Source organism: Ranitomeya imitator, chromosome 2 (genome assembly GCF_032444005.1).
Source record: "Ranitomeya imitator isolate aRanImi1 chromosome 2, aRanImi1.pri, whole genome shotgun sequence".
Classification (NCBI taxonomy): Eukaryota; Metazoa; Chordata; class Amphibia; order Anura; family Dendrobatidae; genus Ranitomeya; species Ranitomeya imitator.
In genome coordinates, this window is record NC_091283.1 from 646,530,988 (window position 1) to 646,593,627 (window position 62,640).

At 44.6% G+C, this 62,640-nt stretch overlaps 1 protein-coding gene across 4 annotated transcripts; it reads right to left on the bottom strand.

Annotated features, from left to right (window-relative positions):
- Nucleotides 1-16,299: 16,299 nt before the first annotated feature.
- LOC138665407 (oocyte zinc finger protein XlCOF22-like) lies at nucleotides 16,300-41,051 on the bottom strand. Of its 4 annotated transcripts, none has more exons than XM_069752856.1 (5): nucleotides 40,926-41,051; nucleotides 21,764-21,894; nucleotides 21,090-21,212; nucleotides 20,889-21,012; nucleotides 16,300-18,232 (listed from the first exon to the last, which is right to left on the bottom strand). In XM_069752856.1, the coding sequence occupies exons 2-5, from the start codon at nucleotides 21,839-21,841 to the stop codon at nucleotides 16,467-16,469; spliced, it is 2,091 nt and encodes a 696-aa protein (XP_069608957.1). In that variant the 5' UTR covers nucleotides 21,842-21,894; nucleotides 40,926-41,051; the 3' UTR covers nucleotides 16,300-16,466. The 4 variants fall into 4 exon arrangements, with proteins under 4 accessions (XP_069608957.1, XP_069608960.1, XP_069608958.1 ...); XM_069752859.1 differs by having other exon boundaries at nucleotides 20,889-21,001; nucleotides 40,926-41,032; XM_069752857.1 differs by lacking the exon at nucleotides 40,926-41,051 and adding an exon at nucleotides 27,139-27,263.
- Between the last annotated feature and the right edge of the window lie 21,589 nt (nucleotides 41,052-62,640).

Genomic DNA, 62,640 nt, shown 5'->3' on the forward strand with positions numbered 1-62,640 from the left:
CTGATACCCCATATGTGGGGTGCATTGCAGGGCTCAGAAGGGAGGGAGCACCGTTTGAGTTTTTTAATCCAAAATTGTCTGGAATGAATGGTGGCACCATGTCGCGTTTGGAGACCCCCTGATGTACCTAAACAGTGGAAACCCCCAAATTCTAACTCCAGCCCTAACCCCATCACACCCCTATCCCTAGTCCCAACCCTAACCACAACTCTAACCTCAACACAACCCTAACCCAAACACACCCCTAACTGCAACCATAACTACAACCCTAACCCCAACACACCCCTAATCCAAACTCTAATGCTAACTCTTAACTTTAGCCCAACTCACCTTAACCCAACTCACTTTAGCCCAACTCTAACCCTAAAGGAAAAATGGAAATAACTATGTACGGTAGTTATTATTTTATTGCTTTTCCCTAACTAAGGGATAAAAGGGGGGTTTATTTACAATTTTTTTTATTTTGATCACTGTGATAGGGTCTATCACAATGATCAAAATGAACCAATAGGAAAAATGTCCTATTGTTTCCAGCTGATAGATCTCGGCGGGGGCACTGCGTGCCCCCACCATTTTCTCCCAAAAGAAGACTCCGGCTGCCCGGAGGACATCACTGGGAGACGGCAGGGCTCCAGAGGTACAAGCACAAAAAAAAGACCAGCCTACAGGCCCGCCCCGGAGCATGAGCATCTCTAATTCAAAACTACAAACACAGATTAAACAGCCATAAGATGGATTTCTTCAACCCAGGCATCATTTTAAATTAGTGTAACAGACAACTCCTGTAGTTTACTTAGAAAAATCCTGATGACAGGTTAGCTTTATGTTCACCAGGAGTAAGGGCTCAAATGAAGGTCGCATTAGGTCTTTGAAGGCAACATTTAAATCTCATGATGGGACTTCTTCAGAAGCTGTTGGAAGAAAATCAAGAGGCTGCTGTCATTAACCTTTTTATTCAACGATGGTCAGTCAGAACTTAATCAAAGTATGATCGTAGAGCTGTAATCTGGACTTTTATCCCCTTAATAACGAGCGCAGTATAAGTTGGATGCTTGTCAGCAGAGTATGAATGGAGATGCAGATCTCTTTCCGCCAGATGATGGCAGTATTATTGAGCTATCATATGTCATTAACAGCCGCAAGTGGATGCTGCTATCAATCTCTGACTGCAGCATTTATAGCATGAGGCCCAGCAAGGCGCCCTAGTCTTCACTGCCCATTGTCCCTCCCCTACGCAATTTAAAATAAGATTTTGAAACATTTTTCACCCCTCTTTTCCCCACATTTAAAATAAAGATTGAAAAAAATGCACGTGGCATCACCACATCCATAAAGAGTCTGATTTATCAAAATATCAAATTATAGTAACTAAGCCAATTGTTAAAAACCGTAAAGAGAAAAAAAAAACAAAAACGCAAGTCTAATCCAAAATGATATCAATAAAAACGTTCGGTCACCTTGCAAAAAAACAAACCATCACACAGCTCCATCGACTGAAAACGTTGCAAGCACTTAAAAAAAAAATGTTAATCTTCACCATTTAATTAGGAAAAAAATGCATGTTTGCTTTCACTGTAACCTTACTGACCTCGAGAATCAGTGATTTTTACTGTATAATGAATGCCATAAAAAATAAAACAACAAATGTGGAATTGTTTTTTTTTCACAATTTCCCCTCTCACTTGTATTGAAAAACTGGTAAAAAAAATAATTCCATTGTATGGTAAAACTAATTTAATCTTTCAAAAGTACAACTGTTCTGCAAAAAAAAAAAAGCAGTCATACGGCTATGTGGGCAGAAAATAAGAAAGTTATGACTCTTCAAAGTAAGGGAGCAAAAAATTAAAGCACTAAAAAAAGAAAAATCACCCAGTCCTTAAGGGGATAAAATATTATTTCAGTCAGTTTTGTAGGTTTTCAGGATTTTGGCAATATCCGGATGAAGACAGTGAGGAGCTTCACCATACCAAAGTGAGAAGGTCTTCCATACCTTATTGTAAATGGCATTTGTAACATTTTTCTTCTTTTCAGTAACGTATGGATGACAGTATCTTATACACCTCTTGCTTTTTTAAAATAGCTTTTTTCACAAGCCAGGTATAGGTTGCTGAGGATCTGTGTCACAAATAGGACCTTGCTGAAGCAGATCTGGAAAAATAAATTCTTTAATCTTCAAATTGGTCAGAAATCCAAACAAACACCTCGATGGCCAATCGGGAGCTAAAGTATTGTCTTGAGGGCTTCTGATTTTTTTTGTAAGGTTTTTGATATGAGAGGAGTTGGTGAAAATGCATATGCCAACTTGAATTCCCTGCAGTGCTTACAAGCGTCTACTCCAACACAAGGATCTCTTACGTTTAGATTTTTTTCTGAAAATTCCGATCTTTTTGTTATGATATATCTTGAGATTTAGACTTCATTCTTAAGGTTTCAAGCCAATGTCACGTGTCACAACACTGGACGAGAGCCCCATTGGAGAGTGAATGCCGACACCGCAGGCGAGTACAGGCTTTATTATTTTATGGGGGCCAAGCATGCAGTATGAGAAGAAGTTGTCCAAGTACAGGACAACTTCTTTAAAGGATACTGTTCTTTGTTTTCTGAAACAAAGATATATTTCATACTATCTTAAGTCACTTATCTCTTTTTAGAAAGGAGGTTTGTTTTTGAGAAACCAAAAGCATTCCAAGAAAGGTCTGAGTTGAAGGAATAAAGCTGGATTTTTATAAGTTTATTAATCAAGCCAAGGATGTTAAGATTTGGCACTTCTTGTCTAGCTCTTATACATAAGGAGGAACAAATTAGACCATAATTAGTAGATCATCCATGTAAGGGATCTTGCAGATATTTTGTTTTCTGATAAAGGCCACCACTTAGGCAATAATTTTTGTAAAAATATCCGTAGCTGAAGAGACTCTGAATGTAAGAACATTGTACTAGAAATGGAAGAATACAATTATATTTAAATATGGCAAATCTTAGCAAATTTTGGTAGACCAGATGGATGGTATAATGAAAATAGGCATCTTGTAAGTCGATGATAGCCATTATGAATTTTTTTTCATAGTAGAGGGATGGTGGACTTTGTACACTCCATCTTGAATATCCTGTAAGTGACAATGTTTCAGATATGTGTGTTCCTGTATGTTCTATTGGGTTTATATAAACCAGAAACAAGCGAGGATAACGCTTTAATTTTTTTACTGTCACTGGTACTTGGGGAGCGACACTCTTGGATAAGTTTTGAAAGTCCAATTATAGAGCATGCTGTAATTTTTGTTACAGTAATGTTTTCTTTAGTGTTTGAGGAGGATAGGAAAAAAATGAAATCTTGAAACCTTGTTTTATGGATTTCTTGATCCCCTGTGTTATGTTTGCTAATGACAGGTGTTATGAAGGCAATCCAGAAACACAGTGTGCTTAGCGATCAGAGCGCACACAGAGATCTGACAAATACCCAAAAATACAAGAACGAGCTCTGAGACGTGGAAACTCTGTAGACTGCACACCTGATCCTATCCTAAACACAACTAAAAGCGGCTGTGGATTGCGCCTAACAACTACCTAGGCAACTCGGCACAGCCTAAGAAACTAGCTAGCCTGAAGATAGAAAAATAGGCCTGACTTGCCCCAGAGAAATTCCCCAAAGGAAAAGGCAGCCCCCCACATATAATGACTGTGAGTAAGATGAAAAGACAAAACGTAGGGATGAAATAGATTCAGCAAAGTGGGGCCCGATATTCTAGGACAGAGCGAGGACAGTAAAGCAAACTTTGCAGTCTACAAAAAACCCTAAAGGAAAACCACGCAAAGGGGGCAAAAAAAAACCCACCGTGCCGAACTAACGGCACGGCGGTACACCCTTTGCGTCTCAGAGCTTCCAGCAAAACAAAAGACAAGCTGGACAGGAAAAAAAAGCAACAAAAAAGCACTTAGCTATACAGAGCAGCAGGTCACAGGAACAATCAGGAGAAGCTCAGATCCAACACTGAAACATTGACAAGGAGCAAGGATAGCAGCATCAGGCGGAGTTAAGTAATGAAGCAGTTAACGAGCTCACCAGAACACCTGAGGGAGGAAGCTCAGAAGCTGCAGTACCACTTGTGACCACAGGAGTGAATTCAGCCACAGAATTCACAACAGTACCCCCCCCTTGAGGAGGGGTCACCGAACCCTCACCAGAGCCCCCAGGCCGACCAGGATGAGCCGCATGAAAGGCACGAACAAGATCGGAAGCATGAACATCAGAGGCAAAAACCCAGGAATTATCTTCCTGAGCATAACCCTTCCATTTAACCAGATACTGGAGTTTCCGTCTAGAAACACGAGAATCCAAAATCTTCTCCACAATATACTCCAATTCCCCCTCCACCAAAACCGGGGCAGGAGGCTCAACAGATGGAACCATAGGTGCCACGTATCTCCGCAACAACGACCTATGGAATACATTATGTATGGAAAAGGAGTCTGGGAGGGTCAAACGAAAAGACACAGGATTGAGAACCTCAGAAATCCTATACGGACCAATAAAACGAGGTTTAAATTTAGGAGAGGAAACCTTCATAGGAATATGACGAGAAGATAACCAAACCAGATCCCCAACACGAAGTCGGGGACCCACACGGCGTCTGCGATTAGCGAAAAGTTGAGCTTTCTCCTGGGACAAGATCAAATTGTCCACTACCTGAGTCCAGATCTGCTGCAACCTATCCACCACAGAATCCACACCAGGACAGTCCGAAGACTCAACCTGTCCTGAAGAGAAACGAGGATGGAACCCAGAATTGCAAAAAAATGGAGAAACCAAGGTAGCCGAGCTGGCCCGATTATTAAGGGCGAACTCAGCCAACGGCAAAAAGGACACCCAATCATCCTGGTCTGCAGAAACAAAACATCTCAGATATGTTTCCAAGGTCTGATTGGTTCGTTCGGTCTGGCCATTAGTCTGAGGATGGAAAGCCGAGGAAAAGGATAGGTCAATGCCCATCCTACCACAAAAGGCTCGCCAAAACCTTGAAACAAACTGGGAACCTCTGTCAGAAACAATATTCTCAGGAATGCCATGCAACCGAACCACATGCTGAAAGAACAAAGGTACCAAATCAGAGGAGGAAGGCAATTTAGCCAAGGGCACCAGATGGACCATTTTAGAAAAGCGATCACAGACCACCCAAATGGCTGACATCTTTTGAGAAACGGGAAGGTCAGAAATGAAATCCATCGAAATATGTGTCCAAGGCCTCTTTGGGACCGGCAAGGGCAAAAGCAACCCACTGGCACGAGAACAGCAGGGCTTAGCCCTAGCACAAATCCCACAGGACTGTACAAAAGTACGTACATCCCGTGACAGAGATGGCCACCAGAAGGATCTAGCCACTAACTCTCTGGTACCAAAGATTCCAGGATGACCAGCCAACACCGAACAATGAAGTTCAGAGATAAGTTTATTAGTCCACCTATCAGGGACGAACAGTTTCTCTGCTGGACAACGATCAGGTTTATTCGCCTGAAATTTTTGCAGCACCCGCCGCAAATCAGGGGAGATGGCAGACACAATGACTCCTTCCTTGAGGATACCCGCTGGCTCAGATAAACCCGGAGAGTCGGGCACAAAACTCCTAGACAGAGCATCCGCCTTCACATTTTTAGAGCCCGGAAGGTACGAAATCACAAAGTCGAAGCGGGCAAGAAATAACGACCAACGGGCCTGTCTAGGATTCAAGCGCTTGGCAGACTCGAGATAAGTCAAGTTCTTATGATCAGTCAATACCACCACACGATGCTTAGCTCCTTCAAGCCAATGACGCCACTCCTCGAATGCCCACTTCATGGCCAGCAACTCTCGATTGCCCACATCATAATTACGCTCAGCGGGCGAAAACTTCCTGGAAAAGAAAGCACATGGTTTCATCACTGAGCAATCAGAACCTCTCTGTGACAAAACCGCCCCTGCTCCAATCTCAGAAGCATCAACCTCGACCTGGAACGGAAGAGAAACATCTGGCTGACACAACACAGGGGCAGAACAAAAACGACGCTTCAACTCCTGAAAAGCTTCCACAGCAGCAGAAGACCAATTAACCAAATCAGCACCCTTCTTGGTCAAATCGGTCAATGGTTTGGCAATGCTAGAAAAATTACAGATGAAGCGACGATAAAAATTAGCAAAGCCCAGGAACTTTTGCAGACTTTTCAGAGATGTCGGCTGAATCCAATCCTGGATGGCTTGGACCTTAACTGGATCCATCTCGATAGTAGAAGGGGTAAAGATGAACCCCAAAAATGAAACTTTCTGCACACCGAAGAGACACTTTGATCCCTTCACAAACAAAGAGTTAGCACGCAGGACCTGAAAAACCATTCTGACCTGCTTCACATGAGACTCCCAATCATCTGAGAAGATCAAAATGTCATCCAAGTAAACAATCAGGAATTTATCCAGATACTCACGGAAGATGTCATGCATAAAAGACTGAAACACAGATGGAGCATTGGCAAGTCCGAACGGCATCACTAGATACTCAAAATGACCCTCGGGCGTATTGAATGCAGTTTTCCATTCATCTCCTTGCCTGATTCTCACCAGATTATACGCACCACGAAGATCTATCTTAGTGAACCAACTAGCCCCCTTAATCCGAGCAAACAAGTCAGATAACAATGGCAAGGGATACTGAAATTTAACAGTGATCTTATTAAGAAGGCGGTAATCAATACACGGTCTCAGCGAACCATCCTTCTTGGCTACAAAGAAGAACCCTGCTCCCAGTGGTGATGACGATGGGCAAATATGTCCCTTCTCCAGGGATTCCTTCACATAACTGCGCATAGCGGCGTGTTCGGGCACGGATAAATTAAATAATCGACCTTTAGGGAATTTACTACCAGGAATCAAATTGATAGCACAATCACAATCCCTATGCGGAGGTAGAGCATCGGACTTGGGCTCTTCAAATACATCCTGATAATCAGACAAGAACTCTGGGACCTCAGAAGGGGTGGATGACGAAATCGACAAAAATGGAACATCACCATGTACCCCCTGACAACCCCAGCTGGATACCGACATGGAATTCCAATCCAATACTGGATTATGGGTTTGTAGCCATGGCAACCCCAACACGACCACATCATGCAGATTATGCAACACCAGAAAGCGAATAACTTCCTGATGTGCAGGAGCCATGCACATGGTCAGCTGGGCCCAGTATTGAGGTTTATTCTTGGCCAAAGGTGTAGCATCAATTCCTCTCAATGGAATAGGACACCGCAAAGGCTCCAAGAAAAACCCACAACGTCTAGCATAATCCAAATCCATCAGATTCAGGGCAGCGCCCGAATCCACAAACGCCATGACAGAAAACGACGACAAAGAGCATATCAAGGTAATGGACAGAAGGAATTTGGACTGTACAGTACCAATGACGGCAGACCTAGCGGACCGCTTAGTGCGCTTAGGACAATCAGAAATAGCATGAGTGGAATCACCACAGTAGAAACACAGACCATTCAGACGTCTGTATTCCTGCCGTTCAACTCTAGTCATAGTCCTATCGCACTGCATAGGCTCAGGTTTAACCTCAGGCAGTACCGCCAAATGGTGCACAGATTTACGCTCGCGCAAGCGTCGACCGATCTGAATGGCCAAAGACAAAGACTCATTCAAACCAGCAGGCATAGGAAATCCCACCATGACATCCTTAAGAGCCTCAGAGAGACCCTTTCTGAACAAAGCTGCCAGCGCAGATTCATTCCACTGAGTGAGTACTGACCATTTCCTAAATTTCTGACAATATACTTCTATATCATCCTGACCCTGGCACAAAGCCAGCAAATTTTTTCTCAGCCTGATCCACTGAATTAGGCTCATCGTACAGCAATCCGAGCGCCAGGAAAAACGCATCGACAGTACTCAATGCAGGGTCTCCTGGCGCAAGAGAAAATGCCCAGTCTTGAGGGTCGCAGCGCAAAAAAGAAATAATAATCAAAACCTGTTGAATGGGATTACCAGAAGAATGAGGTTTCAAGGCCAGAAATAGCTTACAATTATTTTTGAAACTTAGAAACTTAGTTCTATCTCCAAAAAACAAATCAGGAATAGGAATTCTTGGTTCTAACATAGATTTCTGATCAATAGTATCTTGAATTTTTTGTACATTTATAACGAGATTATCCATTGAAGAGCACAGACCCTGAATATCCATGTCCACACCTGTGTCCAGAATCACCCAAATGTCTAGGGGGGAAAAAAAAAAGTGAACACAGAGCAGAAAAAAAAAAATGATGTCAGAACTTTTTCTTTCCCTCTATCGAGAATCATTAGTTTGGCTCCTTGTACTGTTATGTTTGCTAATGACAGGTGTTATGAAGGCAATCCAGAAACACAGTGTGCTTAGCGATCAGAGCGCACACAGAGATCTGACAAATACCCAAAAATACAAGAACGAGCTCTGAGACGTGGAAACTCTGTAGACTGCACACCTGATCCTATCCTAAACACAACTAAAAGCGGCTGTGGATTGCGCCTAACAACTACCTAGGCAACTCGGCACAGCCTAAGAAACTAGCTAGCCTGAAGATAGAAAAATAGGCCTGACTTGCCCCAGAGAAATTCCCCAAAGGAAAAGGCAGCCCCCCACATATAATGACTGTGAGTAAGATGAAAAGACAAAACGTAGGGATGAAATAGATTCAGCAAAGTGGGGCCCGATATTCTAGGACAGAGCGAGGACAGTAAAGCAAACTTTGCAGTCTACAAAAAACCCTAAAGCAAAACCACGCAAAGGGGGCAAAAAAAAACCCACCGTGCCGAACTAACGGCACGGCGGTACACCCTTTGCGTCTCAGAGCTTCCAGCAAAACAAAAGACGAGCTGGACAGGAAAAAAAAGCAACAAAAAAGCAAAAAGCACTTAGCTATACAGAGCAGCAGGTCACAGGAACAATCAGGAGAAGCTCAGATCCAACACTGAAACATTGACAAGGAGCAAGGATAGCAGCATCAGGCGGAGTTAAGTAATGAAGCAGTTAACGAGCTCACCAGAACACCTGAGGGAGGAAGCTCAGAAGCTGCAGTACCACTTGTGACCACAGGAGTGAATTCAGCCACAGAATTCACAACACCCCTGGTTCTATTATTTTTTTGCCACCAGAGGAATTTGGAGATTCTGCTTTCTACTCTTTTAGCATCATTGTTTATCCAAGTTTGAACAGTCCTGATTAAGAAGAATGTTTTTGCCTTTTCCTCTCTTAGGATAAGCTCCATTGTACGCCTTCCTCATCGCTGAAGAGGCTAGCTTTCTGAGGGACGAAAGGACATTTGCCTTTTGAAGATTTTGGCTTCTGGAAGATATTTCTTCTTGTTCATTGGCTTCTCAATCAAATTGTCTAACGTAAGTCCATAAATATATTCTCCCTGGAATGGGAAAGAGAAGAACTTAGATTTGGATACATTGCCTCAGGGCCACATTTTAAACCACAGGGCACATCTTGCAGCCAAGACGATTGCTACAAATCCTGTGGCTTTTTGGAAACGATGTGTGTTCCTCAGATATTCTACAAGTTGTACCAACCAGCAAAATGTTGATCTTGTGACACAAGTGCAAGTGAAATTTGTAATTAATAAATAAAGGAAGCGGTTTTCCCCAAGACTTTTGAAACCTATAGGATCTTTGACTTGGGAAGAACCTTTGAATAATAAAGTTGTTTTCTTTGAAATGTTTCTGTCAATTCTTGGAATCTCTGACCAAGATTTAACGCCCCCATACACAGAATAATGTCAGCTGATATCAAGGGGTTTGGTCAACAGTCTAATGTATATGGTGGCCACAACAGCTGATAGGGAAAATGATGATCCAATTTCAGACTGCCATGTTCTCTTGGACATAAACCTCTGGCCAGTTTGTCAGACGGTGGCTTTTTCAAAGAGAACACAGCCGAACAAATACTCCTGTATATGGGATAGCCTGCCCACATGGCAGTCGAACAAACTGTCCGTTGAAGGCTAGCACCAAACAGCTAATCTAATGTCTTTAGTCACCTATTGGTCAAATGGAAATCTGCATGTGAACTCATTAGAGACAGCCAAGCTTGTTTTTCGATGCATTAGATTCTGTGTATTTTAGTTTCTGGGAAATACAAGTTTTTACTGGACTATAGACCTCCAAATATCTCTTCCTGGAGTGTACGTCACCTTCCCTTCTTCCATATGCATTGTACTTCTTTCAGCACAAAATAATTCCTCCATGTCCTCAGAAGAAGAGTACTGATTAATGTATTAATGATTAGTAATATGAACATTTTTTTTCAATTAGTATAAAAGTAACTGGAGTAAAAAAAAATTCCCACATGTACTATGAGTTGCCATGTTGATGTCTCAGAATATGACACTTACACACAACAAATATGGAAATATGGCAGGCACAGGCCGTAAGAGATTAGAGTTGTGCTCAGACTCCACCAGCTGTGAATTTTGCACTCCCAGTCATATGCAGTACATACCGTAAATATGAAGGAGCCACATTCTGTTTTTTGTACTGCTGGACTGAACTGAGCGCTCTTCCATGTTTCTAGCAGAGGCCGCTTTTTACCTCTGCAGTATTGGAGAAGAGCAGGGGGACTGAAACTGGCTGGATCCAGTAGTCTGAACAACTTCAGAGTGGCATTCGCAGACTCTAAAGCAGGGGTGCACAACATTTTTTGGTCCAAGGGCTAAATCAATCTCAAAGGCCACAAAAAATTTAAAGGGGAATTTACATGAATGCATCACCAAAACTTGCTTGAGGAGGATTTGGAGATACTGTATTTTGCTCAGTTTCTGCTCTAAAAAATATCTGTGAACATACACTAACTTACAATGATCTTTTGGAACAGAACCTTGCAAAATCCTTTTCATGATCTCAAAACTTTAAGTTTTGAGGATTTTTAAGTTGTGAAATAGCCATGAAGCCCGTTTTGGATTGCTACATGTGTACAAGATCACAACTAATGTCAATACAAGAGTTTAGAGTCAAAACCATCATCACCACTTGAATGCAGCGCCAGAACCACCGTGCGTACAAGAATGCAGTGCCAGAACCACCATCAATACCATTCATACAGAACTAAGCTTAGTACCGCGATCAATTGTAATATCATGTCAGCCCCATATATAATTGTATTACTTGAACCTAGAATTTCCAGTACGTCCTTAACAATAGTAAAGAGATCCTGGGAGTTGTTGTTAACCAGCCATCATCAGACTGCTGACCATATAGGAACCACAGCACTGATGAGATGCAGGCAGTATTACAAAAACATATACAGTTGTGCTCAAAAGTTTACATATCCCGGCAGAATTTTTGCTTTCTTGGCCTTTTTTCACAGAATATGAACGATAACACCAAAACTTTTTCTCCACTCATGGTTAGTGGTTGGGTGAAGCCATTTATTGTCAAACTACTGTGTTTTCTCTTTTTAAATCATAATGACAATGCAAAACATCCAAATGACCCTGATCAAAAGTTCACATACCCCATTTCATATTACTGTGTATTGCCCCCTCTAACATCAGTGACAGCTTGAAGTATTTTGTGGTAGTTGTGGATTAGGTTCTTTATTCTTTCTCTCAGATGGTAAAGCTGCCCACTCGTCTTGGCAAAAAGCCTCCAGTTCCTGTAAATTCCTGGGTTGTCTAGCATGAACTGCGCGCTTGAGATCTCCCCAGAGTGGCTCAATGATATTGAGGTCAGGAGTAGAGATGAGCGAATTTGCTCGGGTTCCCTCTTATTCGGCAAGTTGCAGAGGGAGCCTGGCTTCCTGGATTGCGCTGGCCGATCAGCCGCAGTTGCATGTGTCACGGCTGTGTCACAGCATATGCATGGAGAGCCTGTGTGTTGGGCTCTCCATGCAGGTGTTGTGACTGCCGAATAAGAGGGAACCCGAGCAAATTCGCTCATCTCTAGTCAGGAGACTGAGATGGACACTCCAGAACCTTCACTTTGTTCTGCTGTAGCCAATGACAAGTCGACTTGGCCTTGTATTTGGATCATTCTCATGTTGGAACATCCAAGTACGTCCCATGTGCAGCTTCAGGGCTGATGAGTGCAAATTTGCCTCCAGTATTTGCTAATAAAGTGCTGCATTCATCTTTCCTTCAACTTTGACCAAGTTTTCTGTGCCTTTGTAGCTCACACATCCCCAAAACATCAGCGATCCACCTCCATGCTTTATAGTAGGAATGGTGTTCCTTTCATCATACACCTTGTTGACCGCTCTCCAAATGTAACGTTTAAGGTTGTGGCCAAAAAGTTCAATTTTCATCTCATTACTCCAAATTACCTTGTTTCAGAAGTTTTGAGGCTTGTCTCAGTGCTGTTTTGTGTATTGTAGGCTAGATACTTTGTGGCATTTGCACAGTAATGGCTTTCTTCTGACAACTCGACCATGCAGCCCATTTTTCTTCAAGTGCCTCCTTATTGTGCATCTTGAAATAGCCACACCGCTAGTTTTCAAAGAGTCCTGTATTTCAGCTGATGTTATATGTGGGTTTTTCTTTGCATCCCGAACAATTTTCCTGGCAGTTGTGGACGACATTTTTGTCCCCTGAGGAAGCTGTTGTGAAACGCGCGTAGGGGCGCGTGGGTATCCCTATTGACAAGGATATGGGTAAGATCTACGGGTGGTCTCAGGTCTTTCACTGCTTAGATTATACTAGCCACATGGCTGTTTGATACAATGGAACTTTAGCTCTTGAGACTTATGTGACCATTTAGGCTATGGATTAAATTATATGCACTAGGCACTTTATTTGAATTAGATATCTGTTTGGGCTATATGAGACAGCTAAATTTCCATACCTTTGTCCTTGGAGTTTATTATTTTATGATATATATATTTTGTCTTTTTTTGCTCCAGTTTCTGGTGTTTGGATACTTTGAGGGAGCTCCATAGGATACCATTCAGTGTGGTCCTGGTATACAATTTTTCTGGGACTAATTTTTGGTATCGTACTATGATATCTGTATTTGAGATATTGTGTTTGAAACTACTGAATTAAAAGTCCTTTAATTCTTGAAAATAAAGTGGATTTTTACAAAGCGGTGAATTTCAAAGTTGCTTTTTCTTTGCAAGCTTTTTGCAATTTTCAATTTCTACAGAATAGAGACAAACCCTGTAATTCCATGTCCTTTTGATGGCTTTGTATGAAAACATTTGTACTTGTCAAAAGTGGCAAAATTGTGAAAATTGTGCCGCTATCCAAATGCTTCTGAACACAACTGTATGTAACACTGAAAAAAACACCACACAACTCACCACTCAGAATAGGAATTAACATATAGTACAACACTAGGTACACAACCTGAGTGTATGCCCAGTATGAGTAAAGAGAATCTGTCAGCAAGTTTAAGCTGTGTAATCTGAGAGCAGCATGATGTAGGAGCAGAGACCCTGATTCCAGGGATGTGTCACTTAGGCTGTGTGATGTTTTAAAAAAAAAATCAGTGTTTTATCAGCAGGAGATTATCACTGCAGGACTACGTGTCTCGTGCAGACAGTCAGGTTAATTTGTGTAACCCCAGCACTGATTAGCAGCTTTCTGACAATATACAGTGTACACAGAAATCAGGCAATCGCTGGTGTGGACGGGCTTATATATGGCTCAGCAATGAAATCTGTCAGCAGGTTTTTGCTACCTCATCTGAGACCAGCATAATGTTGGAATAGAGACCTTGATTCCAATGATGTATCAATTAGTGTACTGGGTGCAGCAGTTCTGAGTTTTTAGACATACCAGATTCCAGAAAGCTGACCCTGCCCATACCACAGCTCTCTATGTACATTGTCAGTGGAGGGAGCATAGTCGTTCTGGCAGGTGTGTGAACTGTAGTGCAGGCAGTGATAATGCCCGGTTGATAAAACCTACATTGTAAGTAAACATCAGCACACAGTTTAATAAGTGAAACATCGCTGAATTCAGTATCTTCACCCCTATATGATGCTGTCCTCAGATTACATAGCAAAAACATGCTGACACTCTCCCTTTCAGAGCTGCAGCAGAGCAAAGTTATTTTATCACAATTACTGCATCGCTAGTCTAGGATTATTTAGTCTAGAAAAAAGATGACTGAGGGGCGACCTAATAACCATGTATAAGTATGTAAGGGGACAATACAAATATCTCTCCGAGGATCTGTTTCTACCAAGGAAGGTGACGGGCACAAGGGGGCATTATCTGCGTCTGGAGGAGAGAAGGTTTTTCCACCAACATAGAAAAGGATTCTTTACTGTTAGGGCAGTGAGAATCTGGAATTGCTTGCCTGAGGAGGTGGTGATGGCGAACTCAGTTGAGGTGTTCAAGAGAGGCCTGGATGTCTTCCTGGAGCAGAACAATATTGTATCATACAATTATTAGGTTCTTTAGAAGGACCATGATCTGGGGATTTAATCTGACGGAATATAGGCTGAACTGGATGGACAAATGTCTTTTTTCGGCCTTGCTAACTATGTTATTAGGGTCTCTGCCCCATACATCATGCTGCTCTCAGATGGAATAGCAAAAAAAACTTGTGGCAGATTCCCTTTACGTATTATTTGACTAAAAACTTCCCAGCAATAATCTGATTTCAAATTGTTAGGAACCCAGCGGAGTCAGCAGTTTAGATTTGGGAGTATGCTGAATAAATAAATGGATGACTTTAACAAAGGGAACCTATCTTGTAAAATAACGCTATTAACCTGCAGATATGGGGTTATTCTGCAGGGTAACAGTGTTCTGACACCGTGCCGTGCTCGCACTTAGAACTGTGCTGCCGGGAGGAAATTAACTTTATTCTTCCCGGCAGGCTAGGATTTTCAGTCATAGGGATGGGTTGGCATGGTTTTGGTGGCTGTAATCACATCCTCGGCACTGAGTGACAGCCAGCTATAATGGTCTCTGGCCGACACGAGGTCCCGGGTCTGCGCGCGCTGTGGGCTCCAGGCGCGCCCAGCGAAATGTGGCGGGACTTGCTTCTGAGTCTGTGCATGTGCCGGGGACGCTGGATGGAGCCGGTGTGCCCTGGTGACAAGTGCACCAGAAAGCGAGGCCGACTGGGTCTGCGCATGCGCGGGACGCAGGATGGATATCCGGTGGCTATCCGGTGCTTCCCAATGAGGTAGCGCACCAGGAACGTCAGCGGCCATCCGGGACTACACATTTGACAGCCTGAATTTTCAGAGGGCACTATTAACACAGAAAGGATTCTCCCCGGCGTTAGTTGCTACCCTAATGCATTGTAGAATTCCTGTAGGACTAGGATATATGGAAGAATATGGTCTTAGTTTTTAGCTTTTTTCAGGGCAGACTGTTGGAAGTAAGGTTCCAATCAGAACCATACAGTATTAGAGTTTCTTCAGGGGTAAGGAGATGGGCCTAGCCACCAGCACCCTTAAGGTGCAGGTATCGGCCTTAGCAGTGCTATACAACTATAACCTGGAGGCAGATAAATGGGTGGTTAGGTTTATTAAGGCATGTCATAGGTCAAGACCAATTCAAGCTCCAAAGATGCCTCCTTGGGACTTAAATCTAGTCCTTTAAGCGTTAACAAAATCGCTCTTTGAGCCCCTACATGAAGTGCCAGCTAAAATACTAACACTATAGATAGTGAGGTTAGTGGCTCTGACATCAGCCAACAGGGTTAGTGATTTACAGGCTCTATCCATTAATTATCGATTTATGCAGATATCGGATGATAGAGTAGTTTTGAGGCCAGATCTGGCTTATCTCCCCAAGGTTGCCTCAAAATTTCAGGAAGTGGTTCTTCCCTCCTGTAGAAAACCAAAGACTGCAGAGGAACACAGACTTCACACATTAGATGTTAAGAGGGCCTTGATACAGTACCTATACAGGACAAGACAATGGAAGAAGAGTGAAGCCTTATTCGTGTTGTTCCAGGGGATCAGGAAGGAGCTTGGTGTTACAAGGGAGACCATAGCTAGATGAAATAAGGATGCCATTAGCTTAGCATACACCTCTAGTAATAGGTCGGTTCCTGAAAACTTGAAGGCCCATTCCACAGCGGGAAAAAGCGGGGGTGTCAATCAACATGTCATGGGAGAAGGGAAAAATCTTAGTTGCTTACTGCTATCGGGATTTTACAGAGCCCATGACCGTACCCGGATATTCCCTCCCCCACTTTGTCACTTGTGGAGTACAGAATGCTGTAGATAAGCCCCTGATGCGGGTGGGCTTAGCTCACCTTCCATTTTGGGGGTGACAGGTTCCCTTTAAATACCCAATAGACACAGGGAGTCCATTAATTCACAGAAAACATATCACGCATGGGTTTCTAAGTGTTTAATTAGGTAACCTTTCAAAACAAAACATTTCCCACATTTTGGACATTTGTTTGGCTCTTCCCCGGGGTGTTGTTGCTCATGTGAATTATAACTTGAAAGATCTAAAAAAGACTCATCACATTGAGAACAGGAAAATATTTTGCTTTCAGTTCATCTTCTTTTATGCACCAGAAAAGTACGAGCAAGAGGTAACTTTCTACACTTTCTAGAAGTTGAAACCATTTCAGTGGGATGAGCCTCCTGATCTAACTCTGCACTGGTAACACCTTCAGGGTGGACATGTTGCGACTTCTCTGTTCTATTATACCTTGTTTGGCCTCGATGAAGGGATTGAAAAGCGATGTTTTCAATGGCCTGATCACTAAGGTGTTCTCCAAAGTGACTTCTGTAATGAGTAGTCACGGCAGAAACACTTGTAAAAGGCTGATGACACTCTGGGCAATGATGTAATTCTTCTGTCTTGTGAACGCCTCCATGTCGTTCCAGCCGTGCCCTATTGTGAAAACACTTTCCGCACTTAAGGCACCTGAATGGCTGCTGTCCAGTGTGATGTCTCTGATGGACGACAAGTCCGGAGCGATCTCGAAAACATTTACCGCAGTCATTACATGAATATGGCTTTTCTCCGGTATGTATCCTTTGATGTATCACCAGGCCAGAACGGTCGGTAAATCGCTTGTCACATTCAGAACATGAGAATGGTTTCTCTCCTGTATGGATTCTTTCATGTCTGTCTAAATGGGAACGACTTGGGAAACATTTACCACATCCAAAGCATATAAATGGTCTCTTTCGTGTTTGTGGAGCACGTTCTTCACTTTCAGAGAACACACCACGTTTCCCCCCGGAGTGAATTCTACTGTGGTTACTAAGATGTCCTCTTGTTGTGAAATCTTTACCACACACAGGGCATACGTATATTTTCTCTGGCTTGTGGCTCTTTTGATGGTCAGAAAAATCTTTGCCGCTTTTAAAATTCATTCCACAGTCTGAGCATAAAACTGAAGCTTCATCTTTCTGAGCAAGCAATGGGTCAGTATCCATAGATATTGGTTGTTTATGAATCGCTTGATGGGCAATGACATTTGCACAATTGGCAAACTGTTCCCCACACTCTGGACAGGCAAAGGGTTTTTCTCCCATGTGAACGCTACGATGTGTCACAAGCTCACATTTTTTAGAAAAACATTCTCCACATTCTGAGCACGTGAATGTTTTCTGATTTTTGTGACTCTTTATGTGCAAATTAAGTTGTGTATCGTTGTTGAATGCCTTTAAACAATAAGAACATTGGGGTATCTGTTCACCATTTAAGGATATTATATCTGAGTCCATGAAGTTACCACCTGATGGACCCTGTGTGTATTCTATTTCACTACATTCTTGGTTAGGGCCTGGAGAATTGGAAGTTCTTGTAACGTGTGGACTCCTAATGTAGTCTGAGTCTTTGGCAGGAGATGCATGGTCTATTTCTTCAAGATCGGTAACTGTTAAAGTTTCTATATCAGTAAAATCTTCCTCACATGAACTTTGTTCTTCTTTTATATTAAGTAAAAGGAGATCTTCCTGGGAATCCTGAGCACATAATGGTTTCTCCAGTAATGCTTGCTCCTTCTCTTTTGCTTGGTTGGAACTATTCTCTTTCAAAAAGAAACTGCTGTCAGATTTTAGTCTATTACAAGAGACGGATTCCCCTGCTGACTGGGAATTGGGCGAGGTAACATCATACTGTTTATCTAGTATGACATTTTTTCTATCACTGAAGACAGATGACAAATGTGCTTCTGAATGGCAGATCTTTTTGTCCTCAGACTGGGAGGCTTGTGAATTGGTGGATTCTTCTGGCACACCAAAATGTTTTCTTGTTATAACATCAATATGATTTCCTGTTGGGACCTTTTGGCTTTCAGTAGTATCTGGTAGGGAGATATGTACAATTGTTATTAGTTTATTAAGAAAAATGTTAATCAGGCCTAAAGGGAACCTGTGACCATGAAAATGCAGTCCAATCTGCAGGAATCTTGTTGTAGAGCCGAGGGAGCTGAGTAGCAGGGCCGGCGTCACCATCCAGTACATCTGGGCATCTGTCAGGAGTGCGGACAAACGTGGGGGGAGCCAATCGCTGTTGTGACCAGTCTCGCTGAAGCAAGAAAATACTTCAGCTGGATGTGCATCCTTGGACGCACATTCAGCTAAACTGTATCACGGCGCACTGACCCATCGATTCCGTGTGGGCCATTACAAGGTGCCGGCCAATCAGAGGCCAACAGATGACGTCAGCATGCATGTGACAGAGGGTGCATGGCAGTGACGTCATGTGCCGCCTTTGCTTGCAGGCTGAAGTCAGCTAACAGCTTCAGAAGAGGACGGCGCACAACGGGGGAGCGAGGGAAGGTTTTTTGTTTTTTTTTAAATCATTGAGTACACGGTGGCCATAGTACTACATGGATGAGTATGGGCTGTGCATTATATCAGATGGATGACTATGGGCTGTGCATTATACCACATGAATGACTACGGGGTGTGCATAATACCACATGGATGACTATGAGCTGTGCATTACACTACATGGATGACTATGAGCTGTGCATTACACTACATGGATCACTGTGAGCTTTGCATTACACTACATGGATCACTGTGAGCTTTGCATTATACTACGTCGATGACTATGGGCTGTGCATTATACTACATGGATGACTATGGGCTGTGCATTACACTACATGGATGACTATGGACTGTGCATTACACTACATGGATGACTGTGAGCTTTGCATTATACTACATGGATGACTATGGGCTGTGCATTATACTACATGGATGACTATGGGCTGTGCATTATACTACATGGATGACTATGGGGCATGCATAACAATACATGGAGGGCTATGGGCTGTGCATTATATACTACATGGATGACTATGAGCAGTGCATTATACTACATGGATGACTATGGGCTGTGCATTATACTACATGGATGACTAAAGGCTGTGCATTATTCTACATGGATGACTATGGGCTGTGCATTATACTACATGGATGACTATGGGCTGTGCATTATACTACATGGATGACTAAAGGCTGTTAATTACACTACATGGATGACTATGGGCTGTGCATTATACTACAATGTAGTAGTGAAATCTTTGGCATTGCACTATACCTAAATTTCTCTGCTGTATCTGTGCATAATGATTCATGGTATGTATTAAAGGGGCCCACTGAGACTCTTTCGTCTGGGGCCCACAAAACCCTTGAGCAGGCCAGGCTGAGTAGATTGCTATATGTATTTTTAATTCACTGTCCTTTGTTTTTAACTATTGCTTAATTATCTCGTAGAAATCTCCAGAATTGGAATGGCACTCGGACCAGCTACTCAGCAGCACGAAAACTTGCAATCCTGCGATCACATTTCTCCTTCACGTGCCAACATTAGTGTGCAATCGGTTTTTGGTGCTCAGCTGTGTGCGAGTAATGCAATACGAAATCCCATAAAAAGAATAAGAAAACAGCGGCACTCACCAATTTGCTGATGCGCAGTACTTAATCCATGTACAGATTAATACAGTCTCTTGCTAAGAAGTTACAGGGGTGCGGGGAGTACAGGAGGACGACGGCCGTTTCGTGCGGATAGCACTTCTACGGGTCCATGATTGGTGAGTGCCGCTGTTTTCTTATTCTTTTTATGGGATTTCGTATTGCTTAATTATGCCTAAATAAAGATTTTTTTTTTCACTTTACCTGGTTGCAGTGCCGTTAAGATCCTTTTCCTCTTCTGTTACAGCTGTGCTCACCAGCAGGATCGGCACCCACCTGTGGTTCATCAGATTCAGCCCCAGTCGACTGCAATCATCATTACGTGGAAACTCCCTGATCCTCCCTCCTCTAGATTGCTATATAGTTTTGTGAGAAAAGATTCAGTATAATCTGTGATTTAATCATTTTCACCTCTGCTCTTTCTGGGATCTTTGGTCCAGTGGGCGGTCCCATCAGTGACTGACAGCTATAAATTTATGCACACTGATAAAGAAAGCTGTCAGTCACTGACAGGACCGCCCATTGGAATAAATCTCTCAGAAAGAGCAGAGAATTAAATGAAGAAATCACAGGTTACGCTGAATCTTTTCTCACAAAACTATATAACAATCTGTTCAGCTCCTCCTGCCCTATAACATGGTGCCTGCAGATTGGACGGCATTTTCCTAGTGGCAAGGTTCCCTTTAAACCATGTAGAAGACATTACTCCTTTACTCTCCGATAATGGACAACTACACATTATTGTAAACCCATTTCAAGATGTAGAAAGCAACAATGTCACCTGGCTTTTCAGAAGCTACCACCAATAATAACTGAAAAATTAAAAAAAGCACAGTGCCCAACCACTCCGCATTCTTCAAAAGGATGATGAATGGTGATAAAAAAGTGGGTAATTTATTGACCCATCTCAATCCACAAATATGGGAGCAATATAGTACCCCACTTTTTCAATATCTTCTGGAACACTGCCCATTTCTTATTTCCAATAATAGCTATGTATATTTGCTGAACAACCATCACTACTTGTAAACTTACCCAGAGCCATAGGGGACTGGCCATTCTTCATCATGACATGATTGTACAGATCCTTGTGTTCTTCTAAGTACTCCCACTCCTCCATGGTAAAATAGACAGTGACGTCATCATATCTAAAAGGAACCTGACACACACAATGAGTAATTATCCAAAGCCTAGGGTGATGGTAGAATATATCCCCGTATTCCCTGCAGCGCTCACCTCTGCAGTCAGCAGCTCAATGATCTTGTTGGTGAGGTCTAGGATCTTCTTGTAATTCCTTTTCCTGTGTATCAGTGACTGCGTTTTCACCCATTCGCTACACTTTTTCATTATTACAGAATCCTACAAGATCATGTAAACATTGGTAGTTACAATATAGAGATCCGTAATGGCATATTTCAGGCAAAAACCACAATCACAACCTACTTAACCTTCCTGTGTTAATTCTGTTGGATACACCATTTGTTTGTTTCCAATGTAGACCTTGATGGAAATACGAGCCACTATCATTTTGATAGCACTTCCCATTCTATGCTAGCGATATCCACACCCTTGTATCCCAAGCTCTGTAGGCACTTCTCTCCCCCACAGACGCCAGTGAAGTTCCCGTTACCGTACCTGCAGGTAGTGTACTCTGCTCCTCCCAGGCCGCGATTCTCCTGCTCATTACAATTAATCCTCTTCCTTTTCAAATTGTGTAGTCATAATTACTTTATAGATCCTAAAACTGGTCTCAGATTTAAATACCCAACTGCAAATTAAAGCGCTACAGCCTGAATTCAGATTCCCTATGTTTTTATCAAAATTATCTAGAATTAATACTCAGATTCAATTCACAACTGGTGTGGCACCAACCACTGATAGATCCCTGAGACATTTCGAGAAGCCCTCACCTCTCCAGTCAGCACACAGAGGATCTCCAGGGTGACACTTAATATCTCCATTAGAGGACTCCTAGTCTTCTCCGTCATTTTAGGGAGACTTGATGCCGCCTTGGTAACATATGGAACCGATGTCCAGGATTCTGCAGTTGATTAAATAAAAGGTTACTTTTTTTTTTTGTTTATATGTTTTTATTGAACTTTAACTTATAGAAAGGGAAAGACAGGAAGGGAAGGGAAAGGGTGGGATTTGAAGAAGGGAAAAATTGAACCCCTATAGCAATAGGGGAGACAGGCACATATACAATACTTGGTATAAATATAATATCTGGAACTTATATGCAATACCTGAAGGAAAAAGAAAAAAAAGTTGCTATTGTACTCTATTAGCATAATCAAAGATAAATACACAGTTAGTATTGTATGACTTCTCATTAAAATGCTATGAAAAATTAGATAATTTCAGCTCTGGCACTCTGTCGCTGCGTTATAGCTTAAGATCGTTACCTAAAAAGAGTTGGATTTTTTTTAAAAAAGAAAAAAAAAAAACTACGCATAATTCACAAAAGTTAGCATCTGTAACATCTAAGACTATATCAGTTGACCAGAGAGATACATAATATTATAAGAAGGCCTGTTGCGTCTGGGTCATCAAAGATAACACTCAGACCTATTGGGCGAAAAGTTCGGTTCTTTTAAATGCTATAATGTAGAATATCTGTATAAAAAAGAAAAAGAAAAAAAAATTTCGGAATTTTTAACTAAGGTTTGTATTAAGTTGAGGAAGTGGGACTAGGCGAAGACCCGGAGAAGACCACGCCTGCTTGGTTCAGGAAGACAGCTGCTTCTGCCGAGGAAGAGAAAACGTTCCATTTCGATGCGTAGTAGAACCTCAGATTAGAATACTGATGCCAATTATACCGGATTCCAGCTTGTTGCAGTCTTTGGGTAGTTTGTTGAAACATCTTACGTTTTTGTACAGTGTCCCTACATAAGTCTCTGTAAAAGGCTAAATGGCCATACAGAGAGGAGAGGAACCTTGATTCTTTCGTGACGTTAAGCAGTGAATCTCTCAGCCAGTTGGGATAAAAAGAGACGACCACATCTGCAGCTATGTTCGGCGGTAGAGAAGATGGTCTTCGAATTCTGAAAATTTTTTGAATCAGATTTCTCCCTTGAGTTTCAGGGAACAGGTGGAGGATCATAGAGGAGACGTAACCTCCCAGTTGCGATTTTTTTACTGATTCCGGAATCCCACGAATTTTCAAGTTATTTTTCCTTTTAAAGTTCTCGAAATTAGCTAGTCCAATCCTGAATGCAGCCACTTCAGTCTCTAAATAATCCAATGGGACCGACCACCCGGAGACGCCCTCTACATCTTTTGCTGCCTCCCGATGAGTATTCTGAGGGACCGGACTTTTTTGAGTGTATAGAGATCTCTTCGGAGCTTTATTCATATCAGAGTGTGGGGTGGTACTGATTTGTGAGAAAGTGTCTTTGAAGAGGTTCTTAATAAATTTCTCAGAGGTCTGAGCTCCTTTTAAGCTCATAGAGGTTAGGAGAGCCTTAGCTAAATTGACCAAAAAACTCTCTGAGGGTTGTTCATCAGAGGCTAAAATGTTGTCTATTAGTGAGAAATCGGTAGCCTCAGAGTATGATTGCTCCTGTACCAAGCCGCTGGTACTTGAATCTTTTGATGATCTCCTTGAGCAGTTTGAGTCCTCAGTGTAACCAAACTCCTCAGACTGAAAATTTGAGTAGGTGGTGTCCTCAGAATCAAATTCACTAAAGGAATTATTATCCTCTTGGTCAGAGTAAATTGAAGAGTCCTCACGCTTTGCAGCTTCAAAGCTTTCCTCACTCTTTGACAGAATAGTCAAGTCAGGGACTAAATGAGAGGTATTAGTATTGTCATTTGTTTGTAAATTCCTATCAGTGTCTCTGTAATCTTTAGACGACTGGTCAGGTTTCTCTCTGACAACCGAATTAATCCTCTCCATAAAATATGAGGTGCACGAATCAATCCACGCCTGTGACTGCTTTCCAGTTAGTCTTGGCGCTTCACCATCTGGAAGGGGTTTACTCCCACTTAAAGAGCATTCCTTATTTAAAGGGAGGATATCATTGGTGGTATTAAGCTGGATTCCGAGCTCTATAAATAAAGTCTCTGCCTTATTGAGGGAGGGTAGCGGTGATTTGAGGGACTCAAACTCCTGCACATTGTATAGTTTATTAAGCTCCAGTGCTGCAGTAGGTGTTGGGAAAGCCTCTGGCTTATTAATAAGCCGCCTGCCCTGTGTCCCAGCTCCTCCACCCCTCTCTCTCCATTGTAACTCACTGCGTTCTTCGTCAGTTCCATCAGCTGACATCCCGGACACACTCCCTTCCTCCTTCGCAGGGACGAACTCCGGCGCGTCATGTCTGAGGCTGCTAATATGAGTTCCGGGCGCCGGAGAGATCCCCCCGCTGTTCAATGCACTTCGGTCCCGCCGGCTCTCACCGTCTCCTGTCAGCTGTGTCCGGGCGATCTGCGGCCCCGTTGCAATCCGCCGGTTCTTCCGACTCACTCCTTCCAGAGTCGCGGCTGCTGCAGGGAGAAGCGCTCCTCTTCTAGGCAACCATGGGGAGTCGGCTTTAGTATCCATCCGCCGAGTCCTCGCTATGTGCTTCTCCACCGCTGTCCTGTCTCTCGCATTGGCACCTGTGATTGTCCCCGAATTTTCGGTTTTCTTGTCTGTAGAAGGCTGAATGTTCTTGTGGGTCTTCTTAGGCTGTATTTTAGGTCTCTGCTCCTCCAAGTGTTTGCTGGGATGCTGTCGGTTAGATGCGGGACTACTTTGCCTTTCTCCCGAGGAGAGCCGTCCTCCATTAGACACTAGCAGTTGCTTTTTCACTCCCGGTAAGGGAGATATCTTCCTTGTGCCAGCGTTTTTCCTTGAGGGTCCCATTCCTGCTATGTTCCGACAGGGTTTAGAGGCAGATATTCTAGCTTTTAGTAAGCTTTAAGTAGCATTTTTAGGGGAATTGGCAGGAGCTCCTATGGAACACGTCTGCTCCTTTCCCCTGGCAAACCACGCCCCCAAAAGGTTACTTTTTGATCACAAATGACTCTTGTCATATTATGGGAAGAATTTCAAGTTTTTTAGACTTACTGATACAATGAAAGCAATCCTGACACCATCTTTTCAAAGACATTAGCTATGTAGCCATCAAAGTGGGAAAGTCGATGCCCAAAAAATATAACTGAAAGCCTAATGAAAATTCAACCTGGTGACAATTCACCCAAAAAGCTAAATATGAACCACATCACTACCCAGAAAAAAAACTGGCCTTGACTTACTTACAGGATGAGACCTGTGAGTCACTGGCAGCGGGCAGGGAGAAGCCAACGTGGACTTCCCTGTCTGACTAATATCCAGCACAACTCGGTCCATGCTTTTAAGGTATGTTCTTTTCGGATAAGTAATAGCGTTTCAGGGTAAAACATACCTGGCTGCAATCATACAGCCAGTGTCTGATAAATGCCACTGTGAACTGGGCAGTATGCATCACCTGTTAGTTTCCATTTAAAGGGAGCCTGTGACATCTGTTAGCAGTATTAATCTGCAGTAATGAAACTGTGGCACCTGGGAGAAAATAAAGAATTAGTCACCACTCCGTAGAAGACACTCCGTGTTGTGAGCAGTGACTGTAATTGCTCCGGGCACACCGGCAAGACAAAGTCACCGGCTCCCAGGCAAAATAAAATTGATTTTCTTCCAGTTGCCGCACTTTCCGTATGGCACTCAGGCACCTTCATAAAGCTATTAATCTGCAGATTAACCCTATACCTGTAGGTTAATAGCGTTATCGGACCCGACAGGTTTCCATTAATAATTAATATTTACGATATGTCTACTTCACGTTTGAATACATTTTTAATAATATAAACTTTCCAAAACAAATTTAGAAGTGTTTTTAAGGTGGCAACTCAGTGCTAGAATGGTTTTCAGGCATCAATTCAGTTCAGAAGTAGTTTTGATGGACCAGTGAGACTTGAATCTGAAGGTTCATGCCACTTATTTGCTTACCATCTTACACAGATAAAACTGACAAAGATTCCCTCGAACTGAAACATCTGAAAAAAATCACTTGCTAGTGGAATAAAATACACTTCAAAATGTTTGTGCAGTGCATCTATATGCATGTTAAATTTTAACTGAACTGTGGATTTCTCAAAATATGGTGACAGAATAACAATTATTTTTAGGACACAAGTAAACAAAATTAAAATAAACCTATACTAGTTGGCCCGTGCGAAATTTTCCTACATTGGTTGCCGGGGGCGCAGGTAATTTCAGGAAAATCAAGCTGGTCAAATGTTAATATATTTAATGAGATGATGAACACAGAGAGGTATTTATATATGTAGATTGGTAATACAATAAATTGGCTTGATAAGTAGAGGCTAAAAAAAGTCTTGAGGTTGTGGTGCCACCTGCAGGTTGTTTTTTTCTGCAGGTTTCTGAAAATGAATGTTTAAACTGTATTTATTGATCAAATTGTGAATGTGTGGTTTGTTTGTGTCTTTTCTTGCTGAAGAGGGCAAGTTTACCTTTCAAATGGTGTATTATTTGCGTGTGTGGGGTGAAGTAATCACCGAAAAAGCAGTGCATGTTTACAAATGTGTTTGCAGGCTGGGCAAGAACTTCGGCAAGCTTTGTGGTAGTGTGCTTTGGGGTAGTGTGATGCCACCTGCAGGTCAGTTTTTCCTTACTGCAGGTTTATGTGTGGTTTGTTTGGCTATTTTCTTGCTGAAGGGGGCAAGTTTACCTTTCAAATGGTGTATCATTTGTGTGTGTGGGTGCAGTATGAACGGAAATACAAAGTAATCACCAAAAAAGAGTGTTTAGAAATAATATATGGATACATTTGGTATAGCTGTAATCAGAATGACCCATCAAGTTAAAACAGAGGATTAAATAAAGCTAATATTTCCTTAGCAAAATTAAGTAATTTTCCCCAGGAACAAACTGAATTTATTGTTGATTGCATTGTGTTAATATTGGAGCATAACTATTTTTTATACAGAATACATATTCCTACAGACGTTCTGGTACCGTCATGGGTATAAGGTTCGCCCCTCAGTTACACCAACCAGTATATGGGCAGTTGGGAAGACCTACCATCTTTCCTATCCTGGGGCATGCTCTGGACAAATCTGGTCCTCTGAAGAAGTTTAATTGATGCTATTTTAATTATTAATAATAATTTATATAGCACCATTGATTCCATGGTGCTGTGCATGAGAAGGGGTTACATACAAATTACAGACATCACTTACAGTAAGCAGACCAACAATTACACACTAATACAGAGCGGCGAGGACCCTGCCCTTGCGAACTTACATTCTACAAGATGGTGGGGAAGGAGACAATAGGTTGAGGGTTGCAGCAGCTCCAGTGTTGGTGAGGCGGTAGCTCCTTTAGTGGTGAGAAGGCAGCGGGGTCAGTGCAGGCTGTAAGCTTTCCTGAAGAGGTGGGTTTTCAGGTTCCGTCTGAGGGATGAGAATGTGGTTGATAGTCGTGTTGGGGCAAAGAATTCAAGAGGATGGGGGATATTCTGGAGAAGTCTTGTTATGCGGTTGGGTGAGGAGTGAATAAGTGTGGAGGAGAGAAGGAGGTCTTGGGAGGACCAGATATTACATGAGGGAAGATATCGGGAGATTAGTTCAGAGATATATGGAGTAGACAGGTTATGGATGGCTTTGTAGGTCAGTATTAGTAATTTGAACTGGATAATCTGAGGGAATGGGAGCCAGTGAAGAGATTTGCAGAGGGGGAAAGCGGAGGAGTAGCGAGGAGAGAGATGAATTAGTCGGGCAGCAGAATTAAGGATGGGCTGCAAAGGTGCAAGGGTGTTAGCAGGAAGGTCACAGAAAAGGATGTTGCAGTAGTCGAGGCGCGAGATGATGAGGACATGCACAAGCATTTTAGTAGATTGACGGTTGAGGAAAGGACGGATTCTGGAGATATTTTTCAGCTGTGGGCGACAGGAGGTGGAAAGAGCTTGGATGTGCGGTTTGAAGGACAGGGCAGAGTCAATGGTTACTCGAGGCAGTGGATTTCCGGTATTGGGGGGAAAGCGTGATGTCGCTAATTGCGATAGATAGATTAGGTGAGGAAGATCTATGAGATGGAGGAAAGATGATGAGTTCAGATTTGTCCACATTGAGTTTGAGGAAGCGAGAGGAGAAGAAAGAGGATATGGCTGATAGACACTCCGGGATTCTGGAGGTGGATTGTAGCATTCCGTATTAGAATTCTTCAAGTACATCAATAACAATTAATTTGGTTTAAATTTTACTCCCATGTATAGCCTCACCAGTATTACCTTCCAACATATTCTTGTATGCACACACAACATAATGGCCATATTTTTTTTTTAAGTTTTCATTAGTAAGTAGACACAAATAGCTTTGTTATTATGCACGTGTCAATTGTTGGGGTTATGGCAAATAATATGCGGGATACACTAAAAGACCGCTATCAGTCGCTTTGTGGGAACTTTTTAAGAACAGTTTTTTTTTAAGGACCTAATCACTTTAAAAGTGACTTTGAGGGGCCTATTTATTGGAAAACATCCAAAAGTGATACATTTTTTAAAACTGCATCCCTTAGGCTATGTGCACATGTCCGGAATTGCCGCGGCAATTGCGCAACTGTTCCGCGTGTAAAATGCCTGCGGAATTGGCATGCGTTTTCCCGCTAAACACTAGAATTTTACAAGCGTAATTAGCTTGCAGAATGCTAGCGTTTTCCAAGTGATCTGTAGCATCGCTTGAAAAACTGATTGACAGGTTGGTCACACTTGTCAAACATAGTGTTTGACAAGTGTGACCAACTTTTTACTGTTGATGCTGCTTATGCAGCATCAATAGTAAAAAGATAGAATGCTAAAAATAATTAAAAAAAAAAAAAAAAAACGTGATATTCTCACCTTCCGGCATCCCCTGCAGCCTTCCTGCTCCTCGCGATGCTCCCAGCAGCTTCCGTTCCCAGTAATGCCTCGCGGCAATGACCCCAGATGACGTAGCAGTCTCACGAGACCGGTACGTCATCACAGGTCATTGCCGCAAATCATCCCTGGGAACAGAAGCATCTCGAGGAGCGGGAAGGTTGTTGGGGATGCCGGAAGGTGAGAATATCATGATTTTTAATTTTAATTCTTTTTTTTTTTTTTACAGGTATATGGTTCCCAGGGCCTAGAGGAGAGTCTCCTCTCCTCCACCCTGGGTACCAACCGCACATGATCCACTTACTTCCCGCATGGTGGGCATAGCCACATGTGGAAAGTAAGCGGATCAATGCAATCCTATGTGTGCAGAATCCCCACGATTCCGCACGAAGAATGAACATGCTGTGGTTTTTTTCTGGAATTCGATTCCGCCACGGAAAAAAATGCAACATGTGCACAAAAAAATGCGGATTGCATTCTAATAATAGGATGGTTAATGTATGCATTTTTTTCGCGATTTTATCGCGAAAAACCGCAAAAAATCCTGAATGTGTGCACAGAGCCTTAACCCCTTTCTGCCATTAGACGTACTATTCCGTCCATGTGGGGTGGACCCTACTTCCCAAGGACGGAATAGTACGTTCAGCGCGATCGGCCACGCTCACGGGGGGAGCGCGGCCGATCGCGGCCGGGTGTCAGCTGCTTATCGCAGCTGACATCCGGCACTATGTGCCAGGAGTGGTCACAGACCGCCCCCGGCACATTAACCCCCGACACACCGCGATCAAACATGATCGCGATGTTCCGGCGGTGCACTGAAGCATCACGCAGGGAGGGGGCTCCCTGCGGGCTTCCCTGAGACCCCTGCAGCAACCCCGCAGTCTCCTACCTTCCTCCCAATATGGCCGTGGCATCCGGGTCCTGCAGGGAGGGAGGTGGCTTACCAAGTGCCTGCTCAGAGCACGCACTTGGTAACGCTGCAGCGCTCTTTGACAGATCGGTGATCTGACAAAGTGCTGTGCAAACTGTCAGATCACCGATCTGTATTGTCCCCCCCTGGGACAAAGTAAAAAAGTTTAAAAAAAAATTTCCAAGTGTGGAAAAAAATTTAAAAAAAAAAATCCTAAATAATGAAAAAAAAAATATTATTCCCATAAATACATTTCTTTATCTAAATTAAAAAAAAAAACAATAAAAGTACACATATTTAGTAATGCGTCCGTAATGACCCGACCTATAAAGCTGTCCCACTAGTTAACCCCTTCAGTAAACACCGTAAGAAAAAAAAAAACGAGGCAAAAAACAACGCTTTATTATCATACCGCCGAACAAAAAGTGGAATAACTCGTGATCAAAAAGACAGATATAAGTAACCATGGTACCGCTGAAAGTATCATCTTGTCCCGCAAAAAACGAGCCGCCATACAGCAACATCAGGAAATAAATAAAAAAGTTATAGTCCTCAGAATAAAGCGATGCAAAAATAATTATTTTTTCTATAAAATAGTTTTTATCGTATAAAAGCGTCAAAACATAAAAAAATGATATAAATGAGGTGTCGCTGTAATCGTACTGACCCGAAAAATAAAACTGCTTTATCAATTTTACCAAACGCGGAATGGTATAAACGCCTCCCCCAAAAGAAATTCATGAATAGCTGGTTTTTGGTCATTCTGCCTCACAAAAATCAGAATAAAAAGTGATCAAAAAATGTCACGTGCCCGAAAATGATACCAATAAAAACTTCAACTCGTCCCGCAAAAAACAAGACTTCACATGACTCAAATATGGAAAAATTATAGCTCTCAAAATGTGGTTACGCAAAAAATATTTTTTGCAATAAAAGCGTCTTTCAGTGTGTGATGGCTGCCAATCATAAAAATCCGCTAAAAAACCCGCTATAAAAGTAAATCAAACCCCCCTTCATCACCCCCCCAGTTAGGGAAAAATTAAAAAAATGTATTTATTTCCATTTTCCCATTAGGGTCAGGGCTAGGGTTAGGGCTAGGTGTTGTGAATTCCGCTCTTGGGCTCCCTCCGGTGGTTGTAAGTGGCACTTTTGTGAGTTCTGCTCTTGGGCTCCCTCTTGTGGTTTCAAGTGGTATGGCTGCTCCTTGGAGTTAGCTGTCATCAGCTGCATCCACTTATCGTCTCTTCTGCTCTGCTATTTAGGCCTGGCTCTTTTTTTCAGCCAGTGCCACTTGTAAATGGTTCCTGGTTGGATTCACATCTCTTTGGATTTCCCTGTTATCCTGACCAGTTCAGCAAAGCTAAGTTTTTGCTTGTTCTTTTCTGTCCATAGATTGTGGACTTATCCGTTCTGTGCTTTCTTTGTTTGTCCAGCTTATCAGTATGAATTAATTCTGTCTTGCTGGAAGCTCTGGGAAGCAGATTTACCCTCCACACCTTTAGTCAGGTGTGGAAATTTTTGTAAACTCTGCGTGGATTTTTTGTAGTGTTTTATACTGACCGCACAGTATTCCATCCTGTCCTATCTATTTAGCTAGACTGGCCTCCTGTGCTCATCCTGGTTTCATTCTGTGTATGTCTTTTCCCTCTCCACTCACAGTCATTATTTGTGGGGGGCTAATCTATCCTTTGGGGATTTTCTCTGAGGCAAGATAGCTTTCCTGCTTCTATCTTTAGGGGTAGTTAGCTCTTAGGCTGTGACGAGATGCCTAGGGAGAGTTAGGAGCATTCCACGGCTACTTCTAATGTTGTGTTGAGCTTAGGGACTGTGGTCAGTACAGTTACCACGTCCTTCAGAGCTTGTTTCATGTTGCTCCTAAACCACCAGATCATAACAGCTAGGGTTAGGGCTAGGGTTAGGACTAGGGTTAAGGCTACAGTTAGGGTTAAGGCTACAGTTAGGGTTGGGGCTAAAGTTAGGGTTAGGGTTTGGATTACATCTGCGGTTGGGAATAGGGTTGGGATTAGGGTTAGGGGTGTGTCTGGGTTAGAGGTGTGGTTAGGGTTACCGTTGGAATTAGGGTTAGGGGTGTGTTTGGATTAGGGTTTCAGTTATAATTGGGAGGGGTTTCCACTGTTTAGACACATCAGGGGCTCTCCAAACGCGACATGGCGTCCGATCTCAATTCCAGCCAATTCTGTGTTGAAAAAGTAAAACAGTGCTCCTTCCCTTCCGAGCTCTCCCGTGTGCCCAAACAGGAGTTTACCCCAACATATGGGGTATCAGCGTACTCAGGACAAATTGGACAACAACTTTTGGTGTCCAATTTCTCTTGTTACCCTTGGGAAAATACAAAACTGGGGGCTAAAATATAATTTTTGTGGGAAAAAAAAGATTTTTTATTTTCACGGCTCTGCGTTATAAACTGTAGTGAAACACTTGGGGGCTCAAAGTTCTCACAACACATCTAGATAAGTTCCTTGGGGGGGTCTAGTTTCCAATATGGGGTCACTTGTAGGGGGTTTCTACTGTTCAGGTATATTAGGGGCTCTGCAAACGCAATGTGACGCCTGCAGATCATTCCATCTAAGTCTGCGATCCAAATGGCGCTCCTTCCCTTCCAAGCCCTCCCATGCGCCCAAACGGTGGTTCCCCCCCCACATATGGGGTATCAACGCACTCAGGACAAATTGGACAACAACTTTTGGGGTCTAATTTCTCCTTTTACCCTCGAGAAAATACAAAACTGGGGGCTAAAAAATAATTTTGAGGGGAAATTTTTTTTTTATTTTCACGGCTCTGCGTTATAAACTGTAGTGAAATACTTGGGGGCTCAAAGTTCTCACAACACATCTAGATAAGTTCCTTGGGGGGTCTAGTTTCCAATATGGGGTCACTTGTGGGGGGTTTCTACTGTTTAGGTACATTAGGGGCTCTGAAAACACAATGTGACGCCTGTAGACCATTCCATCTAAGTCTGTATTCCAAATGGCGCTCCTTCCCTTCCGAGCCCTCCCATGCGCCCAAACGCTGGTTCCTCCCCACATATAGGGTATCAGCGCACTCAGGACAAATTGCACAACAACTTTTGGGGTCCAATTTCTCCTGTTACCCTCAGGAAAATACAAAACTGGGGGCTAAAAAATAATTTTTGTGGGAAAAAATTTTTGTTTTATTTTTACGGCTCTGCATTATAACCTTCTGTAAAGCACTTGGTGGGTCAAAGTGCTCACCACACCTCTAGATAAGTTCCTTAGGGGGTCTACTTTCCAAAATGGTGTCACTTGTGGGGGGTTTCAATGTTTAGGCACATCAGTGGCTCTCCAAACGCAACATGGCGTCCATTCTCAATTCCTGTCAATTTTGCATTGAAAGGTCAAACGGCGCTCCTTCCCTTCCGAGCTCTCCCATGCGCCCAAACAGTGGTTTACCCCCACATATGGGGTATCAGAGTACTCAGGACAAATTGTGCAACAACTTTTGTGGTCCAATTTCTTCTCTTACCATTGGGAAAATAAAAAATTGGGGGCAAAAAGATAATTTTTGTGAAAAAAAATGATTTTTTATTTTTACGGTTCTGCATTATAAACTTCTGTGAAGCACTTGGTAGGTCAAAGTGCTCACCACACCTCTAGATAAGTTCCTTAGGGGGTCTACTTTCCAAAATGGTGTCACTTGTGGGGGGTTTCAATGTTTAGGCACATCAGTGGCTCTCCAAACGCAACATGGCGTCCCATCTCAATTCCAGTCAATTTTACATTGAAAAGTCAATTGGCGCTCCTTCCCTTCCAAGCTCTGCCATGCGCCCAAACTGTGGTTAACCCCCACATATGGGGTATCGGCGTACTCAGGACAAATTGTACAACAACGTTTGGGGTCCATTTTCTCCTGTAACCCTTGGTAAAATAAAACAAATTGGAGCTGAAGTAAATTTTTTGTGAAAAAAAGTTAAATGTTCATTTTTATTTAAACATTCCAAAAATTCCTGTGAAACACTTGAAGGGTTGATAAACTTCTTGAATGTGGTTTTGAGAACCTTGAGGGGTGCAGTTTTTAGAATGGTGTCACACTTCGGTATTTTCTATCATATAGACCCCTCAAAATGACTTCAAATGAGATGTGGTCCCTAAAATAAAATGGTGTTGTAAAAATGAGAAATTGCTGGTCAACTAATAACCCTTATAACTCCCTAACAAAAAAAAATTTTGGTTCCAAAATTGTGCTGATGTAAAGTAGACATGTGGGAAATGTTACTTATTAAGTATTTTGTGTGACATATCTCTGTGATTTAATTGCATAAAAATTCAAAGTTGGAAGATTGCGAAATTTTCGCCAAATTTCCATTTTTTTCACAAATAAATGCATGTAATATCAAAGAAATTTTACCACTATCATGAAGTACAATATGTCACGAGAAAACAATGTCAGAATCACCGGGATCCGTTGAAGCGTTCCAGAGTTATAACCTCATAAAGGGACAGTGGTCAGAATTGTAAAAATTGGCCCGGCCCATAACGTGCAAACCACCCTTGGGGGTAAAGGGGTTAAAGTATTAAAAACTGCTGTCAAAGTTTTTCATCTTAGGCTTCTTTCACACTACCGTCGGGACGGAGCCGTCGCTAAGCGTCGGCGCGACGTACCGCAGGACGTTGTGAAAATTCAGCACAACATGGGCAGCGGATGCAGTTTTTCAACGCATCCGCTGCCCATTCTAAAGTCCCGGGGAGGAGGGGGCGGAGTCCCAGCCGCACGTGCGCGGTAGGAAATGCAGGACCCGACGTACGAAAAAATGTTACCTTGAACGTTTTTTCATGACACGACGCATCCAGTGCATGACGGACGCAACGTATGGCCGTATGTCGCAATCCATCGGCAATACAAGTCTATGGGAAAAAAACGCATCCTGTGGGCACATTTGCAGGATGTGTTTTTTTTCTCCAAAACAACGCATTGCGACGGAGGCCGAACGACGCAAGTGTGAAAGTAGCCTTACAGATGCCTCACAGAAATAAAAGCAGAAAGGAAAAAAAATTTTCTTTCACTATAATGTTGCTTTAGTCACAAACTTTCTCATTTTCACAAGGAGTAGTAGGAGAAAATTAACCCTGTAAATGTTTTGCAACTTCTCCCAAATGCAGCAATATGTGGTCGTAAACAATATGGTCATGGGGCAGGAGGCGAAATGGAAGGAGACCAAAATTGTCTGGAATAGAATGCGAGAGCCATTTTACATTTGCAGAGCCCCAGAGTGGCCAAAACAGCATAAGCCCCCAGAAGTGACACCATTTTAGCAATTATACCCTTCAAGCAATTAATTTACATGTGGATGGAGCACTTTGAACTCACAAGTGCTCCTTGGAATTTGAAACATTGGCCACGAAAATGTATTTATGCTACTTTAGCAACAAGATTTTCATTTTCACAATGTAATAGGAGAAGAGATACCCCTCCATAATAGTTATGCAATTTCTCCTAAATGAGCTAATATTCTTTATGTGGTAGACACTAATGTATTTTTGGAGTGAAAGTTTGACTAGAATAAACTGTAGATGCCAGGATTCATTTGCTGAGCCTCTGAGGTGCAGAATCCCCCATAACTGAACCAATTATGGAAACTACACCGTTCAGAGAACTCATCTTCAGGTATACTGAATATTTGAACCCACATGCGCTTTTATAACAGTGGGCCATAGAAAGAAAATGGGCTGAACAGTTTGTTATGCATTTCCACAACCATAACCCATATGTTGTTGTAAAATACTGTTTGGGGACTTGGAAGAGGGGGACTTGGAAGAGGAGGACTTGGAAGAGGAGGACTTGGAAGAGGAGGACTTGATAGAGGAGGACTTGATAGAGGAGGAGCCTCATTTGGCTTTTGCTGGAAGTTTGAGGATGCCAACTGCGCAGCTCTTGAGGTGCCAGATCAGCAGAAACCCCTCACCCACACACATAACTTAGGCCGGTTTCACATTTGCGGTTGTGTCCGCAGCGTTTCATCCGCAATAATCCGCATGCGTTGTGTATTCCTATATTTAACATTAGGAACGCAAGTGTCTGCGTTTGATTGCGTTTTGCCGTGTTTGACGACGCATGCATCGTTTCGTCGTCTGCGGTTTGGCGCGGTAAACGCTACATGTAGTAATTTTAGAGGCGTCAATTTGCAGACTAGAAACGTATGCGATTGTTAGCGGTAGAAATGCGCAAAAAAAACGCATTGCTGTCTATGTGAACGCTTGCAGCCGCAAGCACTTGCGTTTGCTTGCGTTTGTGAACGCATACGTTGCACCAGAGAAAAACATGTCTAGACACTGATTAGCCACCCCTCACATACAAGGTGATAAAGGGAGGGAGTGGACAGTTGCAGGTCACTATGCAGCAGACAGAGAAGCAGAGCAGACGCAGGCAAGAACCTTGGAGGAAAAAAGACACTGAACAATGTGAGTATATCCTAGCCAATGCCTTTATTTTCTATTTTCTGTCTCTACATGTCCTAATTTCTTCCATTTCTTTCTTTCTGCATGCATCAGAATGTCTTCTTCCTCTGATGAGGAGCAACGTCCTGGGCCTTCTGAAGCCGAACATGTCAGTGAAGTGAGTACTCGCCTCCTCAGATTGGTAAGTACTCACTGTCACATCTACACATATGACAATTTTTTTTTTCATTTTTTTTAGAGCACTTCTTCTACTGCGGCAGAGGCTGGGCAGGAGCACGGTCGAGTGTCAAGGCGGCAGCGTGTAAGTATACAAGGCTGACTGTTTACTGTATCCTCACTTTAGTATTCTTGAATCTTCCTTTCTTTACTTTACTCTTTCTTTACAATTTTCTTCTGGACTCCTATTGTATCTTGACTTTTCTTATTCATGCCATTTCTCAGCCTCTTTTTTCCTTCTTTTCCTTATGTTAATGTATACAACATTTAATGTCTTCATATGTTTTAGGTTCCAGAACGGGATGAGGACCTCATTGACAACGATATCCTCATCTCCCTGGTCCATAAGAGAGTCCCGTTGTGGGACACCTGGGTTCCCCAGCACTCGGACAATGTGACGATTCGGCGGCTATGGAATGAGGTGGCCAAAGCGATGTGGGATGGCTGGGACAACGTTCCTACTGGGGTCGGTCCGAAATGCATTTTGTAAGTATTGCAATGCATTGTGAAGCAGCAGAGATCTTGGCCGTGCTCACACAACTGTGTGTGATGAGAGAAACTCTCAGGAGTTTCTCTCATCACACACAGTTGTGTGAGCATGACCAAAAGTACATTGTCTAACCATATTTTTTTGTTTTTTCAACAGTGCTCAAAGTCAAAACACGTTGGCGTTCGATGAAGGACCGCTTCAACAAGGACCTGTGTCAAGAGAGCCGTGTTCCCAGTGGTTCTGGAGCAAGGATCCGAAAGTACAAAAACCATCGCATTCTGGCATTTTTAAGACCGGTCCTTGCCCAGAGAACGTAAGTATTTCTCCTGTGCATTAGGTTGTGTTATATTGCCATAATCTGTATGTTTCTATTCATCAGGAGTTGGCGTTTAGTAAATTTTTGGTATTCATTTTTTTTCCCTTTTTTCACAGAACATGGAGCAGCACTGTTGGCCCAGGTTCTGGAGCGGTCCTTCATCAGACAGCCACGGACCCGTCCCAGCCATCCACCAGCGCTGCAGCAAGTGGGCCTGCCACATTAACTGGAGACCAGGAAGCTGGTCCATCAGGTCTTCCCCTTTCCCAGTCCTCTGCCCCTTTTTTGGGGGGCTCCTCCCGGCAGCGGCAGAGGACATCGGACAGGTCCCTTATGCCCGAGTTTTTGCACTTGAGCTCGGTTTTTCACGATGGACTCAAGGCTTTGGGTGACCGAATGGATACTGCCATCAGCCATATGAATACACGTATCCAGGAGGTCACCAAAAGCCTTGACCAAGTAAAAGCCGACCTCCAGAGGCCAGCACATCATTTTTTTAACCAAATTGAACAGGGAATGTCGGAACACCTTACTCCTGATCTCCAGCTTAGTGTCATGCAGGCCTGCAATGCTGCTTACGTGCAGGCTATGCAGCAGAGTCGGTATTTTCAGCAGTGGCGGAATATCCACCTGTGCCTTCACTGTCACGATTAACCTCAATGCCGACCTCTGCTGCATACCTCTGCACGGCCACCTCTATTCCTAGCACTGCCGGACACCAGTACAGCACCACCACCATGCCGAGTGCTGTAGGACAGCCCAACGCCACCACCATGACAACCGCTGCTCCTGCTTGGACCTCCTCCACTGACACCACGATGCAGCAGTAGGACCCTGGCATGGCCTTCCGTACCGCCACCACGATGCAGCAGCAGGACCCTGGAATGGCCTTCCGTTCCACCACCACCACGATGCAGCAGGACCCAGGCATGACCTTCCGCTCTACGAGCACAATGGACCCTGGCATGGCTTTCCGCTCCACCACCACCACAATGCAGCAGGACCCAGGCATGGCCTTCCACTCTACGAGCACAATGGACCCTGGCATGGCCTTCTGCTCTACGAGCGCTATGGACTCTGGCATGGCCTTCCGCTCTACGAGCACTATGGACTCTAGCATGGCTGCACGCTCTACGAGCACTATGGACTCTGGCATGGCTGCACGCTCAACGAGCACAGTGCAGCCGGACCCTGACAGGTAACCAACCACGACCATGCCACGACATATGAGCCCACCGAGGCTTCCCAGAACCCGACGATCCCAGAAAGGGAGAAAAAATAAAAAACAGCGTACTATCAGTATTCCTCCCCCCTCACCTCCCAGTGTGTCTGTAATATCAGGTTTGTCTCACCCTTCCAGTGTGTCTCAGGCCTCTCATGTGTCAAGCCCTATCCCCGAACTACAGGACCCCACTAGCTTAATTGCCCCTTCTCCTACCACCCCTGCGTCGTCCACACTTAAAGGGAACCTGTCACCCTGAAAATCGCGCGTGAGGTAAGCCCCCCGGCATCAGGGGCTTATCTACAGCATTCTGTAATGCTGTAGATAAGCCCCCGATGTTACCTGAAAGAGGAGAAAAAGACGTTAGATTATACTCACCCAGGGGCGGTCCCGCTGCTGGTCCGGTCGGATGGGCGTCTCTGGTCCGCTGCGGCGCCTCCCATCTTCATTCCAAGACGTCCTCTTCTGATCTTCAGCCACGGCTCCGGCGCAGGCGTACTTTGTCTGCCCTGTTGAGGGCAGAGCAAAGTACTGCAGTGCGCAGGGCTTCTCTGACATTTCCGGCGCCTGCGCACTGCAGTACTTTGTTCTGCCCTCAACAGGGCAGACAAAGTTCGCCTGCGCCGGAGCCGTGGCTGAAGATCAAAAGAGGACGTCTTGGAATGAAGATGGGAGGCGCCGCAGTGGACCAGAGACGCCCATCCGGCTGGACCAGCAGCGGGACCGCCCCTGGGTGAGTATAGTCTAACGTCTTTTTCTCCTCTTTCAGGTAACATCGGGGGCTTATCTACAGCATTACACAATGCTGTAGATAAGCCCCTGATGCCGGTGGGCTTACATCACCCGTGATTTTCGGGGTGACAGGTTCCCTTTAACCAGGCCTCACAGCTTCACACCCCCCGTTTCCATCACTCTACCCCAAGCAGGCACAGTTAAATAAAAATTTTGTGTATAACAAAATAAATACTATTGTTTTTTGCCCCCAATTGTGTGTGGTTTAATTGTGAACTTCGCCGCCGGCAACACACACCGTGATCCATCATGACACAGGATACAGGAGCAAAATCTGAAGATTTCAGCTGTTCAAGGGTCTATATAAAGATATCCCAAAATACACGCCCTCTGTAGTCACATTGGCGGTGTCTGGTTATCTAGATTTTTCTCCTGTAAAATTTTTCACCATGCGCACCAAAAACGCAAACCCAGAAAAAAAACGCATGGAAAAGCGTGCAAACGCTGCGTTTTTTTTTAACCGCATGCGTCTAAAAAACGCCGCGTTTGTACGTGTTTATATGCGTTTTTTTCCTGCACTTGCGGATGCGGATTAAACGCTGCGGATTCTAACGCAAATGTGAAACTAGCCTAAGGGTTGGGTGGAGGAGGGGAGGGGCAGAACTGTCAAAGCAGCAATGATATCAAAACTGTCAACCCTGCTTACCGTGCCCTGACATCTCACTTGCATACTAATCTAAGGAATGCTTTCAGTAAATCTAGACAGCAGATTTTTTTAAATTGAATTTCTTCTGAGCATAAAGTGTCATACAAGGACCAGGGCATACTGTATTATGGATTTTGGTGCTGAAAAGGGATTTATTTTTCATTCTTACTCCTGTCCCCTATAAAATGAGTTTTACTTCGCCACCACAGGTCCAGCACTGCCTCTCTGCAGCCTCTAAGGTCTTTGTAGACAGGCTGCAGCGGTGACATCACTACTACTGCACATTACCGATGTGGCCAATCAAGGACTCATCAATCTTTGGCCAACTGTATAAGGATCAATGCTGAGCCCAAGTGACTGGCTGCAGCAGTCATGTACACTGTAGTTGTGACATCACCACTGCAGCCAATCAACTGTGACTGACACATCTCCAAAGAGGTAGGGCTGGAACCGGGGAGGAAGCGTTAAGCTTATTGTAATACTTTTACTGTGGGCAAATATATGGAATAGAAAAAAAAATACCGGAGTCTTTACAGCGTGTACTAGAAAGGTTAAAGGAGTATACATTAACCCCTTCCTGACGAAGGACAGAATAGTCTGCACTCGACAGCGGCTTATAGAGCGCCCCCCTGTGACGCTGATGGGAAATAGGCGGTTTATTGGAGCGGAGCCCACCGGGTGTACGGTCTTTCTATAGGGCTCCTCTCTGTGCAGACCCCGCCATGGTGAACACATTTGGGCCAGACACCCATAAATCAGGGTCAGACTATCCCAGGGGAACAGAGGTGTTACACAGGGGATAGTGCTGGCAGTGACGGGTGGACACTCCTGTGGGGCACGACACCATGTTGGACGATTGTCAGACTGACCACACACACCAGAGCTGTCACAGATACTGACATGCGCACAAGAGACCAGCCTCCTGTATCACTAGCACTAAACACGTGACGCTAGAGACTTTTCCAAATGTCACGTGACTCAGGCAAGTGAAAAGAAAGCAAGCGCGTGATTTACTACAGTGAAAACAAAAGTGACGGTAAAATCACGTGACTTCAGTCACATGACACGAGCGGCCGCGTCATAACGGACGTGTGGCCTGAAAAGAAATACTACGCAGTGACAGACTGCATGAGCTGTGAGCGCAGCACTGACCTGCACCGGCTCAGCGCCCGGAGTGTCATCAGAAGTCATCCACCGGTACTAGAGCGGCGCCGAGCCCGGACACCGGGCATGCAGAAAAGCTACGAGGGGCGGAGCCTGACGTCACTTCTTGGATGTGCGGTTCAAGCCTCGTTCCCGGAATGCCGTTATTCTCTTTTGATTGGCTGAGTGATGCGGCGTGTGATGCGTGACCCTCAGGATTCTGGGAGTTGTAGTCTTATTCCTTCTGTATCGTCCTCCTGACTCCTGTGGTAAAAGCTAAGCGTGTGTATAAGAGAACAAGCCATGGCGGTCACTAAGTAGCAGGGCAATTACCCCTATCTACATGTGGCCTCCCCAATGTGTCAGACTGAGCCAGCGCCACAAGGCCACATACACTTGGAGTTTACCGCCGACCTCTTTGGTTACCATTCATATTATTATATTCAATTTGTTATATTTTTCCTCTTGTGACCGTAACTATTTAGGTTGGCTATAGTCCCATAGACTGTAGCATAGCGCTAAGGTTCACATTGCGTTAGTGCAGTCCGTTCAACGCATACGTTAAACGGACTGCGCTAACGCAAGTGCCGACTTTTGCACAGCGCTAGCGCAGATGGAGCTTCTGCTAGCTCTATCTGCGCTAGCGGTGACGGACCCAGAAACGCTGCAGCTAGCGTCTCGGGTCCGTCACTCAAATGACGGCACATCGCTAGCGCACGCCCATTATGGGTGTTCGCTAGTGATGTGTCCAACATTGCAGTCTATGGCGGCGTTAACGGACTACGTTACACCGCGTTATGCCGTGGTGTAACGTAGTCCGTTAAACGTAGAGCCATAACGCAATGTGAACCATTGCGGCCAGTGTGTCGGGCCCTGATACAAGTTTTGGTACAAGGCTCCCCGCTCGACATCACACAACTCTATCTGCATCCTGGTTGCAGACACGGGTGAAAGCAATGAATAATAATAATAAAGGGAACCGTTCACTCCCTCCTCCATCATTTTCCTTGTGCGTCTGACGTCTCAGTGCAGCGGGCACAATGACTTCATGACATCGTGCCAGACCACATGCTACAGATACTGGAACAGCGAGGGAATGGGGAGAGGTGAGCATTTTTTTATATGAATCAACGAATATATAGTGGGGGGGATTAAACTATTTGGAGAGCTATAATAATCTTTATTTTTTATATAGCGCTAACATATTCCGCAGCACTTTACAGGTTGCACACATTATCTTCGCTGTCCTCAATGGGGCTCACAATCTAGAATCCCTATTAGTATTGTCTTTGGACTGTGGGGGGAAACCGGAGTACCCGGAGGAAACCCACGCAAATACAGGGAGAACATACAAACTCTTTGCAGATGTTGTCCTTTGTGGGATTTGAACCCAGGACCCCAGGGCTGCAATGCTAACCACTGAGCCACCATGCTGCTCCTATGTGGGAGGGCTGTGTGTGTGGCCATTAAACTGTTTGGAGGGCCATTCCACTGTTTGGGAAGGGGGGGGTATGTGGGGCCATTGTACTGTTTGGGGGACTCTGGGGGGCATTATACAGTGTCGAGAGTTATATAGGGTTCATCATGCTGTGTGTAAAGGGTTGCGTGAGGGTCATCATACAGTGTGGAGGCCATCATACTGTACGCAAGACCATTATACTGTAAGGAAGGCCAATATATCATATGAGGGGCCATCATACCGTATGGAGCCTTGTGTGGGGGACATCATATTGTGTGAAGGGTCTTATACTGTGTGTCGGACTGTTGGGGCCATCATACTGTGTGTGGGGGACTTTTGGGGTCATCATACTTTATTGGGGTCATTGTGGGGGTCATACTTTGCAGGAAGGGTCCTGTAGGGTCATCTTATTGTCTAGGATGAGCTGCAGCCTGGACTTCCTCTTCAGGTTCAGTTCGTATGAGGGCAGAGACAGTTATACCAGTGCTGATTGGGCGCTGGGGTCACGTGTCACAACACCGTATTACAGCCCCAAGACCGCGAGTGCCGAAACCGCTGGAATGGAGCCGGCGCGGGAGGTAAGTAAAGGCTTTATTATTTTATAGGGGCCGAACATTTAGTTTATGAAGGGGTTGTCCTAGGAGTGGACAACACCTTTAAAAGGAAACTGTCACCTACTTTTATGTATATAAGCTGCGGCCACCGCCATCAGGGGCTTATCTACAGCATTCTGTAATGACGTGAGAACAGGAGAAAAACGGAGTATAAAGTGAAAGAGATAAAAATGTACACATTTTATTAAAGTCTAATTACATCCATAAAAACAGAAGTGAATCAAGACAAGCACCAGAAAAAAAGGAATCACATGCGACAAATATAACACTGCCATAATGTGCATATACCTTATTCTTAAAGGGAATCTGTCAGCCCAAAAATCGTATATGAGCTGCGGCCACCAGCATCAGGGGCTTATCTACAGCATTCTGGAATGCTGTAGATAAGCCCCCGATGTATCTTGAAAAATAAGAAAAACAAGTTATATTATACTCACCCAGGGGCGGTCCGGTCCGATAGGCGTCGTGGTCCGGGTCTGGCGCCTCCCATCTTCATAGGATGACGTCCTCTTATTGTCTTCCTGCCACGGCTCCGGCGCAGGCATACCGATTTGCCCTGTTGAGGGCAGAGTAAAGTACTGCAGTGCGCAGGTGCCGGGAAAGGTCAGAGAGGCCCAGCACCTGCGCACTGCAGTACTTTGCTCTGCCCTCAACAGGGCAGACAAAGTACACCTGCGCCGGTGCCGCAGAAGGAAGACAAGAAGAGGACGTCATCGTATGAAGCTAGGAGGCCCCGGACCGCGACACCCATCGGACGGGACCGCAGCGGGACCTGGACCACCCCTGGGTGAGTATAATCTGTTTTTCTTACCTTTCAGGTTACATCGGGGGCTTATCTACAGCATTACAGAAAACCAAGAGAAATCTTTATTGAATTAGATTAAAAATGCCACCAACCTGTGGCTGCACCAAAAAAAAAAAAAAAACACACAAAAATACACCGTGAAAAAAACTAGGGAGGGGGAAAAACAACAAATCCCTAGACCATACCTAGGTCAGACCTGCCTACCAGCGGGGGTTGGCACCCTATGGGAAACGTTATGGCGCCCCCGCTCCGCGTCGGCTGACCCTCGGGTCACTAATAAACCCTAATGATACCCAAGGGGTCCCTCTACCCACACAATGGTTAACTAAAGGTTCCCCTGAAAGCTATACAGATCTCAACTGATTCTAGGGAAGCCTCAACACCCCACACCTGTGAATTAAAAACAATATGAGAACATGCAGAGGGCTGTATTATAATTGCATATTGCCAATATTAAATACTATCACTGATCTTTTTGGCAAAGCTTAATTTGAGCAGATGATGCTGCCTAGACTACCAACAATCTTGTGGGGGGCATGCATCAGCAAAATTCCACCCCAACATCAGCAAAGCACATAAACAATCTATGTCTCATAGCCCAGAAACCAATGTTATTGACAGATACAGGCATAGATATATAGCGATACTCATCGTCAGGTACTCTGCCGTCAGCCCACTGTGCCTTTATGGCCTCAACGCGTTTCGCCTCGCTGGCTCATCAGGAGGCCCGATTTTATGTCATGTGTCTCGATGGTGCAAGATATCATAAGGATTTTGATGTAAGTTACCTCAGTTTTAAGCGGTGCCCGCCGGAAAAGAACGCCACCATACACTTCCTGTGTCAATCCGGAAGTGAAATGGGTACGTTGAGGCCATAAAGGCACAGTGGGCTGACGGCAGAGTACCTGACGATGAGTATCGCTATATATCTATGCCTGTATCTGTCAATAACATTGGTTTCTGGGCTATGAGACATAGATTGTTTATGTGCTTTGCTGATGTTGGGGTGGAATTTTGCTGATGCATGCCCCCCACAAGATTGTTGGTAGTCTAGGCAGCATCATCTGCTCAAATTAAGCTTTGCCAAAAACATCAGTGATAGTATTTAATATTGGCAATATGCAATTATAATACAGCCCTCTGCATGTTCTCATATTGTTTTTAATTCACAGGTGTGGGGTGTTGAGGCTTCCCTAGAATCAGTTGAGATCTGTATAGCTTTCAGGGGAACCTTTAGTTAACCATTGTGTGGGTAGAGGGACCCCTTGGGTATCATTAGGGTTTATTAGGGACCCGAGGGTCAGCCGACGCGGAGCGGGGGCGCCATAACGTTTCCCATAGGGTGCCAACCCCCGCTGGTAGGCAGGTCTGACCTAGGTATGGTCTAGGGATTTGTTGTTTTTCCCCCTCCCTAGTTTTTTCACGGTGTATTTTTGTGTGTTTTTGTTTTTGTTTTTTTTTGGTGCAGCCACAGGTTGGTGGCATTTTTAATCTAATTCAATAAAGATTTCTCTTGGGTATATATGATGTTTTTTGCAATAGAAGCCCATTTACATATAATTTCTTGAAAGATTAAGCCCCTGATGCCGGTGGCCTAAGCTCATATATGATTTTTGGGGTGACAGATTCCCTTTAAAGCAAGGCAATTTTGTAAAGGCCAAATGAGGCAAATGTAGCCTGATGTAATATACACAGAAATAGAGTTATAGTCCAAGGGGAGCCAATCCCTGAATCACAGTAAAAAATGTGCAAAACACATACAGGCACAGCATGAGCACGGATTAAATCAGCCATCATCTGCCAGGAAAGATGCGGGCTAGCACAACGTAAATTCACGTCATGTCGCCATGGTCTCTTGCAAATAGAACACTGTTCATCTACTGTATGTTGGTAAGTGTAGTAGTAATTTCTGTAAAGAGCACAGGATGAATCATAAATGTAAAAGAGGAGGAAGAAGGGAGAATATGGGGGAAACTATCATGGTGAACACATAACTGGGTATTGTAAAGGTGTATATAGGCAAAGGGCTGCGGATAGGGTATAAAGATTACCCAACTGGTGTTACCAAAAAGGGTAGAATTAGTGAAGAGAAATAAGAAGTGGGTACGGTCTGCACAGATGGGTGGAGAGACCTGTATATATTTTTTGTGGATATTCAGCGAAAAATGGGAAATAACACCATGTCAGAGTTAGAAGGATAGTTAAATACAAGCAAAAAGGGAGGAAACTCACTATGCTGGTAATAAATAATTTAATTTATATTTGAAGCAAACAATGCACTCAAGATGTCTTTCCAAGTGGTACATAACAGTCTTTGTCTCCACAGAAAAGGAGGTATTTCCAGAGGATGGATAAGATGAGGGTACCAAAGTCTTGATTGTGCTGTTGCTCTCTTGACACTGTGTCATGGAGACGGGAAGGAAGGGGTGGTCCAGATTTTCATGCAATATATTGGTGGCCCCGGTCCTTTTGTCCCTCGATTCCAATCGTGAAAGATTAAGAGGTAATAAATTCAGGGTTCCGAAGTTACTGGTTCTCATCTTCACTCCATTGTGCCACATCCTGAATAAAGAAAAGGAGAAAGGAAAAAGGAGGAGGGAAGTGGTAAGGAGAACTTCCAATAGGATGGGGATTTCAAAGTTGTTTGTAGAAACCCGTAACTAATAATTCCTCATTTAGTCTATGAGGTGTTAGACTGCGCAGGTTGTGAATCCATTTGGACTCACATCTAAGCAGTTTATGGGTGATATCTCCGCCCTTGATGTTGGTTAGTATTTCTTCAAGGCCCATTACCTTTAATCCTGATGAACAGCTCCTGTGGAATTCCAAAAAACGTGAAGTTATAGAAGTCAGGGTTTTTCCCATCTCTAGATCCTTTTTGGTCATGGAGATGTTGGAAACATGCATCCTTCTGCGCAATTCTTATGTTGCCTGGCCAACATAATTTTTTGGTCAGTTACACACACGGGTATATACCAAATTACGTGATCTGCAGTTAAAAAAGGCTTTTTTGGATGAATTTGAAAGGGAAAAACAAATGGAGAAACCATCTTGTGCAACCATATGTTTACAGATATTACAACCCCCACAAGAATATGTGCCAAAAGTTCTAGAGCCCCTATTTAGTCTAATAGTTGGAAAGGTATAATGGCTATGGCATAGGTTTCTTGTCCGTCTGGCTACAACACCCGTTCATCCTAGATATATAGGGGCCCAACTTGGTCTCGCTCAGGCACATACGACACATACAAACCATCCAACGTGAGTCTCAAATCCAAGAAGTCTACTGATGTCAATGACATGTTGGAGGTAAGCTTGATGTTCAAATCATTGTTGTTTAGTTTTGCAATAAACAAATTACATTCCTCCACAGTGCCTGTCCAAAACAAAATTATATCATCAATGTACCGAAGCCACATTCGTACATGGCTGGCAAATTCACTATGTCTATATACCACTGTTTCCTCCCACCAGCCTAAAAAAAGTTGGTGTGTGAGGGTGCGCAACGTGCACCCATGACGGTCCCAGTGAACCGTCTATAGAAGTTTCTGTTGAAGACGAAATAGTTCTTGTGCAAGACAAAATGTAGCAGGTCTAGGACAAGCGAATCGTGTCTTCTGTCACCTGTGGAACTGCGATTCAGGAAATATGACACCGCCCTCATGCCCAGATCATAGTTGATACTCGTATATAGTGAGTCCCCATCCAGAGTCACCATAATTGTGTTGGACGGTACACTAAAACTATTAAGGTGCTGGATAAGATGTGTGGGATCCTGTCATGATCCCAATGGCAGGGGATCACAAAAGGACAAGCACAAAAACAAAACAAGCTCTAGGGTGATGGAACCTGAGCTGACCGCGATCCTGAACCTAAACACACAACTAGCAGTAGCCGGGGAACGTGCCTACGATGATTCCTAGACGTCTCGCGCCAGCCGAAGGATTAACTTCCCCTATAAGAAGAAACACAGACCTCACTTGCCTCCAGAGAAACACCCCACAGAAATAGCAGCCCCCCACATGTAATAATGGTGAAATGAGAGGAAAGCACATACGTAGTTATGAAAATAGAATCAGCAAAAATGAAGCCCGCTAAAGCTAGATAGCAGAGGATACAAAAGTGAACTGCACGGTCAGCGAAAAACCCTTCAAAAAACCATCCTGAAATTACTTGAACTCATGTGCCAACTCATGGAACATGAGGAGTAATTTCAGCCCACTAAAGCAACCAGCAGCAAGGAATCACATATCTGCAAGCTGGACTAAGACAAAAAGTAAGCAAAACGTAGAACAGGAAAATCAAAACTTAGCTTGTCCTGAAGATAACAGACGCAGGGAGCAGAGGTAAAAAGACACGCTGATTACATTGATAGCCGGCGAGGAAATGACAAAAAAGCCAGGTAAAATAGGAAACACCCATAACCTGATGGAACAGGTGGACACCAGAGACCGCAGAGAACACAAGTCACCCAGTACCATCAGTAACCACCAGAGGGAGCCCAAAAACAGAACTCACAACAGGATCCCTCACAAAAGGAGAAAAATGAAGTCGCTACTGATTGCAAAAAGAAGTCAAGGTAAATGCAGGGGCGTTCAAAAAGGCCCCCAATCCAAAAACAATAGGCCTACCTGGAGGATCTGTGAGTGACTTGTGCACTTTTGGAAATAGAGAAAAAATGTACGTAAGAACCAATCATAATAAAAGATACAACATTTTATTGAAAAAATAAAAAAACAAGGTTACTAAAAAGTAGGAAAACCAATAAATTGGCACTAGCAATCCACCACGTTATTAAGAGGTTGTACATAGAGATTGATGAGATAACACACTTCACAAGATAATACATACAAGAAAAAAAATTAAAAAATCCTAGTGGAAAAGCATTTTCCTAAAGAAGTGTGAAGAACTACAAGAAATATAGGCAGGGCCGGACTGGCAAGTCTGGCAAATGCCAGAAGGGCCTGTCTGGTCATGGGCTGCCTTGTCTGCTACGTTGTTAACAGAATCGGTGTTCTCAAGACACTCATACTGTTAGGAGTTGTGATGGAGCACAAAGTTGCTGATTCAGTCACTTACCCCAGCAGGCCACGGGTATCATTAGACATACTGGTGTTGTAGAAAATCTTCCTTTCCACCATTCAGGGTAATATTAGTAAAATATCCCATCTGGTTCATGGGGACGGGGACAACATGGGCCTGTGTGATTTCAAATGCCAGGACTGAATTTCAGCCCCAGTCCGTACATGAATATAGGTGGCGGAATCCCACACTTAACTCCAGACCCAACAGATCAGCATCTGCGTCATCTGTTTCATTAGACAATCAGATATTTCACAATCCTCTGGGATTTATATCAATACCAGAATGGTAAAGAAGAAGACGACACGCCATTGGGAAACCATCCAGAAGGGTAACCAACCCTGGCAGTCTAACGGCGAGTCTAGTCATCTAAAGGTAATAAATTTGTCTGATCATATATTTTCTACACTGGATCTGTCATTGTTATCAAGAGGTCTTAGTTTTTCACCTAGCTCACGTTTCGACCTTTTTACAGTAATTAAGGATTTTGGCCGTACGTTAATATTCAAGAAATGGTTCCACAATGACGATCTACAACGGATCTGTTGGAATTAGCGATCCTACAAGTCACAATCAACCCTTTAACGAGTCTTGCAATATGACTTGGGATAAAAGCTAAATCAGAATCTCAATTTGCAGACACGGTGTTTTGGGCTATTGGCCCTCGTCAGTACAAAGTATGAGATCTAATTTGGCTAGATGAGAGGCTCTGGACTGGGATCTAAGAAGTAAGGTTTCTCCTTGTGGAGAATGACATACCATACTTCCAACAGGTGGCGCTACAGAGTTCAAGTCCTCTTTCTCTCTAAAGAGGCAATTTGCATATAAAATTTCCCAGAGGAGCATTGCACGGAGAATAAGCCTCATTACCTTGACAAGCCAGAGCTGGTATGTCACTCTCAACAAGGCGAAATCTTACCCCTTAGACCCCAGTCCAGAGCCTCTCACCTAGCCAAATCAAATCTCATAGTTGTTTTGTTGATCACATTTTCTTGAGGGGATATTCTCTTCCTATTTGAGCATGTAATTACTCCATGCATTCAAGTATTTATGTATGGTATATTTTCCTCCCGTTTCTGTCTGTTATATGGTATGGCACATTGATATCAATATCTGCAATGTAGGTGATGTGCAGGTACGGACTGGGGCTGAAATTCAGTCCCGGCATTTTAAATCACACAGGCCCATGTTGTCCCCGCCCCCATGAACCATGGGATATATTACCAATATTACCCTGAATGGGGGAAAGCAATATTTTCTACAAGACCAATATTTCTAATGATACCCGTGGCCTGCTGGGTAAGTCAGCAACTTGGTGCTCCATCACAACTCTTAACAGTATGGGTATCTTTAGAACACCAATTCTGTTAACAACATAGCAGACAAGGCAGCCCATGACCAGACAGGCCCTTCTGGCATTTGCCAGAATTGCCAGATGGCCAGTCCGGCTCTGGTGATGTGAGATGGCAGAGAAACTCTCTGCTTATCTCTTGCCTATGTCCCGGGGCGCAGCTGTGCATATGCACCCACTGGTGTGGTTTGGGGGCTTCGCAGGGCATGTCTTCCGGCCCAATGCTCCAATCATGTGATTCGACCCGTGTGGGCGTGGTTTGACTCATGGCCGGCCTGCCTGCCCTGATGCGCTCTTTGATGCTCCCTCTCCTCATCACCTGCTGCAGTGTGCGCTGCCATAGCGTGACACACCTGAGACATATGATGGGCTTTTTGATTAGGCTCTGGGATGTCATATACAGATGACATGTATGATGTGTCGGTGACGCCCCCAGAATATATGATTGGTTGGGTACTATAGTACTTCTCCCAACAACATAATGGCCCACCCACTATACTGCATAAGCAGTTTATTTTAAACAGGTGGTGGTCTCTGTATTTATGTGACATGGGATATGTGTGGTGTCCAGCGATCTTATGGGTATACTAGATGGTGGCCCGATTCTAATGCATCGGGTATTCTAGAATATGCATGTCCACGTAGTATATTGCACAGCCCACATAGTATATTGCCCAGTCACGTAGTATATTGCCCAGCCATGTAGTATATTGTCCAGTCACGTAGTATATTGCCCAGTCACATAGTATATTGCCCAGCCACGTGGTATATTGCCCAGCCACATAGTATATTGCCCAGTCACGTAGTATACTGTATTGCCCAGCTCCGTAGTATATTGCCCAGACGCGTAGTATATTGCCCAGTCACGTAGTATATTGCCTAGTCACGTAGTATATTGCCCAGCCACATAGTATATTGCCCAGTCACGTAGTATACTGCCCAGCCACGTAGTATATTGCCCAGCCACGTGGTATACAGCACAGAGCCACGTAGTATACAGCAGGGGTCCCCAACTCCAGTCCTCAAGGCCCACCAACAGGTCATGTTTTCAGGATTTCCTTAGTCTTGCCCAGGTAATAATTGCATCACCTGTGCAATGCAAAGGAAATCCTGAAAACATGACCTGTTGGTGGGCCTTGAGGACTGGAGTTGGGGACCCCTGGTATACAGCACAGAGCCACGTAGTATATTGCCCAGTCACGTAGTATATTGTCCAGTCACGTAGTATATAACACTGCCCACACAGTATATAACAGTGGCCACGTAATATCTAGCACAGCCCACAGAGTATATCACACAGCCCACATAGTATATAACACTGCCTATGTAGTACCGTGTTTCCCCGAAAGTAAGACAGTGTCTTACATTCTTTTACCACTCAAAAGTCCCACTATGTCTTACTTTCGGGGTATGTCTTACATTGGAAAAAAAAACGCTGCGTTTTTTTTTTCCAACGTACAGTTTACTACCGTACTAGTGTTGAGCGATACCGTCCGATACTTGAAAGTATCGGATAGTATCGGCCGATACCCGAAAAATATCGGATATCGCCGATACCGATACCAATACAAGTCAATGGGACACAAGTATCGGAAGGTATCCCTGGATGGTTCCCAGGATCTGAAGGAGAGGAAACTCTCCTTCAGGCCCTGCGATCCATATTTAAGTGTAAAATAAAGAATTAAAATAAAAAATATCGCTATACTTACCCTCTGACGCGCCCTGGTACTAACCGGGAACCTTCCTTCCTTCGAATCAGCGCTTCCAGGACCTGCGGTGACGTCGCGGTGACGTCGCGGCTTGTGATTGGTCGTGCGACCGCCCATGTGACCGCTTGCGCGACCAATCAGAAGCCGCGACGTCACCGCGACGTCACCGCGACGTCACCGCAGGTCCTGGAAGCGCTGATTCGAAGGAAGGAAGGTTCCCGGTTAATACCAGGGCGCGTCAGAGGGTGAGTATAGCGATATTTTTTATTTTAATTCTTTATTTTACACTTAAATATGGATCGCAGGGCCTGAAGGAGAGTTTCCTCTCCTTCAGACCCTGGGAACCATCGAGTTTCGGCCGACCCCGACACTACTCAGCACTACGGTATTTACTACGTCTTACTTTCGGGGTACGTCTTACATTAGCCGACCCCGCTAAAACCCCCACTACGTCTTACTTTCGGGGGTGTCTTACTATCGGGGAAACACGGTATATAGCAGCCATGCGGTATCTAACACAGCCAACGTAGTATACAGCAGTGTGGGCACCATATCCCTGTTAAAAAAATTATTAAAATAAAAAATAGTGATATACTCACCCCTGGGATCCACCGAAGCTCCGGCGATAGGCGCGCGGCTGCCGACATCTTCCGTTCCCAGGATGCATTGTGAAATTACCCAGATGACTTAGCGGTCTCGCTAAGTTTTTGCAGCGTTTTTTGCACAAAAAACGCATGCGTTTTTTTTTCCTATATCTAACATTTTTTACTGCATGCGTTCATTTTCAAAAATGCAACTTGTAGTATTTTTGAGAGGCGTTTTTTGGACACATAAAAACGCATGCGTTTTCATGCGTTTTTTTTGGGTCCAAAAATACATTGGAGTCAATGGGGACGCATGCGTTTTTTTGTGCATGCGTTTGCATGCGTTTTTGGACGCATGCGTTTTTTTAACAAAGGTTGAATAGACTGTAGATTGTCTAGACACTGATAAGCCTCCCCCATAGCAGCAGGGTTATAAAAGGAAGGTTGGGGGAAGTTTTTGGTCACTTCTCATCAGACTCCAAAGAAGACAAGACACTGCCCGGACGCATTGGTGGACAAGACCCAGAGCAATGTGAGTATATCCTAGCCAATGCATTTATTTTAAATTTTTTTGGATCTACATGTCCTAATTTCTTCTTTTTTTTTTTTCAACATGCATCAGAATGTCTTCTGCGGAGTCTTCATCTGATGAGGAGTTTGAGCCACGTCAGTCAGAAGTGGATCATGTCAGTGAGGTTAGTTTTTTGTCCTTCAGCTTGGTAAGTATTGACTGCCACATCGACACATGAGACAATTTGATTTTTTTTTTTTTTATAGAGCACTTCAACTGAGGGACAGAGAGGGACGGAGCAGCGGAGTCAAGATCCGGTGGGAAGACGACAGCGGGTATGTATACAAGGCAGACTTATCTGATTGTAATATTCTTGAATCTTCCTTTCTGTACCCTTGATTTTCTTTTAATTTTTCTTGTATGATCCTTTTCTGAAAGTTGACTTTCATATTCCTGCCATTTCTCATCTTCTGGTATTTTTTTTTCCACATGTGATTGAGTAAACTTATATGATTATCTTTTACTTTTAGGTTTCACAACGGGATGATGACCGGATCGATAATGACCTCCTGATCACCCTGGTCCAGGAGCGAGTCCCGTTGTGGGACAGCCGGGATCCACAGCACGCCGTCAACAGTACGCTCCGTCGGTTGTGGAGTGAGGTGGCCCAAGCGTTGTGGGATGGTTGGGAGAATGCCCCGCCACAGGTCCGTAATGCATTTGGTAAGTATTGCACTGCAGTGTGAAGCAGCAGAGACCTTGGCCGGGCTCTCTTGACTGTGTGTGATGAAAGTAACTTTTCGGAGTTTCTGTCATCACACACAGTCAAGAGAGCACGGCCAAAAGTACATTTTCTGACCATTATATGTTATTGTTATTTCACAGTGGACAAAATAAGAACACGTTGGCGTTCCATGAAGGACCGCTTCAACAAGGACCTTCGCGCAGAGAATCGTGCAGCAAGTGGTTCCGGAGCAAGGCACCGTCTATACAAATACCACCGTGTGCTGGCCTTTTTAAGACCGGTCCTTCTCATGAGAACGTAAGTATTTCTCACATGCTTCCGGTTGTATTGCATTGACATAATATGTAATTTTAAATTCCACAGGATGTACCGTGTTGTTATATTTTGGTATTAATTTTCTTTTTTTTTTTTCACAGCACACACTGCACGACTGTCGCAACAGGTTCTGGAGCGGTCCTTCAGCAGGCAGCCACGGACCCGTCTCAGCCATCCAGCAGCGCAGCAGCAGGTGGGTCTTCCACACTCACTGGAGACCAGGGGGCTGGCCCATCAGGTCTTCCCCTTTCGCAGTCCTCTTTCACTGCACCCATTTTTGCGGGCTCATCCCGGCAGCGACAGAGGGCTTCGGATAGGTCACTCATGCCCGAGTTTTTGCACTTGAGCTCGGTTTTACACGAAGCAATCAAGGCTTTAGGTGACAGAATGGATGTGTCACATAACCTCTTAGATTGCCGGATCCAGGATGTCGCCAAAAGCCTTGATCAAGTTAAAGCCGACCTCCAGAGGCCAGCTCATCATTTTTTTAACCAAATACAGCAGGGCATGTCGGAACACCTTAGCCCTGATCTCCAGCTGAGTGTGATGCAGGCCTGCAATGTTGCTTTTGTGCAGGCTATGCAGCAGAGTCAGAGTCGTAATTTACAGCAGACAGTGGTGGCATATCCAACTGTGCCGTCACTGTCAGTATTAACCACCATTCCTACCTCTGCTGCATACCACTGCACGGCCACCTCTATTCCATCCACAGGTGTACTCCACTACAGCGCCAACACGATGACGAGTGCTGTTGGACATCCCACCGCCACCACTGTGACAACCGCTGCTCCGGCTTGGACCTCCTCCGCTGACACCACGATGACGCAGGACCCTGGCGTGGCTTATCGGCCCGGCCCCATCCCGATGCAGCAGGATCCAGGCATTGCATATCGGACCGCCCCCCCCCCCCCCCCCCGATGCAGCAGGGCCGAGGCATTGCTTTCCGGGCAGGACACCCCCCGATGCAGCAGGACCCAGGCCTGGCATATAGGACGGCCCCCCTCCCATGCAGCAGGACCCAGGCATGGTGTATCGCACCGGCCCCCCCCACGATGCAGCAGGACCAAGCCATGGCTTTCCGGGCAGGACCCACCCCGATGCAGCAGGACCCTGCCAGGGCTTTATGTTCCCCCCCCACCAGCAATGCAGCGGGACCCTGGGAGGGCATTATGTTCCCCCCCTCCAGCAATGCAGCAGGACCCTGGGAGGGGTTTAGGTCCCCCCCAACGATGCACCAGGACCCTGGTATGGGTTTATGTTCCCCCCCCCAACGATGCACCAGGACCTTGGGAGGGTTTTATTTCCCCCCACCCCAACGATGCACCAGGACCCTGGCAGGGCTTTATCTTTCCCCCCACTACGATGCAGTTGGACTCTGGCGTTGCCGAGCGCTCCACAATGGATACGGAGTGTGAAATTGTGGAGCCGGATCCTGACGTGTCTTGTTGTGAATTCTGTGGTCAGGCTCCCTCCTGTGGTCATGAGTGGTACTTCGGCTGGTTCTGTCCATGAGCTTCCTTTGGTGGATGTAAGTGGGGCTGCGGCTTCTGAGTTTCCTTCCTCAGGTGACGAGGTTAAGTCGTTAGGTGCTGCTCTATTTAACTCCACCTAGTTCTTTGTTCCTGGCCTCCAGTCAATGTTCCAGTATTGGTCTTGCTCTCTCCTGGATCGTTCTTGTGGCCTGTCTGCCCTGCATAAGCTAAGTTCTGCTTGTGTTACTTTTGTTTGCTATTTTTTCTGTCCAGCTTGCTATATTGGTTTGTTTTGCTTGCTGGAAGCTCTGGGACGCAGAGGGAGCACCTCCGTACCGTTAGTCGGTGCGGAGGGTCTTTTTGCGCCCTCTGCGTGGTTGTTTGTAGGTTTTTGTGCTGACCGCAAAGCTATCTTTCCTATCCTCGTCTATTCAGTAAGTCGGGCCTCACTTTGCTAAAATCTATTTCATCTCTGTGTTTGTATTTTCATCTTTACTCACAGTCATTATATGTGGGGGCTGCCTTTTCCTTTGGGGAATTTCTCTGAGGCAAGGTAGGCTTATTTTTCTATCTTAGGGCTAGCTAGCTTCTCAGGCTGTGCCCGAGGCGCCTAGGTCTGGTCAGGAGCGCTCCACGGCTACCTCTAGTGTGGTGTGATAGGATTAGGGATTGCGGTCAGCAGAGTTCCCACATCTCAGAGCTCGTCCTATGTTATTAGTAACTATCAGGTCATTTTTAGTGCTCTTAACCACCAGGTCCATTGTGGTTCTAAATCACCAGTTCATAACAGTACTGGAGGCCCAAAGTACTAATGCTTCTCAATAGAGGGAAAAGAGACGTTCTGAGACCATTTTTTTTCTCTGCACTGTGTTTTGTCTTTCTTTTCCCCTAGACATTTGGGTGGTTCAGGACACAGGTGTAGTGATGGACATTAAAAGCCTGTCTTCTTGTGTGGATCATCTCACTGCAAGAGTACAAAATATTCAAGACTTTGTGGTTCAGAATTCTATGTTAGAACCTAGAATTCCTATTCCTGATTTGTTTTCTGGAGATAGAGCTAAGTTTCTGAGTTTTAAAAATAATTGTAAACTATTTCTGGCTTTGAAACCCCGCTCCTCTGGTGACCCAGTTCAACAAGCTAAGATCATTATTTCTTTATTACGTGGCGACCCTCAAGACTGGGCATTTTCCCTTGCGCCAGGAGATCCTGCATTATGTGATATTGATGCGTTTTTTCTGGCGCTCGGATTGCTGTATGATGAACCTAATTCAGTGGATCAGGCAGAGAAAAATTTGCTGGCTCTGTGTCAGGGTCAGGATGAGGTAGAGATATATTGTCAGAAGTTTAGGAAGTGGTCTGTGCTCACTCAATGGAATGAATGTGCGCTGGCAGCAATTTTCAGAAAGGGTCTCTCTGAAGCCCTTAAGGATGTCATGGTGGGATTTCCTATGCCTGCTGGTCTGAATGAGTCTATGTCTTTGGCCATTCAGATCGATCGACGCTTACGTGAGCGTAAAACTGTGCACCATTTGGCGGTATTATCTGAGCATAAACCTGAGCCTATGCAATGTGATAGGACTTTGACCAGAGTTGAATGGCAAGAACACAGACGTCCGAATGGGCTGTGTTTTTACTGTGGTGATTCCACTCATGCTATCTCCGATTGTCCTAAGCGCACTAAGCGGTTCGCTAGGTCTGCCACCATTGGTACGGTACAGTCGAAATTTCTTTTGTCCTTTACTTTGATCTGCTCTTTGTCATCCTATTCTGTCATGGCATTTGTGGATTCAGGCGCTGCCATGAATTTGATGGTCTTGGAGTATGCTAGGCGCTGTGGGTTTTTCTTGGAGCCTTTGCAGTATCCTATTCCATTGAGAGGAATTGATGCTACGCCTTTGGCCAAGAATAAGCCTCAGTGCTGGACCCAACTGACCATGTGCATGGCTCCTGCGCATCAGGAGGATATTCGCTTTTTGGTGTTGCATAATCTGCATGATGTGGTCGTGTTGGGGTTGCCATGGCTACAAGTCCATAACCCAGTATTGGATTGGAAATCTATGTCTGTGTCCAGCTGGGGTTGTCATGGGGTACATGGTGATGTTCCATTTCTGTCTATTTCATCATCCACCCCTTCTGAGGTCCCAGAGTTCTTGTCAGATTACCGGGATGTATTTGATGAGCCCAAGTCCAGTGCCCTACCTCCGCATAGGGATTGCGATTGTGCTATCGATTTGATTCCTGGTAGTAAATTTCCTAAAGGTCGACTGTTTAATTTGTCTGTGCCTGAGCACGCCACTATGCGGAGTTACGTAAAGGAATCCTTGGAGAAGGGTCATATTCGCCCGTCGTCGTCGCCATTGGGAGCAGGGTTCTTTTTTGTGGCCAAGAAGGATGGTTCGTTGAGACCTTGTATTGATTACCGCCTTCTAAATAAAATCACAGTCAAATTTCAGAACCCCTTGCCGCTGCTGTCTGATTTGTTTGCTCGGATTAAGGGGGCTAGTTGGTTCACCAAGATAGATCTTCGTGGTGCGTATAATCTTGTGCGTATTAAACAGGGCGATGAATGGAAAACAGCATTTAATACGCCCGAGGGCCATTTTGAGTACCTGGTTATGCCATTCGGGCTTTCCAATGCTCCATCAGTATTTCAGTCCTTTATGCATTACATCTTCCGAGAGTACCTGGATAAATTCCTGATTGTATACTTGGATGATATTTTGGTCTTCTCGGATGATTGGGAATCTCACGTGAAGCAGGTTAGAACGGTGTTCCAGGTCCTGCGTGCGAATTCTTTGTTTGTGAAGGGGTCAAAGTGTCTCTTTGGTGTTCAGAAGGTTTCATTTTTGGGTTTCATTTTTTTCCCCTTCTACTATCGAGATGGACCCTGTTAAAGTTCAGGCCATTTATGATTGGACTCAGCCGACATCTCTGAAGAGTCTGCAAAAGTTCCTGGGCTTTGCTAATTTTTATCGTCGCTTCATCAATAATTTTTCTAGTATTGCTAAACCGTTGACTGATTTAACCAAGAAGGGTGCTGATGTGGTCAATTGGTCTTCTGCTGCTGTGGAAGCTTTTCAGGAGTTGAAGCGTCGTTTTTCTTCTGCCCCTGTGTTGTGCCAGCCAGATGTTTCGCTCCCGTTCCAGGTCGAGGTTGATGCTTCTGAGATTGGAGCAGGGGCTGTTTTGTCGCAAAGAAGTTCTGATGGCTCGGTGATGAAACCATGTGCCTTCTTTTCCAGGAAGTTTTCGCCTGCTGAGCGTAATTATGATGTTGGCAATCGAGAGTTGCTGGCCATGAAGTGGGCATTCGAGGAGTGGCGTCATTGGCTTGAAGGAGCTAAGCATCGCGTGGTGGTCTTGACTGATCACAAGAACTTGACTTATCTCGAGTCTGCCAAACGGTTGAATCCTAGACAGGCTCGTTGGTCGCTGTTTTTCTCCCGTTTTGACTTTGTGGTTTCGTACCTTCCGGGCTCTAAGAATGTGAAGGCGGATGCCCTGTCTAGGAGTTTTGTGCCCGACTCTCCGGGTTTGCCTGAGCCGGCGGGTATTCTCAAAGAGGGGGTAATTTTGTCTGCCATCTCCCCTGATTTGCGGCGGGTGCTGCAAAAATTTCAGGCTGATAGACCTGACCGTTGCCCAGCGGAGAAACTGTTTGTCCCTGATAAATGGACGAGTAGAGTTATCTCTGAGGTTCATTGTTCGGTGTTGGCTGGTCATCCTGGAATCTTTGGTACCAGAGATTTGGTGGCTAGATCCTTTTGGTGGCCGTCTCTGTCGCGGGATGTGCGTTCGTTTGTGCAGTCCTGTGGGATTTGTGCTCGGGCTAAGCCCTGCTGTTCTCATGCCAGTGGGTTGCTTTTCCCCTTGCCGGTCCCGAAGAGGCCCTGGACACATATCTCTATGGATTTTATTTCGGATCTCCCCGTCTCTCAAAAGATGTCGGTCATCTGGGTGGTTTGTGTTATGTTTGCTAATGACAGGTGTTATGAAGGCAATCCAGAAACACAGTGTGCTTAGCGATCAGAGCGCACACAGTGATCTGACAAATACCCAAAAATACAAGAACGAGCTCTGAGACGTGGAAACTCTGTAGACTGCACACCTGATCCTATCCTAAACACAACTAAAAGCGGCTGTGGATTGCGCCTAACAACTACCTAGGCAACTCGGCACAGCCTAAGAAACTAGCTAGCCTGAAGATAGAAAAATAGGCCTGACTTGCCCCAGAGAAATTCCCCAAAGGAAAAGGCAGCCCCCCACATATAATGACTGTGAGTAAGATGAAAAGACAAAACGTAGGGATGAAATAGATTCAGCAAAGTGGGGCCCGATATTCTAGGACAGAGCGAGGACAGTAAAGCGAACTTTGCAGTCTACAAAAAACCCTAAAGCAAAACCACGCAAAGGGGGCAAAAAAAAACCCACCGTGCCGAACTAACGGCACGGCGGTACACCCTTTGCGTCTCAGAGCTTCCAGCAAAACAAAAGACAAGCTGGACAGAAAAAAAGCAACAAAAAAGCAAAAAGCACTTAGCTATACAGAGCAGCAGGTCACAGGAACAATCAGGAGAAGCTCAGATCCAACACTGAAACATTGACAAGGAGCAAGGATAGCAGCATCAGGCGGAGTTAAGTAATGAAGCAGTTAACGAGCTCACCAGAACACCTGAGGGAGGAAGCTCAGAAGCTGCAGTACCACTTGTGACCACAGGAGTGAATTCAGCCACAGAATTCACAACAGTACCCCCCCTTGAGGAGGGGTCACCGAACCCTCACCAGAGCCCCCAGGCCGACCAGGATGAGCCGCATGAAAGGCACGAACAAGATCGGAAGCATGAACATCAGAGGCAAAAACCCAGGAATTATCTTCCTGAGCATAACCCTTCCATTTAACCAGATACTTGAGTTTCCGTCTAGAAACACGAGAATCCAAAATCTTCTCCACAATATACTCCAATTCCCCCTCCACCAAAACCGGGGCAGGAGGCTCAACAGATGGAACCATAGGTGCCACGTATCTCCGCAACAACGACCTATGGAATACATTATGTATGGAAAAGGAGTCTGGGAGGGTCAAACGAAAAGACACAGGATTGAGAACCTCAGAAATCCTATACGGACCAATAAAACGAGGTTTAAATTTAGGAGAGGAAACCTTCATAGGAATATGACGAGAAGATAACCAAACCAGATCCCCAACACGAAGTCGGGGACCCACACGGCGTCTGCGATTAGCGAAAAGTTGAGCTTTCTCCTGGGACAAGATCAAATTGTCCACTACCTGAGTCCAGATCTGCTGCAACCTATCCACCACAGAATCCACACCAGGACAGTCCGAAGACTCAACCTGTCCTGAAGAGAAACGAGGATGGAACCCAGAATTGCAAAAAAATGGAGAAACCAAGGTAGCCGAGCTGGCCCGATTATTAAGGGCGAACTCAGCCAACGGCAAAAAGGACACACAATCATCCTGGTCTGCAGAAACAAAACATCTCAGATATGTTTCCAAGGTCTGATTGGTTCGTTCGGTCTGGCCATTAGTCTGAGGATGGAAAGCCGAGGAAAAGGATAGGTCAATGCCCATCCTACCACAAAAGGCTCGCCAAAACCTTGAAACAAACTGGGAACCTCTGTCAGAAACAATATTCTCAGGAATGCCATGCAACCGAACCACATGCTGAAAGAACAAAGGTACCAAATCAGAGGAGGAAGGCAATTTAGCCAAGGGCACCAGATGGACCATTTTAGAAAAGCGATCACAGACCACCCAAATGACTGACATCTTTTGAGAAACGGGAAGGTCAGAAATGAAATCCATCGAAATATGTGTCCAAGGCCTCTTTGGGACCGGCAAGGGCAAAAGCAACCCACTGGCACGAGAACAGCAGGGCTTAGCCCTAGCACAAATCCCACAGGACTGCACAAAAGTACGTACATCCCGTGACAGAGATGGCCACCAGAAGGATCTAGCCACTAACTCTCTGGTACCAAAGATTCCAGGATGACCAGCCAACACCGAACAATGAAGTTCAGAGATAAGTTTATTGGTCCACCTATCAGGGACGAACAGTTTCTCTGCTGGACAACGATCAGGTTTATTCGCCTGAAATTTTTGCAGCACCCGCCGCAAATCAGGGGAGATGGCAGACACAATGACTCCTTCCTTGAGGATACCCGCTGGCTCAGATAAACCCGGAGAGTCGGGCACAAAACTCCTAGACAGAGCATCCGCCTTCACATTTTTAGAGCCCGGAAGGTACGAAATCACAAAGTCGAAGCGGGCAAAAAATAACGACCAACGGGCCTGTCTAGGATTCAAGCGCTTGGCAGACTCGAGATAAGTCAAGTTCTTATGATCAGTCAATACCACCACGCGATGCTTAGCTCCTTCAAGCCAATGACGCCACTCCTCGAATGCCCACTTCATGGCCAGCAACTCTCGATTGCCCACATCATAATTACGCTCAGCGGGCGAAAACTTCCTGGAAAAGAAAGCACATGGTTTCATCACTGAGCAATCAGAACCTCTCTGTGACAAAACCGCCCCTGCTCCAATCTCAGAAGCATCAACCTCGACCTGGAACGGAAGAGAAACATCTGGCTGACACAACACAGGGGCAGAACAAAAACGACGCTTCAACTCCTGAAAAGCTTCCACAGCAGCAGAAGACCAATTAACCAAATCAGCACCCTTCTTGGTCAAATCGGTCAATGGTTTGGCAATGCTAGAAAAATTACAGATGAAGCAACGATAAAAATTAGCAAAGCCCAGGAACTTTTGCAGGCTTTTCAGAGATGTCGGCTGAATCCAATCCTGGATGGCTTGGACCTTAACTGGATCCATCTCGATAGTAGAAGGGGTAAAGATGAACCCCAAAAATGAAACTTTCTGCACACCGAAGAGACACTTTGATCCCTTCACAAACAAAGAGTTAGCACGCAGGACCTGAAAAACCATTCTGACCTGCTTCACATGAGACTCCCAATCATCTGAGAAGATCAAAATGTCATCCAAGTAAACAATCAGGAATTTATCCAGATACTCACGGAAGATGTCATGCATAAAAGAC

What these genes read in the sequence shown, in the direction of transcription:
- LOC138665407 (XM_069752856.1), bottom strand. Translation starts at nt 21,841, where the DNA reads ATGACGGAGAAGACTAGGAGTCCTCTAATGGAGATATTAAGTGTCACC. An exon ending in TTGAGCTGCTGACTGCAGAG is followed by an intron (nt 21,013 to 21,089) that starts GTGAGCGCTGCA and finishes TGTGTGTGTCAG; the next exon opens with GTTCCTTTTAGATATGATGA. An exon ending in CCAGTCCCCTATGGCTCTGG is followed by an intron (nt 18,233 to 20,888) that starts GTAAGTTTACAA and finishes TCTCCCTACCAG; the next exon opens with ATACTACTGAAAGCCAAAAG.